Source organism: Nicotiana tabacum, chromosome 4, assembly GCF_000715075.1.
Source record: "Nicotiana tabacum cultivar K326 chromosome 4, ASM71507v2, whole genome shotgun sequence".
Lineage (NCBI taxonomy): Eukaryota > Viridiplantae > Streptophyta > Magnoliopsida > Solanales > Solanaceae > Nicotiana > Nicotiana tabacum.
The window spans coordinates 122,983,732-123,055,820 of NC_134083.1; positions in this window are offsets into that span (position 1 = coordinate 122,983,732).

The following is a 72,089-nucleotide window of genomic DNA, read 5'->3' on the forward strand; positions in this document are numbered from 1 at the left end:
ACCTCACTCTGCAACCAAATCAATGCTCAACCGTGGCTTTTCCTCTAGAATTAGCCTCCAAAACAATCAAATCTATCCAAATATAATTCAAAATAGGCTCTAGAAACTACTCACGAGTGAAAAAGATGCAATTTTAATGATTTTGGAAAAAGTCAACAAAAGTCAACCCCGGGCCCGCTTGGTCAAAATTCAAGATTAAGACCAAAAACTCAATTACCCATTCACTCCCGAGCCCGGTTATGTAAGTGGTTTTGAAATTTGACCTCAATTTGAGGTCTAAATTTTGATTTCTCAAAATCCCCAATTTCTTATTAAATCCCTAATTTCTAACATTAAGAATCATAGATTAAAGATTAAAATCAATCGGTGTTTATGGAAATATAATGAAACCAATTAAAATATACTAACCAAGGAAGTGGGGATGAAAAACCTCTTCAAAATCACCTCTAGGCCGAGCTAAAACTTGAAAATGGTTAAAAGTGAAGAAAATCCCGACTTTGGAATGTTTTAATAATTAGGCGCCAGATAATCTTCCTGTTCGTGAAGAGTAACGACAGACCATTCCCAGATCCCACAAGCTTCTCGTTCACGGATAGCAGGTCGTGATCGCTAAGGGTAAACCCCCCTCCACTCCATGTTCATAACCAGCTTCTCGCGTTCGCGTAGAAGAAATTCCCCCCTAGCCCAACTTTCCCTTCATGATCACTGGAGTAGCTTCGCGATCGCGAAGCACAAAGTATCAGACACCAGCAACAGATCAACAATTTTCTAAGTCCAAAATGGTCTGTAGCCTACCCAAAACTCACCCCAGCCCCTCAGCCTCCAAACCAAGCATGCACACCAGTGTAATATCAACATACGAACTCGTTCGGGTGATCAAAATACAAAAATAACACGTAGAACTATGAATCGGACATCAAAATGCATGCAATTTTTAGAGAAACTAAAGAACTTCAAAAATCAAAACCAAGCATCCGAATCCTATCAAAGTAACTCTAATTTGCGCCAAATTTTGCAGACAAGTTTCAAATAGCAAAATGGACCAATACCAAGTCCCGGAACTAAAATTCGAATCCGATATCCACAAAGTGAACCTATGGTCAAACTTAGGAATTTTTCAAACCTTCAAATTACTAGCTTTCGACAAAACAAGTCAAATCAAGTTAGGGACTTCCGAATTCAATTTAGGGCATCGCCCAAGTCCAAATAATAAAAACGGACACACTGTGATTATCAAAATACTGATCCGTAGTTTTTTACACAAAATGTTGATTAGTCAACTAAAGTTGTTTTTACAGCCAAAAATTATATGAATACTTTAATATTGTCCTTGCCATTTAGGCAATGGTTTAGTGAATAAATTCAAACATCAGGGCATTCCACCCCTTTTCTTCAAAATTTAACACAAAATCTCTTCAGAAAATACATGAACTGTCGCAAATCGAGAAACATTAAATGAAGCTAATATTGGTGTAATGACCCGGCCAGTTGTTATGAGTGTTGTAGCCCTGTTCCCCCATTTACTGCTTATTTTATGCTCAATTGTAGTTATGTGACTTGTCGGGATAGTTGGTTCGGTTCCGGGGATGTTTCAGAATGAGTTGAGACACTTAGTCTCAAGGTTGGAAGCAACCTTGACCGGTTGTTGAATTATGTGTACATGGCTCCAGAATAGAGTTTAGATGGTTTCGATAGCTTCGTTTGGGTGATTTTAGACTTAGGAGTGTGTCCGAATAGTGATTTGGAGGTTCGTAGTTGATTTTGGCTTGAAATGACTTAAGTTTTAAAATTAGAAGTTTTGGAAATTGAGAAGCTTGATCGAGAGTTAACTTTGTGGTTACCGGGCTCGAATTTCGGTTTCGAAAGTTGGAATTGGTCCGAAAGTTGGATTTTAGTGCACATTTTAAGGTGAATCGGACTTGATTTGATAGGTTTCGGCATCGAATGTGGAAGTTAGAAGTTCATAAGTTCATTAGGCTTGAATTGAGGTGCAATTCGTGTTTTCGATTTTGTTTTATGTAATTTGAGGCCTCAACTAAGTTCGTATCGTGTTTTAGGACTTGTTGGTATATATGGTTGAGGTCCCGGGGGCCTCGGGTTAGCTTCGTATGGTTAGTAAATCAAATTTCGCTTAAGTGTTTTGCTGAGGATCTACAGATCTGGTGCCATCTCACCTGCGATGGGATTGACCATAGGTGCGGTGCCTCAGAAGTGGCTAAGCTTGCCCAGCTGAGAAATGGAGGAAGGTCACTTGGGGTCGCATGCATGGAAATGTTTCCGTAGATAGGGATGCATATTTGTGCGAGGTGGACCGCAGAAGAGGATTTGGGCAGGCAGTATGGGAGTCGCAGAAGCGAGGAATGGTTCGCAGATAGGGTCCCGCATATGCGAAGCTAGGACCGCAGGTGCGCATGGTTGTATGTTAAGTGGGTTTTGCAGGTGCGAAGTTTTCTCCCCAAAAATGGTAACGCAGGTGCGAGCCCAGGCTCCACGGGTGCGAAAATGCCTGGGCAGTGTTTATAATTCAAGGGTTTCGTGATTTTTATCATTTTGGACTTTGCAAACTCGGACTACGGCGATTTTTGAGAGGGATTTCGAGGGGTTTCTTGAGGTAAGTCACTCTTGATCGTTTTTATGCAATAATATTGTTTACCCATTGAATTTCCCACCGAGTTTGTGTGTTTTTTAGGTTGAAATTTAGGAGTTTTGGGCTAGGGATTTGAGAGCTAAATATGGGGATTTGCGGTGTCGGAATTTGGTAAATTTTGTATGGATAGACTCATGGTTGAATAGGCTTTTGGATTTTGTAATTTTTATTGGATTCCGAGACGTGGACCCGGGGTTAATTTTTGAGTTGACTTTTGACTTTTGATTTAGCACTTAGCATTTTCATATGGATTTGATTCCTATAGCTTGACTTGATTGTATCAAATTTTTGTGGCTAGATTCGAGGCATTTGGAGGCCGATTCGCGAGGCATGGTCTTGTTGGAGTAGAGATTTGCCCGATTTGAGGTAAGTAACAGTTCTAAACTTGGTTCTGAGGGTATGAATCCCTGAAATTACGTGCTATGTGATTGTTGTTTAGGTGATGCACATGCTAGGTGACGCGCTTTTGGGCGTGCACCATAGTAATTGTGATTCAGTCAATTTCTAGGAACTGTGTAGCTATCTTATTTGAATATTTATACTGTACCCTATATGTTAGAGCGATTGAGCTGTGATTTATGTTAGAAATCATGGTTAGTGTATGTGCTCATGCTATTGGGACCAACAATGGTTGTTCTTTGCTTAATTGCGTTATGTACTTAGTCGAATTCATCATTGCATATCTTATCTCAGTCTCTGCTATCATATATTGTCACATCACGTATTATTGATTTGGCCTACTTAGCATGAGTATTGTGAGCTCGAGATACTAGAGAGATTGATGACTGAGTGAGGCTGAGGTCCTGTTTGTGAGTGATATTTATGGGATCGGGATGCATGTCGTACAAGGCTTTATTGATTCATGCCATGATTGGCTTGTAGTAGCACCTGGGCTGGATCTGCCCCTCCGGAGTCTACACACCCACAGTAAGCACAGTTGCTATTGATTCACGATGGGATCGGGTTGTGCGTCGCAACAAGATTTATTAGTGTGCGGGCTGGATCTGCCCTGTATATTGCTGAGTGATTGAGTGTGATGAGTGAGAATTGAGACAGTCATGTTGAGTACTCTTAGAGTGTGAGTACATTAGGCTTACATTATATTGCATCACATACGATGTGCATATTGGCCTGTAGATATAGAGATGTCATATTCCTCATATCAATCAGACTTGACATATTTTATATGTTTGAGTTTAATTGTTAAACTTGGAAACATGTCTATATTCTTGTACTGGTACCTGCATATTATGAGTTTCTCTGAGATATTATAGTCATATGTTCTGTAAATTTCCGTGTTGTTTAATTCTGTACTTGGACCGTATTGTTCGGACTCGTCATTACTTTCAGTCCAAAGGTTAGACTTGTTACTTATTGAGTTGGTTGTACTCACGCTACACCCAACACTTCATGTGGAGATCCAGGTTTTTTAGGCATAGTGGTTGGTGATATTAGAGTTTCAGTCATTAAGAGATTATCAAGGTTGCTGCCTTGGCGTCTGTAGATCTTAACTCTCCTCCCCTATCTCTCGGCTTTTATGTACTCTATTCTACTATCTTAGACAATGTATCAGACTATGTCTTTGTATAGATGCTCGTGTACTCAGTGACACCTGGTTTTTGGGAAATTCTGTATTGAGCTGTGGTGTTTTCATTCAGTTTTATGAGACTTTTACTTACTTAAACTTATTTCCATAGATTGTAAATTTCAAGATGTTGATATGTGTGAGTTTTCAACTTGCCTAGTATTATGATAGGCACCATCACGGTACTTGGGATTTTAGGTCGTGACAAGTTGGTATCAGAGCCAAGGTTACATAGGTCTCATGAGTCATGAGTAGGTTTAGTAAAGTCTTGCAGATCGGAATAAAAACATCTGTACTTATCTCTGAGAGGTTGCCGAACCATTAGGAAAAACGCCACATTCTTGTATTCTTGTCGTGTGAATTTGTTGATTTCGGGAACTAAACTTTTGTTATTCTACTTCTCTCACAGATGGTCAGGACATGTGCTATCAGAACAGGCGGACGGCCACCAGTACTATCAGCTAGGGCCACTAGAGGGCGAGGTCGTGGTAGAGGCTGAGATCCAGCTCGTACAATAACTAGAGCAGCACCTGCAGACCCACCAGTTGCTCCAGCTCAGGAGCAGGTTCTAGATGTGGTTGAGCCGGTGGGACCAGCTCAGGCACCAGCTGTGGCTATTGGGATTCCAGGCCTTCAGGAGTCTTTGGCCTAGATATTGACTGTTTGCACTAGCCTTGCTCAGGCGGTTTCTATTTAGGTAGCTCCAGCCACTTCTCAGGTTAGGCGCTGTACTGAGACTCCCGCCGCCCGTACTCCAGGGCAGGTAGTGTAGGGACTTCAGACACCGGGGGTATTACCAACGCAGTCGGTTGCAGTCGCTCAGGCCCGGGTGGGTCCCCGTTATGAGTGTTGAGGAGTAGAAGATACTAGAGTGATTTGGGAGGCTCTAGCCTCCATCCTTCAGTGGGGCTGAGCCGAAGGATGCTCAGGACTTCTTGAATAGGTTCAAGCGATTCTTCACACGACGGGTATTCTGGAGACTAGTGGAGTCTCCTTTACTACTTTTCAATAATAAGGGGTTGCCTTCAGATGGTGGGAGGCCTATGAGAGGAGCATACCTGTCGGTGCTGCACCACTTTCATGGCATGAGTTCTCCGTTCTCTTCTTGGAGAAGTTTGTGCCACAGACTCACAGGGAGGAGTTGCGTAGGCAGTTCGAGCAGCTACGCCAGGAGGGTATGTCTGTGACCCAGTATGAGATAAGGTTTTCAAAGTTGGCTCGTCAGGTAGTTTGGTTGGTTCCCACCTAGAGGGACAAGATTGAGAGGTTCATTGATGACCTCAACTATTAGTTGCATTTTGTTATGACTCGGGAGAGTGTATCAAGTGCTAGGTTTCATGAGGTGGTTGATATTGTTCAGCGGCTAGAGTAGGCCCGTAGTCAGGAGCGTGAGGAGAGAGAGGCCAAGAGGCCTAATGGTTTGGCTGGTTTCAGTGGTGTTCCTTCTGGGGGTCAGTTCCACCACAGCAGGGGTCGTCATTATAGGCCTGCTAAGATGGCTTATCCAGTTCATCGTGGCACACCAGCTAGCCATGGTTCATACAGTGCTCAACCAGGTCAGTCATCTCTCTGTGCACTCCCAACTTAGAGTTTATCTCGTGCACCTTCAGTTTAGGTTTCATCTGCACCAGGTTCCTCTAGTAGTTATTCTGGTTCTCGGGGTCCTCTTCAGTACTTCCCACCATTTTTCAAGAGAGGTTGTTTTTAGTGTGGAGAGTTGGTTCATGTGAAGAGGCATTGTCCCCGCCTTTCGGGAGGTCCAGTTTAGCAGAGAAGTCAGGCTGTGACTTTCACACCAGTTACTTCACCACCCGCTCAACCAGCTCAGGGTGGGACTCAGGAAGCGAGAGGTCGCCCTATAGAGGGAGGCCGACCAGGTGGCTGTCAGGCTCTATTCTATGTTATTCCTGCCAGGCCAGAGGGTGTTGCGTCAGACGTAGTGATCACAGGTATTATCTCAGTATATCACAGGGAAGCTTCTATATTATTTGACACTAGTTACACGTATTCGTATGTATCATCATATTTTGCTCGTTATCTGGATATACCCTGTGAGTCCTTAGTTTTATCTGTTTCTGTATCTACGCTAGTGGGAAATACTATTGCTGTGGACCGTGTATATCGGTTGTGTGTAGTGACTATTGGGGGATTGGAGACTAGAGTTGACCTGTTATTTCTTAGTATGGTTGATTTCGATGTGATTTTGTGTATGGATTAGTTGTCTCCGTGTCATACTATTCTAGATTGTCAAGCTAAGACCATGACGTTGGCGACGCCAGAGTTTCCAAGGATCGAGTGGAGAGGTTCTCTAGAGTATGTTCCCAATAGGGTGATTTCATATTTGAAGGCCCAACGGATGGTTGGGAAATGGTGTCTGACATATTTGGCCTTTGCGAGGGATGTTGGTGCTGATACCACTACTATTGATTCTGTTTCGGTAGTGCGAGACTTTCTAGATGTGTTTCCTGTAGACTTGTCTGGCATGCCACCCGACAGGGGCATTGATTTTTGTATTGACTTGGTGCCGGGCTCTCAGCCCATTTCTATTCCTACGTATCATATGGCACCAGCTGAGTTGAAGGAATTGAAATTGTAGTTTCAGGAACTTCTTGATAAGGGATTTATTAGGCCTAGTGTGTCGCTTTGGGGTGCACCGGTTCTGTTTGTGAAGAAGAATGATGGTACTATCCGGATGTGCATTGAATATAGGTAGTTGAACAAAGTTACAATCAAGAACAATTATCCTTTACCGCGTATTGATGATCTATTTGACCAGCTTCAGGGAGCGAGGGTGTTCCCTAACATTGATTTGAGGTCTAGTTATCACCAATTGAAGAGATAAGACTCGGATATTCTGAAGACGACATTCAGGACCCGTTATGGTCACTATGAGTCCCTTATGATGTCTTTTGGGCTGATCAACATCCCAGCAACATTCATGCAACTGATGAACAGTGTATTTCGGCCATATCTTGATTCATTTGTCATAGTATTCATTGATGATATCCTGGTGTACTCACGTAGCCAGGAAGAGCATGCCCAACATTTGAGGATTGTACTATAGCGGCTGAGAGAGGAGAAGCTTTATGCCAAGTTCTCCAAGGGCGAGTTTTGGCTCAGTTCGGTGGCATACTTGCGGCACGTGGTGTCCAGCGAGGGGATTAAGGTGGATCCAAAGAAGATAGAGACAGTTTAGAGTTGGCCCAGACCGTCTTCAGCTACTGAGATTCAGAGTTTTCTAAGCTTGGCCGGTTATTATCATCGGTTCATGGAGGGTTTCTCGTCTATTGCAGTGCCTTTGACCAAATTGACCCAGAACTGTGCTCCATTCAGGTGGTTGGATGAGTATGAGAAGGGTTTTCAAAAGCTCAAGACTACCTTGACCATAGTTCCAGTTCTAGTTTTGTGTTCAGCTTCTGGCTCTTATACAGTGTATTGTGGTGCTTCTCGGATTGTTATTGGGTGTGTCCTGATGAAGGAAGGTAGAGTGATTGCTTATGCTTCACGCCAGTTGAAGCCCTATGAGAAGAACTACAATGTTCATGATTTAGAGATGCCAGCCATCGTTCATGCGTTGAAGATTTGGAGGCATTATCTCTATGGTGTGTCTTGTGAGGTATGTATGGATCATCGAAGTCTCCAACACTTGTTCAAATAGAAGGATTTAAATTTGAGGCAGCGGGGATGATTGGAGCTACTAAAGGACTATGATATCACCATTTCTTTTCATCTGGGGAAAGCCAATGTGGTGGCTGATGCCTTGAATAGAAAGGCGGTGAGTATGGGTAGCCTTGCATTTATTGATGTTGGTAAGAGATCTCTTGCAGCTGATGTTCATGCCTTGGCCAACCAGTTCATGAGATTAGATGTTTCGGAGCCCAGTCGGGTTCTACCTTGTATGGTTTCTCGGTCTTCCTTATATGATCGCATCAGAGAGCGCCAGTATGATGATCCCTATTTGCTTGCCCTTAAGGACATGGTTCAGCACAATGATGCTAAGGAGGTTACAATTGGGGATGATGGGGTGTTAAGGATGCAGGGTCGATTTTGTGTGCCCAATGTGGATGGGCTATGTGAGTTGATTCTTGAGGAGGCCCACTGTTTACGGTATTCCTTTCATCCGGGTGCCACGAAGATGTATCAGGACTTGAGGCACCATTATCGCTTGAGGAGGACGAAGAAGGTTATAGTAGGGTTTGTAGCTCGGTGCCTAAGCTGTCAGTAGGTGAAGTACGAGCATCAGAGACCGGGTAGATTGCTTTAGAGGCTTGGGATTCCAGAGTGAAAATGGAAGCGTATCACCATGGATTTTGTTGTTGGACTCTCATGCACTTCGAGGAAGTTTGATGCTATTTGGGTGATTGTGGAACGGTTGACCAACTTCGCGCATTTTATTCCAGTTAGGACTACATATTCTTCGGAGCGGTTGGCTGAGATCTGCATCCGTGAGATTATTCTCTTTCACGGTGTGCCGGTGTCAATCATTTCAGATCGGGGCATGCAGTTTACATCACAGTTTTGGAGAGCAGTGCAGCAAGAGTTAGGCACACAGGTTGAGTTGAGTATAACATTTCACCCTCATACGGACGCCCGGTCTAAGCGCACTATTCAGATATTGGAGGATATGCTACGCATTTGTGTCTTAAATTTTAGGGGTTCTTAGGATCGATTTTTGCCGCTCGCAGAGTTTGCCTACAACATCAGCTACAAATCGAGCATTCAGATGGCTCCGTATGAGACATTGTATGCGAGACGGTGTCGATCTCCAGTGGGATGGTATGAGTCGGGTGATGCTAGGTTGTTGGGACTGAATTAGTTTAGGATGATTTGGACAAGGTTAAGTTGATTCAGGTTTGGCTTCACACAGCGCAGTTTAGACAGAAGAGTTACGCCGATTGGAAGACTTTTGATGTTTCTTACATGGTTGGGGAGAAGGTACTAGTCAAAGTTTCACCCATTAAAGATGTTATGAGGTTCGAAAAGAAGGGCAAGTTGAGCCCTCCGTATATTGGGCCTTTTGAGGTGCTTCAGAGGATTGGAGAGGTGGCTTATAAGCTTGCCTTACCGCCTAGTCTGTCGAGTGTTCATCCAGTGTTTCATGTTTCTATGCTCTGAAAGTATGTCGGCGATCTATCTTATGTTTTGGACTTCGGCACACTTCTGTTGGATGGTGATTTGACTTATGATGTGGAGCGCTTGGCCATTTTGGATCAGCAGGTTCAAATGTTGAGGTCAAAGAACATAGCTTCAGTGAAAGTGCAGTGCAGGGGTCAGCTAGTTTAGGAGGCCACTTTGGAGACGGAGCGGGAGATGCGTAGCATATATCCATGCATATTGAGACTCCAGATATGTTTCTAGACCCGTTCAAGGATAAACTTTTTTTAAGAAGGAGAGGATGTAACGACTTGGCCGGTCGTTATAAGTGTTGTAGCCTCGTTCGCCCATTTACTACTTATATTATGCTCAATTGTCGTGATGTGACTTGCCGGGGTAGTTGGTTCGGTTCCGGGGATGTTTTAGAATGAGTTGAGACATTTAGTCTCAAGGTTGGAAGCTTAAATTGAAAAGGTTGAGCGGATGTTGACTTATGTGTAAATGGCTCCAAAGTGGAGTTTTGATGGTTCAGATAGCTCCGTTGAGTGATTTTGGACTTAGGAGTGTGTCCGGATAGTGATTTGGAGGTTCGTAGTTGATTTTGGCTTGAAATGGTGAAAGCTGGAAAATTAGAAGTTTTGGAAATTGAGAAATTTGACCAAGAAATGACTTTGTGGTTACCGGGCTCGGATTTTCTTTTCGGAAGTTGGAATAGGTCCGCTGTGTCATTTATGACTTGTGTGCAAAATTTGAGGTCAATCGAACTTGATTTGATAGGTTTCGGCATGGAATGTAGAAGTTAGAAGTTCATAAGTAATTATAAGTTTTGGAAATTGAGAAGTTTAACCGAGAGTTGACTTTATAGTTTTCGGGCTTGGATTTTTGTTTCGAAAGTTGGAATAGGTCCGTTGTGTTATTTATGGCTTTTGTGAAAAATTTGAGGTCAATCGGACTTGATTTGATAGGTTTCGTCATCAAATGTAGAAGTTAGAAGTTCATAAGTTCATTAGGCTTGAATTGGGGTGCGATTCATATTTTTGATGTTATATGATGTGATTTGAGGCCTCGACTAAGTTCGTATCGTGTTTTAGGACTTGTTGGTATATTTGGTGCTACAGATTTGGTGTCATCGCACCTGCGGTGGGATTGGCCGCATGTGCGGAGCTGCAGAAGCGGCTAAGCTTGTGCAGCAGTAAAATAGAGGAAGGTCACTCGGGGTAGAAAGCGCGGAAGAGTTTCTGCAGATGCAGATGCACATCTGCACGAGGTCGACCGCAGAAGCAAATTTGGGCAGGCAACATGGGAGTCGCAGAAGAGAGGAATGGTTCGCAGATGTGGTCCCGCATGTGCGAAGTTGGGACCGTATGTGCGCATGGTTGGCTGTTAAGTGGGTTTCGCATGTGCGAAGTTTTCTCCGCAAAAGCAGGAGCGAAGGTGCGAGCCCAGGCTCCGCGGGTGCGAAAATGCCTGGGCAATGTTAAAAATTAGAGGATTTCGAGATTTTTATCATTTTGGACTTTGCAAACTCGGACTATGGCGATTTTTGAGAGGGATTTCGAGGGGTTGCTTGAGGTAAGTCACTCTTGATCATTTGTATGCAATAAAATTGTTTACCCATTGAATTTCCCACCTAGTGTGTTTTTTAGGTGGAATTTTGGGTGTTTTGGGCTAGGGATTTAAGAGTTAAGTTTGGGGATTTAAGTGACGATTTGGTGTTAGAATCTGGTAATTTTGGTATGGTTGGACTCGTGTTTGAATGGGCTTTCATATTTTGTAACTTTTATTGGATTCCGATACGTGGGCCCAGAGGTTGACTTTTGAGTTGACTTTTTGACTTTTGATTTAGAACTTAGCATTTTCATATGGAATTGATTCCTATCGCTTGAGTTGATTGTATCGAATTGTTTGTGGCTAGATTCGACGCATTTGGAGGTAAATTCACGAGGCAAGGGCTTGTTGGAGTAGAGATTTGCCCAGTTTGAGGTAAGTAGCACTTCTATACATAGTTATGAGGGTATGAATCCTTGAAATTACGTGCTATGTGATTGGTGTTGAGGTGTCACGCATGCTGGGTGACGGGCGTGCGGGCGTGCACCATAGTAATTGTGATTCAATCAATTCTGTGGAACTGTGTAGCTATCTTATCTAAATATATTTACTGTACCCTATGTGTTAGAGCACTTGAGCTGTGATTTATGTTAGAAATCATGTTTAGGCTATGTGTTGGTGCTATTGGGACCCACAATGGTCGTTCTTTGCTGTTGAGTTATTCGCTTAATTGTAGTCATGTACTCAGTGGCATTCATCATTGCATATCATATCTTAGTCTGTGTTATCATATATTGTCACATCATGTATCATTGATTTGGGGTGCTTAGCATGAGTGTTGGGATCCCAAGAGACTAGAGAGATTGATGACTGAGTGAGTCCAAGGGCTTGTTTGTGAGTGATATTTATGGCATCGGGCTGCATGCTGCAATAGGCTTTATTGATTCATGCCATGATTGGCTTATTATAGAGCTTGGGCTGGATTTGCCCCTCCAGAGTCTGCACACCCATAGTGAGCGTAGTTGTTATTGATTCACGATAGGATTGGGCTGCGCGCCGCAGCAAGATTTATTAGTGTTTGGGCTGGATCTTCCCTAAACAGTGCTGAGTAATTGAGTGTGATGATTGAGAATTGAGACAGTCAGGTTGAGTACTCCGAGAGTGTGACTACGCGAGGCTTCAATTGTATTGTATCACATACGATGTGCACATTGGAATGTAGATATAGAGATGTCATATTCCTCCTATCATTAAGACTTGACATATTTTATCTTTTTGAGTTTAACTGTTAAACATGGAAACATGTCTACATTCTTGTACCGGTACCTGCAGATTATGAGTTTCTCTGAGATATTATTGTCATATGTTCTGTAAATTTCCGTACGGTTTAATTCTGTACATGGACCGAGTTGTTCGGACTTGTCACTGCGTTCATTCCAAAGGTTAGACTTGTTACTTATTGAGTTGATTGTACTCACGCTACACCCTGTACTGCGTGTGTAGATCCATATGTTTCCGGGCACGGTGATTGCTGATCTCGGAGTTTCAGCCATTCGGAGACTATCGAGGTAGCTGCCTTGGCATCCGTAGACCTTGACTCTTCTCCCATATCTCTCAGTTTTACTTATTCTTTTCTACTTTCTTAGATAGTGTATCAGACTATGTTATTGTATACTTGCTCATGCACTCAGTGACACCCGGGTGTTAGGAAATGTTGTATTGAGTTGTGACATTTTCATTCAGTTTTATGAGAGTTTTACTTACATAAGCTTATTTTCCGTAATATCAAGATGTTAGTTAGTGTGAGTTGTTGGCTTTCGTATCATGATAGGCGCCATCACGACACTTGAGATTTTGGGTCATGACAATAGGTCTCGGAACACGAAAATAAGGGCTAGTACTCAAAATGACCTATCGGATCGTCACAATAATTTAGGAGTCATGTATATACGAGGTGACGAGCGTATATGTGTATCTAGGTCTTCACCATATCCGGTATTATTGACTTGAATTTTACTTTGTTGGAGTTTTGTGAAGTTATTATTCATGTTTTATTGATTCTATGATTACGTGGTAATATTCATGACTTAGGAGCATGCCTAGGATTATGACTTGTTGAGTTTTTTTTTTTGAAAGATTATATTTCTGTGTTGAGCTTTATTATAAGTGTGTAGTCATACAAGTGCATTTATTGCTCCATAGTTTGGTGATTCTATGGCCTAATTCACTCATGATAAATAACATGAATAAGCTAGAATATGCTAAATAGCTTATTGAGCTGTTGTGGTAAATTGAGTTACATAATTTGCCATAGCCACCTTTTAGCTATATGAGCTTTTATATTCGCATTCTTAACAATGATACAATGAGCCCTATATATATATATATATATATATATATATATATATATATATATATATATGCAATGAGTAAGAGTTAGACGTTGTGAAAATATTGAGAAATTTTGCACTAAGGAAAATATGAGTGAATATTGATAATCGATTATTGATGGTATTATGACTGAAATAGATTACACGCTGCAATGATTGATTTATGATATTATGATTGGAATGGGATACGTGGCGCATTATTTGATTGATGATCATTAACTATCAAAATATTGACGCTTGGATATGGATCCGTCCCTCCGAAGTCAGGTGATTACCCATGTTACCTTGGCCCTCTGAGCGTAGGCACCCATGATTCTTTTGGTTCTTGTTGAACATGTGGCCTGTATCAGGCACATGGATTTGCGTGTTATTGATACAATACACCGATAATAAGGACTCTACTAGACACGGCTCCGAGATATCCTAGGACACTTTAAAACCTTAGGATCTGATACCAAGTTTGTCACATCCCAAAACCGAGGAGCGCGACCGGCGCTCAACCGAGTGAACCCGACCGAGCAAGCCTGTTAGATTCCTTCTACCCAAACTCATTCATGAATAAAGAGAATATATGTTTTCCTTAATTAAACAATAAAGTGGTCATGTCTGCAATTACCAATTTCTTACCAATAGTTTCATCATTTTTAAAGTCTCAAATGGACAAGTAATACAACCACAACATAACATAGTTTGTCTTTCCCCAACACCAATACACAACCCACACTATGTCTACAGAGCCTCTATGGATAAATAAGAGTACAATGATAATGCCGGAAACAAGGCCCCAGCTATACCTCAACCATAATACATAAAGATCAAAAGATACATGACCCCGGAATGCAGTGGGGCTCACCAAGTCAGCTGGGAAGAAGGTGCACTGCTATCACTGATCAATATCTCCTGCTGTGGAACCACCTACATCCATTGAAAGATGCAGCGCCCCCGGCAAAAGGGACGTTAGTACTGTCGAATAGCACTAGTATGTATAACTAAACACCCTCTCAATAGAATGACAAATAATACAGACAAGATTATCATAATATCAATGGAAGCTTTAATCAACATCAAGCCTCAATTTAGGATCAAGACACTGTTCAAATTAATTTCCATATCTCACATTGGGAGATTTTCTTTTGTATCGATATACCATTGTTCACAATACCATTATTCACCATACCAATACCACCGTACTCTCAGCACGGAGTCCGATCACGGCCAGATCGGCTAGGCTATCTCATTAGAGGCATCAACCACAATTTCTCTTAATATCAATACCACCGTATTTAACACGGAGTCCGATCACGACCCGATCGGCTAGGCTATCCATTAGGGACATCAACCACAATTACCATTTCAATTACAATTTCCAGCACAATCACCACTATGTGTGCGACATGGTGTCCGATCAGCTTAGGCTGTCTTAATCGAGACATCAACCCTTTTATATCAATCATCACATTTCATACTCCTTTCCCATCCTTTCATTTCATTGGCACTAATGAACATAATGTAAAATCATTCTTGGCATGTTAGCCGTATTTAATATTTCATACTCACCTTTTTACTTTCAAACATCAGCATCATCATCAATAAACAACAACAATTCAAATCAAGGTGTGTAGTACACATGTGAGCAATTAAAAGTCTAAGGCACATAAAGATATTTCACAAAATTTAGCATAATAGCCTTCGTTCGAACTCGACTTCAAGTCGACACATTATTAATGCACATCCCATACTTGAACACATCCTCAATTGGAAACATAACATGAATAAAGCATTTAGGACACTTATTGAACATTTATCTTTCAACACAAACATACTCCGAATGTATATTTTTCAACACAAAACCCCCGGGTCTACATAAATTACATGAATATTTTGGGATTCAATTCTAAGAGAAGAGTTTAGCCAACATACCTCACTTGAGCTTCTTTACACTCTAAATGTTCCGAAATTCTTACCAATTTCATTCTATTTTAGAAATACAATAAATTAAATCAAAATTAGGAAGATACTCGTTGTTCTAGCTCATTTGAGCCTTTTATCAAACACTAAGTGTGGGTTAAGGTTCAAGGTTCTTTTTATGGAGGATTCCATCATCCCACAACCCAATCTTTAACATTTTAGCTAAACCATCTTCCTACACACTTTGATAACACATGCATGTAAAATAAACAACCCTCTTGCCCATAAATTATCTTGCTTATTATCCATTTCAACACAAAATTTGAAATTGAGGGTTAGGGTGTAGAATCTTACCTCTAGGATGAAGACCTTGTGAGTTTTCCTTCTTAATCTTCCAAAACTTGGGCAAGCATTGAAGAACAATTATTGAAGAAAACCTTCTTACTCTAGGGCACTCTCTCTCACTCAAAAATATCAGATTATAGCTCAAAAATGGCCCAAAGAGTGTATTTAACGAAATAGGGTCGGGTTTTAAAAACCCAAAAATGGAGCTCCGAAACGGTTCTGCGGTCGCATATGCGATCGCATAATGGATATGCATACCGCATAATTGTCGCATAATTACAGACCAAACGACCAAACAAATCTGTCTATGTATGCGGTCACTATATGGGTCAGCATAACTGTTATGCGATCGCATAAGGCACCGTATAACAGTTATGCAGTCGCACAATCGATCGCATAATTCCCCCAGACTAGCCCTTCTCCTGCTCACTTATGCGGCCATTATGCGTCCCACAGAGTGATTCGGTGGTAACATAATGGACCGCAGAATTTCAATTTTCTGCCAAATATTTTCCCTTTCATTCCTGTGCATTGTTCAACCCAAAATGCCTGAGCCGCAACGAGAAGGTGTCAATCAGCATCATCATCAATGAATAACAACAATTCAAATCAAGGTGTGTAGTACACATGTGAGCAATTAAAAGTCTAAGGCACATAAAGATATTTCACAAAATTTAGCATAATAGCCTTCGTTCGAACTTGATTTGAAGTCGACACATTATTAATGCACATCCCATACTTGAACACATCCTCAATTGGCAACATAACATGAATAAAGCATTTAGGACACTTATTGAACATTTATCTTTTAACACAAACTTACTCGGAACGTATATCTTTAAACACAAATCCCTCGGGTCTACATAAATTACATGAATATCGTGGGATTCAATTCTAAGAGAAGAGTTTAGCCAACATACCTCACTTGAGCTTCTTTACACTCTAAATGTTACGGAATTCTTAGCAACTTCAATATATTTTAGAAATACCACAAATTAAACCAACATAAGGAAGATGCTCATGGTTCTAGCTCATTTGAGCCTTTTATCAAACACTAAGTGTGGATTAAGGTTCAAGGTCCTTTTATGGAGGATTCCATCATCCCACAACCCAATCTTTACCATTTTTAGCTCAACCATCTTCCTACACCCTATGATAACACATGCATGTAAAATAAACAACCCCCTTACCCAGAAATTATCTTGCTTATTATCCATTTCTACACAAAATTCGAAATTGAGGGTTAGGGTGTAAAATCTTACCTCTAGGATGCAGACCTAGTGTGTTTCCCTTCTTAATCTTCCAAAACTTGGGCAAGCATTGAAGAACAATTATTGAAGAACACCTTCTCACTCTAGGGCACTGTCTCTCACTCTATAATACTCAACACGTAAAACCAATTTGGTGCCACGAAATATTATTTTCTTTTGCAAAATTTTACGGGGCCTTACATTCTCCCCTACTTAGTATCATTCGTCCTCGAATGAGGGTCCAAACCTTTATTAGCATCTTATGCAACTCAGTTTTCATACCACACACCAGCAACCCCAAATTTGACTAACTCCCGAAATTTCAAAAACTTTCGGCAGAGTTTCCATTGTAACTAGGCCTATCCACCTCTCAGAGGGCCCCAAAAACACATCCTAACAGCATATACATAATCCAACGACGTAACATAATACAAAATAAATGATACAAAATTCATAGAAAGAAACTCTTAGAATATTTTGCAAAGATCACAACTTTATAAATACATGGCTATTCAAACAAATAAGGATACATTTTCTTCATTTCTTCCTCAGCCTACCTAGTAGCCTCTTAACCCTGTTGGTTTCGCCATAGCACTTTTACGGATGTAATTTCTTTATTTCTCAATTTTTGGACTTGTCGATCATTAATAGAAACTGGAATATCTTCATAAGTCAATTCTTCATTAACCTTAATAGTCTCAACCGGAACAATGACTGTCGGGTCTCCAACTACTTTCTTTAACATAGACGCATGAAACACCGGGTGTACTAATGACATCTCAGGTGGTAGCTCAAGCTTGTACGCCACCTCACTGATGCTCTGAATGATTTTGTATGGTCCAACATACCTCAGACTCAATTTCCCTTTCTTACTAAATCGCATTACACCCTTCATGGGGGAAACTTTCAAGAATACCCAATCATATTATTTGAACTCTAAATCCCTACGACGAACATTAGAATAGGATTTCTGACGACTTTGAGCAGTCTTCAACCGCTCTTTTATGATTTTAACTTTTTCCATAGCCTGATGAACGGGGTCTGGCCCTATCAACTATGCTTCCCAATTTCGAACCACCCAATGGGAGATCTACATCTCCTACCATATAAAGCCTCGAATGGTGCCATTTGAATGCTAGCATGATAGCTATTGTTGTATGCAAATTCTATGAGTGGTAAATGATCATCCCAACTACCTTTGAAGTCTAGAACACAAGCGCGCAACATATCCTCAAGCGTCTGAATAGTCCGCTCTGCCTGCCCATCAGTCTACGGGTGAAAGGTTGTACTAAGATTCACCTGAGTACCCAAAACCTTGCTGAAATTTCATCCAATACTTAGCAGTGCATTGTGCTCCCCAATCAGAAATGATGGAAACTGGGGTGCCATGCAACCTGACTATTTCTTTGATATACAACTGAGCATACTGCTCCGCTGTGTAGGTAGACTTAATCGGCAAAAAGTGCACTGACTTCGTGAGTCGATCCACAATCACCCAAATTGAGTTAAACTTGCGCAGAGTGCACGGTAATCCTACCACAAAGTCCATATTACTCATTTCCCACTTCCACAATGGAATTTCTATGTTCTGTGCCAACCCACCGGGCCGTTGGTGTTCGGCCTTCACTTGTTGACAATTCAGACATCTTTTCACAAAATCCTACACATTCTTCTTCATATCATTCCACCAATAGACTTCCTTAAGATCATGATACAGTTTCATAGAACCTGGGTGCACGGAATACCTAGAAGTGTGAGCTTCAGTCATAATTCTTTCCCAAAGACGATCCACATTTGGAACACATAGTCGCCTTTGGTACCTTAGTGTACCATCACCCATGCCAATAGTAAAGGCCATGGTCTAATGTTTATGAATCCCGTCCTTCAATTGCACCAATAATGGATCGTTGTATTGTTTCTCTTTGACTTCCACAACAAGTGATGATTCAGCCCTATATTGCATAATTACCCCTCCTTCACTAGAGTCCGCAAGACGAACTCCCAAACTAGCCAATCGGTGAACTTCCTTGGCCAATGGCCTTTGATATGCCTCTAAGTGAGCCAAACTACCCATGGATTTCCGGCTAAGAGTATCTGCCACAACATTGGCCTTTCCCGGATGATATAGAATATCAATGTCGTAGTCCTTGAGTAACTCAAGCCATCTTCTCTGCCTCAGATTCAATTCTTTCTTCTTGAAAATATATGGAAGGCTTTTATGGTCCATGAATATGTCCACATGGACCCCATATAAATAATGACGCCAAATTTTCAATGCAAACACCACCGCCGCAAGTTCTAAATTGTGTGTTGGATAGTTCTTTACATGATTTTTGAATTGCCTAGAAGCATAAGCTATAACCTTGTCAGGTTGCATTAATACATATCCAAGACCGATTCTTGAAGCATCACAATAAACCACAAATCCATATATACCCTCTGGTAGAGTCAACACCGGTGTCGTAGTCAATGTTGCTTTTAATTCTTGGAAACTCTTCTGTGTCAATTTAGTCAATAGAGAGGCAGGAGTAGAAAACCCCTCCAAAAACGTTCTGTAATATCCATTTAAGCCAAAGAAACTTCGAATCTCTGTTGGAGTTGTAGGCCTCGGCTAATTCTTCATAGCTGAAATTTTTGAGGATCAACCTTAATTCCTTCATTAGAGACTACGTGACCCAAGAATGTGACAGATTCAAGCCAAAATATACACTTTGAAAACTTTGCATATAACTGGTACTGGTGTAGGGTTTACAGAACTATCCTGAGATGATTGGCATGGTCTTCTCGACTTCGTGAATATATAAGAATGTCGTCAATAAACACTATCACAAAAGAGTCAAGGAATGGCTTAAAAACTCGATTCATAAGATCCATGAAGGCTGCGAGGGAATTTGTTAGCCCAAAAGACATCACCATAAATTCATAGTGCACATATCGAGTTCTAAAAGCTGTCTTCGGAATATCCTACTCCCTGATCTTCAATTGACGATACCAGGATCTTAAATCAATTTTGTTGAAGTATCTGGCACCTTGCAATTGATCAAACAAGTCATCTATCCTTGTTAGTGGGTATTTATTTTTGATTGTGACCTTGTTGAGCTGCCGATAGTCAATACACATTCTCAGTTACCCATCTTTCTTCCTTACAAAAAGGACTGGTGAGCCCTAAGGCGACACACTTGGACGGATAAAACCCTTTTTCTAAAAAATCTCTCAATTGTTCTTTTAGCTCCTTCAACTCTACTGGTGCCATTCTATAGGGTGGAATAAATATAGGATGTGTGTCTGGCATCACATGAATCCCGAAATCAATCGCCCTGTCTTGTGGGGTCCTAGGTAGTTCATCCGGAAAGACTGCCGGAAATTCATTAATAACAGGTACGGACTCAAGTGCAGGTGCCTCGGTGTCAGTGTCCATAACCCGGACCAAATGATAAATACACCCCTTGTTGATCATCTTTGTGGCCTTAAGGTAGGAAATAAACCTACCCTTTGGCACCACATCATCACCCTTCCACTCAATAATTGGCTCGTTTGGAAATTCGAACCTAACAGTTCTGGTTCAGCAATCGAGCTTGGCAAAACATGAATAAAGCCAATCCATCCCCATTATCACATCAAAGTCGGCCATTCTCAATTCAATAAGACCGGCCACGATGTGCCAACTACGCAACGTGACAACACAATCCCTATAGATTCGCGCGGCCAAAATTGACTTACCAACCGGAGTAGATATAGAGAACGACTCATAAAGCTGTTCTGGTTCTATCCCAAATTCCATAGCAACATAAGGTGTGACATATGACAAAGTGGAACCGAGATCAATAAGAGCATATACATCATGAGATTGGATAGTCAATATACCTATGACGAAGTCTGGAGAAGCCTATGAATTCTGGCTACCCCTCATAGCATAGAAATGGCCAGATCCTCCCGAATTTTGTGCTCCACCTCTAGTTGCACCACGCCCTGTGGGTGTTGGAGTGCCTCGAGCTGGAGGAGGTGCTACGGACGTAGTAGCTGCAGAACTGGATGGCTGTGCCAAGTCCCTGCCCGTACCCTGGCGGGACGAATGACGATTCCTCTGAATGTGACCCCTCAATCCACATCTGTAGCATATGGGTAAGTCCATGTAGCATATTCCTAAGTGCATCTTTCCACAATGAGGGCACGAGGGCCTCATCTGCTGCTGCAACCTACCACCATGATGACCATGTTGATATGAGCCCTTGTTGCCCTAATTGGGCCTGAAATGGCTCCACTGCTACTGCTGACTAGTCCCTGATGGCGGTGCACTAGCCGAAAGCTGAGCAAAGGACTCAGATGGCTCTGACGACCCTCCCCTGAATGTTGAATTGCCACCACCAGAAGAACCACCAAAGTTGCCCATAGACCGGGCCTTATTACTACCCTCTCGCTCCATTATGTTCCTTAATTTACGGGTCTCTGTGGCTTGAGCGAATGCACCATCTTTCCATAGTTCATATCAGAATTCGGCAGGCAAGAAATGATCAATGAAAGAATCGGCAAACTCACCCCACCTCGCCGGAGGGCTTCCTTCTTCACTGGACTCCTCCCATAGTTAAAACCAAGAATATTCCACCTCTTTTAGGTGGTAGGAGGCCAATTCAACTGCCTCTATCTCAGTAGCACGCATAACTCGGATAGTCTTGTGCATCTCATCAATGAAATCCAGGGGATCCTCCTTTGGGTTAGTACTGGTAAACACTGGAGGATCTAACTGGAGAAACCTGTTCACCCTAGAACTAGTAAAATCCCCCGGCTGACTGGAAGAAGTGGGTGCAACATTTGACCTCTGGGCCTGGGAAGCCACTATCTGAGCCAACATCTGTATGGCTCCTCTAAGATTAACATCAGAAACACCAGAATCAGAAGCTGAAACTGGAGGCAGAATTGGTATATCAGTTAGATGGACCGTTGCACCCTTAGTAGGTGTAGGGACAGGTGCGGTCTGATCAATTATAGAGTCAACTGTTAATCTTAGGGTGACATTGGCTCTTTGGCTAGTTCTTGCCTTCTTCTTATGTGCTATGTAGTGAAAATTAGAGCAACGAACGAGTTAAAGGTGGAACAATCTTACAACAAGCTTTATCGCACGATCAAGAACATGAAAGAAAGGTAATATTCCTAAATGCCCATGTAGCATCCTAGTTATAGATGTGGTCGACAACACACCGATAATAAGGACTCTATTAGACACGGCTCTGAGACATCATATGACACTTTAAAACCTTAGGCTTTGATACCAAGTTTGTCATGCCCCAAAACCGAGGAGCATGACCGGCGCTCAACCGATCGAGCAAGCCTGTTAGATTTCTTCTACCCAAACTCATTCGTGAAATAAGAGAATATATGTTTGTAAGGCCCCGGAAAAATTTTCTAATGATTTAATATTTTAAAGTATGCCAACGGTATTTGGGAATAACATGTTAGAGTATTAAAGGAGACCCATGGGATAGAACCACATTATTTCGAAATGAAAAGTATATGTTTACGGTGTGTTGAAACATACTAAGGAGTTTTGTGAATGGAAAGAATTCGTGTGGAACAAGTAGGATACATTAAGTGGAAAGGATGTCTCAATTTGCACAAGATCCTACTTCAAACGCATGCTGCTACCAAACGATAATGATTTATGAGATGATCTACCTATAAAATTAAAGCCTTTTGAGTCTAGTTTCTAACGCTTCAAACCATTTGTCATTCGAACATTCCTACAAGATGTTATGATCCAATACCCAAAGGCTGGCCTGTAGCACGCTAGACCAGGCTATATCCCTCGCGAGGCCAGGCCTGTAGCGCGCTAAGACCAGGCTTTAACCTGGCAAGGCCAGGTCTGTAGCCCATTCTGGAATTTCGGAGTATCCATTCTTTTATCTTTATAACCCGACCCAACATGGATAAATAACCCTTGAAGCTCATTTTGGAGCAAAAGTCTGATATTCTAAGAGGTAAGGTTCCATACCCTAGTTTTTAATTTCGAATTTGGGTAAAAGATGGTTGATTTGGATTATGATTCTTAGGTGTGAGTATTATTTATACATTAATGTACTAATAAGTTTTATGAGAAGATTGTTGAGCTCAAATGAGTAAAGATTGGGTTGTGAAGTGAAAGAAACCTTGTGGAAGAATCTTGTAACCAATTTGCACATATATTGTTTGATAAAATGCTCAAATGAGATTGGGATTGCTAGAATTTTCGGAATGTTGTAGTAATTTAAGGAAAGCTCAAATCAAGGTGTGTTGGCTGAACTTTCTCTCTTGGAATTGAATTCCATAATGTTCCCGTAAATTTTAAAGTATGGGTTGCGTATTAAAATGTTGTGGCTTTGAATCGTATTTCAAATGAAAGCCGGTATGCCATATTGTGTGAGAAAATCTCAGTATTCTTAAGACTCTTAATTGCTCATATGTGTACCTAAAGTCTTGATTGGAAATGTCTTTTTGTTGATAACCTAAAAAGGTGGTTGGAAATAAAATAATTGAATTGGGGATATAGAGTGTGGCCAACGTGGCAAGAATTTAAGTTATGACTGTGGCTAGTAGTGCAAATGATTTGAGAGAATGCGATAAAGAATATGAAATGAGCCTCGACTCAACTGTGTTAAAAGTGATTTGGGAAATAGAATTTTTCTAAAAGCTTTTGTACTCAATTCATGCCCATAAGTGGCTGCTTTAGCTAATGCTTTGCTTTATAAATATATCCAGGGTGATTTGAGTTCTATATACTCATGTGTTAAAATTGTACATTGTTATTTCTAGGGAAGATTATTCCAAGAATAAACGGTGTATTAATTGTTTATGATTTTGATGTGTGTTTCAATTGCTGGTTGGTATGCCTCATTCTTTGGGAAGAAACAATTTGTGTTTGAAGTTTCCATTTCAAATAGATTTGAAGCATATGATTTCTGAAATATCCTATATGTTGATATTTGATGGTGATCTTTGAAATTGAAAGAGGTGAAAGTGTGGAATATGAAATACGGCCATCGTGCCAGGAATAAAGAATCTTGTGAATGGCCAAATAAGCCAAGGAAATATTGTCGTTGTGAATGACTGGAAATACTAATGAGAATTTATACAATTTGAAAATGTTGAGGTGAGTACAATTGAATTTATGATTCCTCTGTGTGCAAATCAAATCAAAAATATTTTTGGGAGAATCATTAGCAAAACCGATGAATAATGGGTCAAAAGGCCCACACCTGAAACTACACGTGCCGATGTAGGGGTGGATTTTGATTATTGCCCTTATTTGGAATGAAATTGTGATATTATTCCCCTTAATTGATATGAAACTGGAACCTTTGTGGATTGGAAAAGTCAAGCCACATGGCGTATGTGGGAAGGCAGCCTAGCTGATCGGGTGGAGATCGGACATGTTGCGCACATGGTGGTACTACTCTTGGTAACAACTTTCTTTCACATCTTCTGTCAAACCACATTGACCGTGGGGAGATGGCCTAGACGATCGGGCGTGATCGGACTCTGCGCTAACAAAGACGGTGGAATATCGATGCTAATGATCTCCCAACCAAAAATAATTGTATATGAATTTCATATTTTGAAATTTATTATGTTTTAACTTAACATTTAGATATTGTTGATTGTGACTTGCTATCTCTATGTGTTGCCTTTTCTTATATGGGCATTCTATTTTGAAAGAGGACTTTTAGCTATACATACTAGTGTTATTCGACAGCACTAACGTCCCTTTTGCCGGGGGCGCTGCATCTTTAATGGATGCAGGTGGTTCTATAGCAGACGACATTAATTACTGATAGCAGTACACTCTTTTCAGCTGATTTGGTGAGCCCCACTTCATTTCGGGGTCATGTATCTTTTGTTTCTCATGTACTGTGTTTTGAGGTATAGCCGGGGCCTTGTTACCAGCATTTCCATATTACTCTTCTATTATATTTAGAGGCTCCGTAAACAGGTTGTGGGTGGTGGTTGATTTTGGGAATTGAACTAGAAATGTTGGTATTTGGAAATCATGTTTTTCATTAATTCTATAAACTTGTAATATTTTGGAAATTATGAATGAAGCTGCTAATGGGAATGAAAAGGAAGTTGTTAATAAAATCTTTTCACTGATTGATTAAGGGAGTACATCTCCTCTCTATGCATGGACGAGTTTGGGTAGAAGGAAATCTAACAAGCTTTCTCGGCCGGGTTCTCTCGGTTGAGCGTCGGTCGCGCTCCCCGAGTTTGGGGACAAACTTGGTATCAGAGCCTAAGGTTTTAAAGTGTCCTAGGATGTCTCGGAGCCGTGTCTAGTAGAGTCCTTATTATCAGTGTATTTTCGACCACATCTATAATGAGGAGGCTACTTGGACATTTAGGAATTATCACACTTCTTTGATACTCCAGATCGTGCGATAGAGCTCAAGGTAGGAAGCTAAATTCCTCGTCATCTCTTATTTTCCATATAAATAACCCACGGGTTCGAGGCGGCGAGGAGGTATTGAAAGAACTAGTTGCTAGGGGAAGTGTCCCTATTTTTATTAATGTTACCCCGCCACCGGTTTATGTGGTGAGAGCACCTAAGAAATGAAAGAGGATTATTGGCATTAAAAAGTCGAAATATTTGATATGAAAGAAGAGCCACTCGGTTTATGTTGGAAGATTCTTGAAATATGTTATGGTTGTGGAAAGAGGAGGCACAAGAAGAACAAATGCCCTTAGGATGGATACATCTATTCCGGTCTGCCCGATATACTGCCGAAAATAATTTGCGTCATGTTGTGAGTATGCTCAGAAGCGTGTTAGGGGTGGTAGATTTGGGCAATTCCAAAAGTCCATACAATGAGTTATTGTAGAAATGGTTACTCCCGCCATGAAAGCTTGGAGGAAGACTAAGGGAAATGCTTAAGATGTATGCAAAAAAGGTAAGTATCAGGTAAGTGGGGCGATTTAGTTTACCGGACCCCATCCTCGTTGTGTGAAGTGTATGAGATGTCATTCGGGGGTATGTCACTATGGTACTAATGTATGGTTTGGATGTGAAGTAGAGGAGTATCAATTAAGGTACTGTCCTGTCAATCTAAAGTCATCAAGTGAGTCACTCCTTAGTACATCATTATGAACACCGCATTATTTTCCTTGTTTTATATGTACATCCATATTGAAGAGCCTACACAAATATGGTCTTAACCAAAACGTTGAATCACAAAATATTGCATGTACCTACTCTTTGAACGAGACGCGGTATTCGTGAAGCCTCTTGATCACAATTCTCTTAGTTACGACCACTTGAGGAATTGAGTTCTATAATTATGTCCTTAAATTGAGTTATAACTCTAGGATTAATACTTCACACTTGCTATCCTAAATTCTCAACAAGGGATTGTATCTGATGAATTTCTTACAGTACCTTTTGATTCAAATGGATAAAATCTGCTCACTTGTGCTTATGCATGCACAGTCATAAAGTTTACCATGTGGTATCAAATCCAATGTATTGCGGCCTAGTGTTGAGATCCTTCTTCAGCTACTCTTTCTCTTTCCGGTGAATGTGGTTCCTATGGTTTGAACAATCACTTCACTTCTTTGTGAATATTATCATGAATCCTTTTCACTGTCTAGTAACATGAGAGCATATCTCAACACCTTTCATATGTGTACCTGTAAATTGAAAGGGGTCACTTCTCTGCATAAAGTTTGTAGGAAATTTGAAATTTTCACAAATTCGTCACAAGAAGATATTTTATTCGCCCATCTCAGTATGACTTTCATGTCCACCTAGATCATGCCTCAGTGAGTAACTCGCTTTGTTCCTAGTATTGTAGTTGCTCGTAAAGTGGCCTAATATGGCAGCTTGAGAGTTGTTATGGTAGAAACATGTCTATCTAATAGCAAAGCGCTCACTCTATCTAGCTAATACATGATTTCACCCAAATATTACGATGTCCTAGCTATGTGGTTTCACTCGTGAAAGGTTGAAATTAGATGCTTTCAGATTTTGGCACATATCATGAGCATATTGATTTAAAATACAATTTTTTCGTATCTCTAGTCCTCTGGCATAGGATTAACTATTGGCAAAGGTTAAGTTGTGAGAATGGTAATAATCTCACAAATGTTCAACTTCTTTTTCATCCCCATGGCTTTGTGGCATAGATTCCTTGTGTCAAATACAGTTAAGAGGATAATGCAACTTCGTGTATCTTGAAACCCATATCACATTCAAGGTGCTAGAATATTTTCATTTCTAGTTAAACTGATTTTCCCTACATTCCAAGAGGCGACTGGTGTCATATAAGTGTTATCTCTCTTTGAGGCCTACCATTGCCAAATAAGGCACGAATGGAATGAAACAATTATTGTTGCCCTTTTTATGACTCATTTTCGCTTTAAATCTCAGAATAATGAACATGGTTCCTACATTATCAATGCCTACTAGGCAACTCTAAGCCTCATTTGTCGAATCAATGATATCATCACAATGATTAACCATGTAAGCGCTATTGGTAGTAACAGTCATATCTCTTAGTATATAACCTCGTGAAATACCATGCTCAACACATTGATGGATTCTTGAATAATTCCAGCCTAATGTCGAACCTCGTTGTTCCTATTTATTGTAACATGTGGGGGTTGAAGGTCCAAACATGCCAAAGAAGCATCATCATCCCGTGATCATATATATTGGATAGCAAGTTTTATGGTCATATTCAAGCTAGCACATCTTAGAGGAATTGTTGGAGGTTTCCAAAGGTTTAGTTTGGGTGTTCGGCGTAGAGATTTAGAGTTGAAGAAAGTGAACGGGTTATTCTCAATATTTTCTCCATGAGGATACTATGTGAATTATTAATAAAGGTAAAGTATGTGTAATCACATTAGGCCTTATGAAATCTTGAAGGAAATAGGCCAAACTATGAGTATAATGTTTCCCTATTATTGTCCTCCGTGTATCCTGGGTGTCATGTGTCTATGTCTATTAAGGTAGTTTTAAATCCTTTGTCTATCCTTCCGATGAAAGCTAGTGAAGATGAAGTTAATGGATAATTGGATTATGAGGGGTATCTATTTGCCTCCGTTAATGTGTTATGACGAAGTCTATAAGTCGAGGAGGCCACCTTGAGGTCCAAAAGTGTTAAGGAAATTAAATGTTTTCACTTGAGTGTATAGTCAAATGATTATGGATCGAAGGGCACTTTATATGTGTTATGATTTAAATAGGTGCAGCTCATGTCCAGATATCACTCTTGATAATATGATGCATGTAATGTTAAGATTAATGTTGTTGATATATATTGTGATGCTTTGTCGAGTTATGGAAGTGTTGTTAGGGTGGTTTTGGTGTTACTCTGGCAGGTGGTTAGGCCCAAATACAGGGGAGACTTTGCCAAAATTTATGAAAAACAATTTTGGAGTTAGTCAAATTTGGGGACATGAGGTATGTGAGAAAAGAGATAAATTATGTTAAGTGTTTGGGACGGACACTACTCCTCATTCGAGGACGAATGATCCTAAGCGGGGGAGAATGTAAGGCCCTGAAAAAGTTTGCTAATGATTTAATATTTTAAAGTACGCCAACGGTATTTGGGAATAACGTGTTAGACTATTAAAGAAGACCCATGGGATAGAACCACATTATTTCGAAATGAAAAGTATATGTTTAAGGTGTGTTGAAACATGCTAAGGAGTTTTGAGAATGGAAAGAATTCGTGTGGAACAAGTAGGATACATTAAGTGGATAGGATGTCTCAATTAGCACAAGATTCTACTTTAAATGCATGTTGCTACCATACGATAATGATTTATGAGATGATTTACATATCAAATTAAAGCCCTTTGAGTCTAATTTCTAACGCTTAAAACCGTTCGTCATTCGGACATTCCTATAAGACGTTATGATCAAATACCCAAAGGCTAGCCTGTAGGCACACTAGACTAGGCTATATCCCTCGCGAGGCCAGTCCTGTACCGCGCTAAGACCAGGCTTTAGCCTGGCGAGGCCAGTCATGTAGCGCACTAAGACCAGGTTTTAGCCTGGCGAGGCCAGGCCTATAGCAAACTAAGACCAGCCTTTAGCCTAGCAAGGCCAGGTCAGTAGCCCGATCTGGAATTTCGGAGTATCCATTCTTTTATCTTTATAACCCGACCCAACATGGATAAATAACCCTTGAAGCTCATTTTGGAGCAAACATCTGATATTTTTAGAGAGAAGTGAGAGTGTTCTAGAGAGAGGAAGAAGCTCAAGTGCTTTGCTCATCAAGATCTTGTCCAAGCCTTGAAATCCAACAAGAAATCCCTCAAGTTCTTCATCTGAGAGGTAAAGTTCCATACCCTAGTTTTCAATTTCGAATTTGGGGTAAAAGATGGTTGATTTGGAGTATGATTCTTGGGTGTGAGAGTATTATTTATACATTCATGTACCAATAAGTTTTATGGGAAGATTGTTGAGCTCAAATGAGTAATGATTGGGTTGTGAAGTGAAAGAAACCTTGTGGAAGAATCTTGTAACCAATTTGCACATATATTGTTTGATAAAATGCTCAACTGAGCTGAGACCATGAATATCTTCCCAATAATGGTTTAATTTTGTTATGTCTCAAAATAGATTGGGATTGCTAGAATTTCCAGAACGTTGTAGTAATTTAAGGAAAGCTCAGAGCAAGGTATGTTGGCTAAACTTTCTCTCTTGGAATTGAATTCCATAATGTTCCCGTAAGTTTCAAAGTATGGGTTGCATATTAAAATGTTGTGGCTTTGAATCGTATTTCAAATGAAAGCTAGTATGCCAAATTGTGTGAGAAAATCTCAGTATTCTTAAGACTCTTAATTGCTCATATGTGTACCTAAAGTCTTGATTGAAAATGTCTTATTGTTGATAACCTATAAAGGTGGTTGGAAATGAAATAATTGAATTGGGGATATAGAGTGTGGGCAATGTGCTAAGAATTTAAGTTATGACTGTGGCTAGTAGTGCAAAAGATTTGAGAGAATGCGATAAAGAATATGAAATGAGCCTCGACTCAACTGTGTTAAAAGTGATTTGGGAAATAGAATTTGCCTAAAAGCTTTTGTACTCAATTCATGCCCATAAGTGGCTGCTTTAGCTAATGCATTGCTTTATAAATATATCCAGGGTGATTTGAGTTCTATATACTCATGTGTTGAAATTGTACATTGTCATTTCTGGGGAAGAGTATCGCAAGAATAAATGGTGTATTGATTCTTTACGATTTTGATGTATGTTTCAATTGCTGGTCGGTATGCCTCATTCTTTGGGAAGAAACCATTTGTGTTTGAAGTTTCCATTTCAAATGGATTTGAAGTATATGATTTCTGAAATATCCTATATGTTGATATTTGATTGTGATCTTTGAAATTTAAAGAGGTGAAAGTGTGGAATATGAAATACGGCCATCGTGCCAGGAATAAAGAATCTTGTGAATGGCCAAATGAGCCAAGGAAATATTGTTGTTGTGAATGACTGGAAATACTAATGAGAATTTATACAATGTGAAAATGTTAAGGTTAGTACAATTGTATTTATGATACCTCTGTGTGCAAATCAAATCAAAAATTGTTTTGGGAGCATCATTAGCAAAACTGAGGAATGGTGGGTCATAAGGCCCACACCTGAAACTACACGTGCCGGTGTAGGGGTGGATTGTGATTATTTCCCTTATTTGGGATGAAATTTTGATATTATTCCCCTTAATTTGGATGAAACTAGAACCTTTGTGGATTGGAAAAGTCAACCCACACGGCATATATGGGAAGGCGGCCTAGCTGATCGAGTGGAGATCAGACTCCATGTTGCGCACATGGTTGTACTACTCTTGGTAACAACTTTCTTTTGCATCACCTGTCAAACCACATTGTCCGTGGGGAGATGGCCTAGCCGATCGAGCGTGATCGGACTCCGCGCTAACAAAGATGGTGGAATATCGGTGCTAATGATCTCCCAACCAAAAAAAATTGTATATGAAGTTCATATTTTGAAAATTATTATGTTTTAACTGGACATTTAGATATTGTTGATTGTGATTTGCTATCTCTATGTGTTGCCTTTTATTATATGGGCATTCTATTTTGAAAGAGGACCTTTAGCTATACATACTAGTGCTATTCCACAGTACTAACGTCCCTTTTGCCGGGGGCGCTGCATCTTTAATGGATGCAGGTGGTTCTATAACAGACGGCCTTGATCAGTGATAGAAGTACACTCTTTTCAGCTGATTTGGTGAGCCCTACTTCATTTCAGGGTCATGTATCTTTTGTTTCTCATGTACTGTGTTTTGAGGTATAGCCGGAGCCTTGTTGTTGGCATTTTCATATTACTCTTCTAGTATTTTTAGAGGCTCCGTGACAGGTTGTGGGTGGTGGTTGATGTTGGGAATTGAACTAGAAATGTTGGTATTTGGAAATCATGTTTTTCATTAATTCTATAAACTTGTAATATTTTGGAAATTATGAATAAAGCTGCTAATGAGAATGAAAAGGAAGTTGTTAATATAATCTTTTCACTGATTGATTAAGGGAGTACATCTCCTCTTTATGCATGGATGAGTTTGGGTAGAACAAAATCTAATAGGCTTGGTCGGCCGGGTTCTCTCGGTTGAGCGCCGGTCGTGCTCCCCGAGTTTGGGGCGTGACAATATTTTCCTTAATTCTATGACCTTTATTACAGTTTGGCCCGAGAGGCCGAGATAGATACTAGAATTGACCGGGTGGCCGATATTGCTAGGTGCTTATAATTTGTTCGAAGGCTTGAAGCACGAGAGGTGAGAGGGATAGAGACCCCGTAACTTTGGTGGTTTTAGTGGTTCCTCATCTGGAGATCAGTGACATCATAGTAGAGGTCGTCTTTACAAGCCCGCTCAGATGGCACATTTGGTTCATCATGGTGCATCAACTAGTCATGGTTTATACAGTGCCCATCCGGGTCAGTCATCTTTTAGTGACATCCCATCTCAGAGTTCATCCCGTGGTCCATCAGTTCAGGTTTCATTAGTACTGGGTTCTTTTAGTGGTTAGTTCACGAGGTCCGATGAGGGCCCCACTACCATTTTCAGTTGAGGATGTTATGATTGTGGAGAGTTGGGGCATGTGGGGAAGTATTGTCCCCATCACTACAGAGGTTTAGTGTAGTGGGGAGGCCATTCTATGACCCCTTTACTAGTTGCTACGCCACCCGCTCAGATAGCTCAAGGTGGAGGTCGAGGTTGCCCTAGAGGGGGAGGTCAGACGGGCTGGTGGTCAGGCTCGATGCTATGCTTTTCCCGCCAGGCCATAGGTAGTTGCTTCAGATGCAGTGATGACAAGTATTGTTTCCTTAGTTACACCTGTTCATATATCTACGTTGGTGTGCGATTCTATTATTGTGAATCATGTATATCGATCGTGTGTGGTGACTATTGAGTGATTGGAGATGGGAGTTGCTCTTTTACTACATAGTATGGTTGATTTTCACGTAATTCTAGGCTTTGATTGGTTGTCACCATGTCATGCAATTATGGATTATCACGCTAGGACCGTGACGTTGGCGATGCTTGGATTGCCTAGGATTGAGTGGAGAGGTTCTCTGGACTATGCTCCAGTAGAGTGATTTCATATTTAAAGCCCCAACAGATGATTGGGAAGGGATGTTTGGCATATTTGGCCTTTGTGAGGGATATTGGTGCTGATAATCCTACCATTGAGTCTGTTCTAGTAGTGCGAGACTTTTCGGATGAGTTTCCTGCTAACCTGTCGGGTATGCAACCCAACAGAGACATTGATTTTGATATTGATTTGGTGTCGGGCACTCAGCCCATCTCTAGTCCTCCGTATCGTATGGCACCATCATAGTTGAAGAAATTGAAAGAACAACTTCAGGAGCTACTTGATGAGGAATTCATTAGGCCTAGTTTGGGGTGCACCGGTTTTGTTTATTAAGAAGAAGGATGGTACTATGCGGATGTGCATTGACTACAGGCAGTTGAACAAAGTTACAATTAAGAACAAACTCCTATCGCCGCGCATTGATGACTTATTTGACCAGCTTCAGGGTGCTAGAGTGTTCTCTAAAATTGCTTTGTGGTTTGGGTATCACTAGTGGAAGATTCAGGATTCTGATATTCTGAAGACGGCATTCAAGACCCGCTATGGTCACTACAAATTCCTTGTGATGTCTTTTGGGCTAACCAATGCCCCAGCAGTATTTATACATCCGATGAATAGTGTATTCCAGCCATATCTTGATTCTTTTGTTATAGTATTCATTTATCCATTCTGGCTTGGTTCTGTGGTGTTCTTGGGGCACGTGGTGTCCACTGAAAGGATCAAGGTAGATCTGAAGAAGATTGAGGTAGTTCAAAGTTAGCCGAGACCGTCTTCTGCTACTGAAATTCGGAGTTTTCTTGGCATGGCCGGATATTATCGTTGTTTCGTGGAGGGATTCTCGTCCATTACTACACCTTTGACTATATTGACCCAAAAAGGTGCCCCATAGAGGTGGTGTGATTAGTGTGAGGAGAGCTTTCACAAGCTCAAGACTGCCCTGACCACAACTCGAGTTCTAGTTTTCCATTTTGTGTCAGGTCCATATATAGTGTATTGTGCTGCTTGTTGGATTGGTATTAGGTGTTTCTTGATGCATGAGGTTAGGGTTTTTGCTTATGCATCACGCCAGTTAAAGCCCTATGAGAAGAAAGGCGGTGAGTATGGGTAGCCTTGCATATATTCCACTTCGTGAGGTTAGATGTTTTGGAGGCTAGTCGAGTTCTAGCTTTCGTGGTTTCTCGGTCTTCCTTATATGAGCGCATCAGAGAGAGTTAGTATGATGACCCCCATTTGATTGTCCTTAAGGGCATGGTATAACATGGTGATGCCAATGAGGTTTCTATTGGAGATGATAGGGTGTTGCGAATGCAGGGTCGGATTTGTGTTCCCATTGTTGATGGATTACGTGAGTTGAATCTTGAGGAGGCCCACAGTACGTGGTATTCCATTCATCCGGATGCCGCGATGATGTATCAGGACTTGAGGTAGCACTATTGGTGGAGAAAAATAAAGAAGGATATAGTTGAGTGTGTGGCTCGGTGCTTGACCTATCAGTAGGTGATGTACGAGCATCAGAGGCCGAGAGATTTACCTCAAAGACTTGAGATTCCTGAGTGGAAGTGGGAGCGTTTTACCAGGGACTTCGTCGTTAGGCTCCCACAGACTTTGAAGAAATTTGATGGTATTTGGGTGATTGTGTTCCGGTTGACTAAGTTCGCACATTTCATTCCGGTTGTGACTACCTATTGTTTGGAGCGGTTGGTTGAGATCTACATTCGCAAGAATGTTCGCCTTCACAGTGTGCCGGTGTCCATTAATTTAGATTGGGGCACACAGTTCACATCGTAGTTTTGGAAAGCAGTACAATGAGAGTTGAGCAGATGGGTTGAGGTGTCTACAAAATTCCACCCCTATACGGACTGACAGTCCGAGGGCACCATTCAGATATTGGAGGATATGCTACACGCTTATGTTTTGGATTTCGGGGGTTCTTGGGATCCGTTTCTACTCCTCGCAAAGTTTGCCCACAACAACAACTACCAATTATGTTTTTAGATGGCTCCTTATGAGGCCTTTTATGGGAGGCGGTGTCGTTCTCCATCTGGGTGGTTTTAGTCGAGAGAGACTAGGTTGTTGGGTACTGATTGGTTTAGGATGCCTTAGAGGAAGTCAAGTTGATTCAGGATCGGCTTCGCACAACACAGTCTAGATAGAAGAGTAACAACGATCAGAAGGTTCGTGATGCTGCATATATGGTGGGGAGAAGGTATTGCTCAGATTTTTGCCCATGAAGGGTGTTATGCGGTTCGGGAAGAAGGTCAAGTTGAGCCCTCAGTATATTGGCCATTTTGAGGTGCTTGAGAGGATTGGGGAGATAGCCTATAAGCTTGCATTGCCACCTAGTCTATCGAGTGTTAACCCAATGTTTCATGTTTTCATACTCCAGAATTATTATGGTGATCTGTCTCATGTTTTGGATTTCAGCACGGTTAAGATAGATGGGGATTCGACTTATGATGTGGAGCCAGCGGCCATTTTGGATCGGAAGGTTTGAAAGTTGAGGTCTAAAAATATAGCTTCAGTGAAAGTTTAGTGGAAAAGCCAACCTGTCTAGGAGGCCACTTGGTAGACCGGGCGGGAGATGTGGAGCAGATATCCACGCCTAATTGAAACTCCAAGTATGATTCTAGACCCGTTTGAGGACGAACGTTTGTTTAAAAGGGGGAGAATATAACATCCCAGCCAATCATTTTGAGTATTGTAGTCCTTTTCCCTCATTTATCGCTTCTATGTGACTTTCGGCGACAGTTGGATTGGTCCCGGGGGAGTTTCACAGTGATTTGGGACACTTAGTCCCAAGGTTGACGGCTTAAGTTGTAATTATTGGCCGGAGATTGTCTTTTCTGTAGACGACTCCGGAACAGAGTTTTGATGGTTCTGATAGCTTTGTTTGGTAATTTTGGACTTAGGTGCATCTTTGAATGTTAATTTGGAGGTCCGTATGTTGTTTTACCTTCAATTTGCGAAAGTTGGAAAGTTGAAGGTTTGGAAAGTTGAGAAGTTTGACCGAGAGTTGACTTTGTTGATATCAGGCTCGGATTTTGGTTTCGGGAGTTGGAATACGTCCGTTGTGTCATTTATAACTTACGTGAAAAATTTGAGGTCAATCGGAAATTGATTTGATAGGTTTCAACATCGATTTTGGAAGTTGAAAATCCATTAGTTTCAATAGGCTTGAATTGTGATGTGATTCATATTTTTGATGTTGTTTGATGCGATTTGAAGCTACGACTAAGTTCGATTATGTTCTAGGACGTGTTGGTATATTTCGATGGGGTCCCCGAGGCCTCAGGTTTGATTCAGTAGCTTTTGCCTCCTAAGGGAGGTCACAAGCTCGACGCTTGATAGCTTCCGTTTTTGCTTTAACATTTTTGAGCCATTAACTTGTTAAGCGTTAATATAACACTAAAATAATGGATCAAAAGTCACATTTTCTGACAAGTGGTGCTTGTTCAGTTGGTAAAGCACCTCCACTTACGACCGTTAGGTCTTGGGTTGAATCACGCTGGAGGGGAAGTGTGGAAACACTATAGATCCTCCTAATTTGGGAGGAAATTTTGGGAAAAAATCACATTAGTTTATTTTAAGCAACGATAAATTATTTGACTTTTGTTGTAAGTTTCTCAATATTTTTTCTTTCATTCTCTTCTCAATATTGAAATTAATTAAAAAGGATTTGCGAAATCGAAAAATGATGAGTTTTTTGTAATTGTCTAGTATTTATATTAAAAAAAGGATTTAGTATTATTTCTAATGAGGTTGTTTTGAATGCATTTAAAAAAAACTCATATATAGTAATATTCTTGAGTTATGTTCTATTAATATGATTCTAACTATAATTTTTAATATAATGTTGTCATAGTGAATTATTATTAATGCACTGTTTAAACTAGTGACATTGCATACAAAATATCTTGTGTACGACACTGCTATTAAGCAAGAGATTATTAGAATAAAAAATGTGCGAACACATCTATGCAAAATGATAAAAGTAGTACTACTTAAAAAATATAGATTGCATAACTATATGGGCCGGTTGTAACTTGTCCAAAGTACGAAAAAGAAAAATCAAACATAGTGAGTAAAATCTAACTTTTTCGAGGTAATAATGCATTTACTTTATTCTAATAAAAGGATAATTCATTAGTGAAATTGATTACTGAATAAATAAATAAATTGACCTGATTTGACCGATACATATTGGGGGGTTTGTATCTATACCCAGTTTTTGGGTCACAATTTAACTTATACTCGCTTTGCAAAAAATAATGCAAGCGTACCCACTTTTCGGGTAACTTCAAATATATGGGGTCTGAAGTAGCAACAATTTAGGTCTGAAGTTTGAACTTCAGAATTTTTTTCCTGAAGTGTGACCTTATAAAAGTAAAACTTCAGATATTTTCGTCTCAAGTTTGGCCTAACTTGCAAAAGCAATCAAAAAAACTTCAGTTCGTAGTATGAACTTCAGACAAATTAGTCTGAAGTTCTTCAGTTTGTAGTGCAAACTTCAGACAAAATCAACTTGTTATATTTGAACTTCAGATAATTTTCCCTGGCATGATAGTTGCAAACTTCAGACAAATTTAACTTGGTAAGGTCTGAAGTTTGGCCCTGCAGTCCCATTCTTCAGTTGATGCTTCTTCGAGTTTTGACAATAAACTCTTGTTTTATTATTTACGTACGTTGTGTTGGGGTGTAAACTTCAGACAAATTAATTTGAAGTTCTTCAGTTTGTAGTGCAAACATCACACAAATTAGTTTGAAGTCCTTCAGTTTGTAGTGCAAACTTCAGACAAAATCAGCTTGTTATATTTGAACTTCAGATAAATTTTCCTGGCATGATAGTTGCAAACTTCAGACAAAATTTAACCTGGTAATGTCTGAAGTTTGTCCCTGCATTCCCAAACTTCAGTTGATGCTTCTTCGAGTTTCAACAATAAACTCTTATTTTATAATTTACGTACTTTGTGTTGGGATGTATTAGTGTTTGAGAGGCAGTGGCGAGTCTTTCTTTCTTCTTGATTTGTCACTTTGTCAGTGGCGAGTCTTTCTTTCTTCTTGATTTGTCACTTTGTCCAATTTCAAGAAACGATAACATGTGTAATTTACAGGATAACATGTTTGAAAGAGAAAAGAAGAAGAAGAGGAAAAGAAGAGGAGGACGAAAGGAAAGCATAGGTCACAGGATCTGAAGTTGTCAAAATTAGGGTATAGGTTAAATAATTTTAAAAATATGGGTATAGGTTAAATGGGGGCGACCAAATAGGGCGCCCCATGAAATATTTACTATAGATTGGCTCCCTATAGCAAGAGCTTTTCTTTTTTTCTTCATCTGAAGAACTTCAACATTGGTCAGGGGTATTGGTCATCCCAAAAGACATCACTAGAAACTCATAGTGGCTATAGCAGGTCCTGAATGCCATCTTGAGAATGTCTGAATCCCGGATCTTAAACTGATGATACTCTGACCTCAAATCAATCTACGAGAACACCCCAACACCCTGAAGCTGATCAAATATGTCATCACATGTGGTAGTGGGTAGTTATTCTTCAATACACATCCTCATAGTACGATCCTTCTTCTTCACAAATAGAACCAGTGCACACCAAGGCGATACACTAGGCACGATGAAGCCCTTATCAAGCAACACTTGAAGGTGCTCCTTCAACTCCTTCAGCTCTATTGGTGCCACGCGATACAGGGGAATAGAGATGGGTTGAGTTCCCGGCACCAAGTCAATACCAAAATCAATATGCCTATCGGGTGGCGTACTCGGCAGAACTACAATAAACATATCTGGAAAATCCCTCACTATTGAAACTGACTCAACGGTAGGAGTATTAGCACCAATCTCTCTCATAAAGGCAAAATATGCTAAGCATCCTTTCTCAACCATTTGTTGAGTCTTCAAATATGAAACTACCCTACTAGGAATATAATCTAGGGAACCTCTCAACTCAAACCTAGGAAATTACGACATGGACAACGTCACGATCTTAGCGTGAAAATGAAGAATAACGTGACATGGTGACTACCAATCCATGCCTAGAATCACGTCAAAATCAACCATACTGAGCAATAATAGATCAACCTCAATCTCACAACCCCCGATGGTAACTACACACGACTGATATGCCCGATCCACCACAATAGAATCCCCCACCGGCGTAGATACATAAAATAGGATGACACATATGAATAAGTGGAACCGGGGTCAAATAACACTGAAGCATCCCTGTGTCACATGAAACAATACATGTGATAAGGATGTCGGAAGCAACTACCTCTGGCTTTGCAAGAAATGCATAAAAATGGGCCTGACCACCGCTTGAATGACCCCCTCCTCTAGGGCGACCTCGCACTGACTAAGCCCTACACTGAGATGGTTGTGCGGGTGGTGTAGTTGCTGGTGCTGAAATCATAGGCTAAGAGATCTGATGTGGGACCCTACTCAATAGTTTGGGGTAATGTCATGCCCCGAAATCGAGGAGCGCGACCGACACTCAACCGAGTGAACCCGGCCGAGCAAGCCTGTCAGATATTCCTTCTACCCAAACTAATTCATGAAATAAGAGGAGATATACTTTATTAATCAAACACTCAAAAGATTTTATTAATAACATCATTTTCATTCCCATTAGTAGCTTCATTCATAATTTCCAAAATATTATGAGTTTATATAATTAATAAAAAACATGATTTCCAAATACCAACATTTTTAGTTCAATTCCCAACATCAACCGCAACTCACAACCTGTCTCCGTAGCCTCTAAGTACAATAGAAGAGTAATATGGAAATGCGGCAACAAGGCCCCGACTATATCTCAAAACACAGTACATAAGAAACAAAAGATATATGACCCCGAAATGAAGTAGGGCTCACCAAGTCAGCAGGGAAAAGAGTGTACCGCTATCACTGATCAATGTCGTCTGATGTAGAAGCAGTTGCATCCATTAAAGATGCAGCGTCCCCGGCAAAAAAGACGTTAATACCGTCGAATAGCACTAGTATGTATAGCTAAAAGTCCTCTTTCAAAATAGAATGCCCATATATGAAAAAATTCACATAGAAACAGCAAGTCACAATAAATAATATATAAATGTCTAGTTAAAACATAATAATTTTCAAAATACGAAATTCATATACAAATTTTTTGTTGGGAGATCATTAGCACCGATATACCACCATCTTTGTTAGCACAGAGTCCGATCACGCCCGATCGGCTATGTTATCTCCCCACGAACAATGTGGTTTGACATGTGATGCGAAAGAAAGTTGTTACCAAGAGTAGTACCACCATGTGCGTGACATGGCGTCCGATCTCCACCCGATCAACTAGGTCGCCTTCCCACATATGCCGTGTGGGTTGACTTTTCCAATTCACAACTATTACCAGTTTCATCCCAATTAAGGGGAATAATCACAATTTTTACCAATATTTCAATTTCATCCCAAATAAGGGAAATAATCAAAATCCACCCTACACCGACATGTGTAGTTTTAGGTGAGGGCTTTATGACCCACCCTTCCTCGCTTTTGCTAATGATGCTCCCCAAAACATTTTTGATTTGATTTTCACATAGAGGTAATATAAATACAATTGTACTCACCTCAACATCTTTCACATTGTATAAATTCTCATTATGTATTTTCAGTCATTCAAAACAACAATATTTCCTTGGCTCATTTGGCCATACACAAGATTCTTTATTCCTTGCACGATGGTCATATTTCATATCCCACACTTTCACCTCTTTCAAATTCAAATATCACCATCAAATATCAATATATAGAATATTCCAAAAATCACAACTTTAAGTTCATTAGAAATGAACAATTTAAGCATAATTGATTTCTTTCCGAGAAATAAAGTAATATAATTGGCAGTTGATGCGCAAGTTAAAATCATCAACAAGTAACAACACACCATTTATTCTTGAAATACTTTTTTCCATAAAGGGCAATACACAATTTCCACTCACGAATATGTAAGAACGCAAAACACATTGAAAATACTCACAAAGCATAGTATTTGTTAAAACAGCCACATATGGCATGACTTGAGTACAAAAGCTTTTAGACAATTATATTTTCGAAGTCATTTTAAAACAATAGAGTCAAGGCTATTTTCATAATCTTTATCACATATTCTCATTTCATTGGCACCATTAGCCACAACTATAACTTAAATTCTTCGCACGTTGACTATACTTTATATCCCCAATTCACTTACTTTACTTCCAACCATCTTTATAGATTATCTATAATAAGACATTTCCAATCAAGACTTTAGGTACACATCTGAGCAATTAAGATTCTTGAGAATTATGAGATTTTCTCACATAATTTGGCATCATAACCTTCATTTGGAACACAACTCAAAGATATAGCATTTTAATACACATATCATTATTGAACACATTCCCAAATGATAACATAATGTGATAAGAACATTCAGAAAAAGTTTTGATTACACAATTCTCGACACTTTGCTTATTTGGGAGAATCGAATTTATTGGGAACAACTCGGAACATAGAATAAGGAACTTGAGACAACCATACATGGAACTTATGAGAACACCATCGAATTCAATTCTAAGAGAGAAAGTGTAGCCAACATACATCGCTTTGAGCTTTCCTTAAATTACTACAAGGTTCTGAAAATTCTAGCAATCCCAATCTATTTTGAGACATATCAAAATTGAACACAAATTAGGAAGGTATTCATGGTTTAAGCTCATTTGAGCGTTTCATCAAACACTTGGTGTTCAAATTTGACTACAAGATTCTTCTACAAGATTTCCTTCACTCCACAACCCAATCCTTACTTATTTGAGCTCAACAATCTTCCCACAAACCTTATTGGTACAAGCATGTATAAATAATACTCTTACTCCCAAGAATCATACTCCCAATTACCCATCTTTTACCCCAAACTCGAAATTGAAGACTTGGGGTTTGAATCTTACCTCTTAGATGAAAATCTTGTGAGTAGCTTCCTTAATTCTTGAAGATTGGTGCAAGATTGGATGATTAAAATGTTAGGTTTGCTACTTCTCTCTCTAAAATGCTCTTACCTTTCTCTAAATCCCTTAGAAAAACACCCCAAAATAAGCTCCAAAGGCAATTTATCAAAATGGGGTTGGGTTATGAAAATAGAAAAATTAACCCTCCGAAATTAGGTATGCGATCGCATAATGGACCGCAAAATGAGTATGTGGGTCGCACAATTGACCGCGAAACTGGTGCCCAAAATTGGGTTGTACTGGTCCATTCTGCGACTAGTTTTGTGGTGGCATAACCACTTTTGCGATCGTAGAATCACCTTCTGCCAGCCTTTGGTAATTTGGTCATAACTTCTTGTAGGAGCGTCCAAATGACCAACGGTTTGAAGAGTTAGAAACTAGACTCGAAGATCTTTAATTTTATATTTCATCCATCGCATAACTCTTCATATATATGTAGATATGCTTGTCCAAAATTTAGTCTTGTGCGTACCCATTTGAAACCACACATCATTTATAATATGGCTCGTACACTTATTATCATATCCAATTGATATCCATTATATTAATAGTCTTTGTCTGCACACAAAATAATATATTGAGCGCACATCAACTTTCTTACTAGCACTCAAGTACTTCGAAATTATTCGGGGTGTTACAGGCAATCCCTCTTGAGATGACTCAAGTCTCCACACTCACAAGAACCCCTCGTGTAAGGCTGCTGACCCTGATAACCCGAAGAACTGCATGTGGAGACCTGAGTAGATGGAGCACGGTAAGAAATTTGTGCTGGGAGCGCACTGAATAATGAATGAACTGGGTGTGCACTGTAGGAACTATGGCTAACGGGTCTAAAAAGAGGACCTCTATTGTAATGTGACTGGCCTTCAGAAGAGGCACTACTGAAACCACCAGAACCACGAGGCCTCTTGGCCTCCCACCCTTCATGCTCAAGCCTGCAAACCTACTCCAATCATCAAGGAATCTCGACCACCTAGTGAAACCTAGCATCTGTTGCAATATCTCGAGCCATATTATAAGGTAAACCATATTTGAGGCCATCAATGAACCTCCCGATCTTCTCCTCTCAGTGGGAACCAACCATATAGCATGACATGCCAAATATGCAAATCTCATATTGTACTGGGTCACAGTCATACCCTCATGGTGTAGATTCTCAAACTCCCTATGTAAATCCTCTATATGAGTTTGTGGAACAAACTTCTCTAATAAGAGAACTGAGAACTCATGCCATATACGTGGCACTATGCCAGCTATCCTGCTTAACTCATAAGTCTACCACCATTTGTAGGTTGCCCGTGTTAGCTGAAAAGTAGTAAATGCAACCCCATTGGTATCCAAAATACCCTATGTATGAAGGATCCGCTGACACCGGTCCAGAAATTCCCAAGCATCCTCTAACTCTCCTCCACTGAACTCGGGCGGTTCAAGCCTCCTAAACTGCTCCAACCTCCTCTGCTCCTCATTGGTCCAAGGTGGACCAACCTCGGCCCGAGCAATAATATTTGGCTGCATTGGTAACACCCCAAGTGTCTGATGACCCTGAGCTAGCTGCTCTGGAGTACAGGCAGCATGAGTCTGGGCACCTCCCCCAATATGTGAGGTAGCTGGTGGAACTGGAATCTTAAATCGCCTGAGCCAGGTTCGTGCACACTATGAAAATCTGAGCCGAAGCCTCTTGAAGACCAGGAATAACAATAGGTACTACCGGTACCTGAGTTGGTCCCACTGGCTCAACGGTATCTGGAACCTGCTTCTCAGTTTGAGAGACTGGTATCTCCACAAGTACGGCTCTAGCTATAGTGCGGGCCCTACTCAGCATCTACCATGGCCCCAACCTCCCACGGCCCTAACTGTTGGTACTGGTCCCTTTCCGCCTGATTCGGCTACACGTGTCCTCATCATCTGTGAGAGAATAGAAGAGTCAAGGTTCAAACTTTGGAAATTAAAAATCTGCATGACAAGAATGCAAGAAAGTGAAGTTTATCAAACAGTTCGGTAGCCTCTCAAAGATAAGTACATATGTCTCCGTACTGATCCGCAAGACTCTACTAAACTTGCTCATGACCTGCAATACCTACGAACCTAGTGCTCTGATACTAACTTGTCACGATCCAAAATCCCAACCAGTCATGATGCCACCTAACATACTTGCTAAGAAAGCCGGACATAACAATAATGAACCATAATAGCATAAATAACATATTTAACATAAGTTTAAAACCTTAATATAGCATAGTAACGTCAATACCAGATAAATCTCTCAGAACAGGTAAATACAGAGTTATGAGCTCTAAAATGGAAATTACAAGTCTGAAATCTTAACAATAACACTGTATGAAATAAAGACAACAATACAATATCGAAAGAGATGCCAAGACTGCGGTCGAGAATGCAGCTCTACCTCGTCTCTCGGTGATCAACTCAGATATATGCCTTGGCTACTGATGACCGGGTCCGACACTGGGATCTGCACAATTAATTGCAAAGTGTAGCATGAGTACAACCGACCTAATGTACTCATCAATTATCATAACTTACCCCAGCGAGGTAAAAACAACATGGATTATAAATGATACTCGTTATAACCTGTACAGTTCATAAATTCAACAAGTACAGAACAATAACATGATCAAGTCATAAGGCACAAAAAGAACAATCCCGATGTATACAGTTTATCATGTACTTTGCTCAGTCAGTAATCCAACATATATAAAGATGATAAGGAAGCAAATCAGGTAAATAACCAAGAAAATTGCAAGTAAAGATGAAATGGAATAACCAAACAACACTGTCTAGATTTCCTCAGAATTTTAAAACCGTACCAAAGCACTGATCAGATTTCCTTAATCACGCACATCATCAAGAGTGAAGCATAAGAGGGTGACCCTAGGGGGATGGATCCATATCCATACGCTGCACAGCGTAGTCACGTGCAATTATCATACTCCGGCCGGCATGGTCACAAGCTATATATCATAATCCGCCAGGCGTGGTCACAATCTTAATATCAGGGATCCGCCCAGCATGGTCACGTACATAATATCACAATCCGCCCGGCGTGGTCATATGCATAAGAACACAATCTGCCCGGTGTGGTCACATGCATCCAGCCCAAATCATATCAGACAGAAGTAAATATACAATAATACATGTATATGATCAATGAATATTAGATTTCATGCTCCTAGACTGATATAAATGACATGCTAAGGTATATGCTTGTGCAAAGTGTGCTATCATAGCTCAAATCAACAATTTCATCAAGGAAATAATAATTTTCAAGTTCATTAAGGGGATTAGCCTATATGCAACCTCAAACATGGATCACATATTTCACAACAGGGCTACAAATATGATAAACATCGCAACAGAAATATTATCAATCAATTCAATTCATGTCATAGCCTAAGAACTACCCTGAGCATGGATAAATACCCTGGTGCTCACGCATGGGCTCAACCCCCACACATATGCGCACCCATAGCACGTATCTATCACAAATAACACAAGCAACTAGTGTCTCAACCAAGTTTAGGTAAGATACTTACCTCAAGCAAGACAAATCACTCCTATAACAAGCCCTTCCCGTGTGAATAAGTCTCTGGACGACCCGAATCTAGCCAAATTAACTTAATATAATAAAAAAAGCTATAGGATTTAATTCCAAATGATAAAGCTATGATCTTTAACCAAAATAAAAAGTCAACCCAAAAAGTCGACCACTGGCTCGCATCTGGAAACCCGACCAAACATAAATATTTTGAATACCCATTCGATTACGAGTCCAATCATACCAATTTCATCAAAATCCGACGTCAAATTGAATTTCAAACCCTCAATTTATACTTTAGAAAAGTTTTTACGAAAATCCCCAATTTCTTAACTTAGATTCATCATCAATTAAATGCTAAACAAAAGTTGGAATCATGATTAATGAACAAATCCGAGTAAAAATATTTACGCAAATCCGCATCGTGAAAATCCCCTCCAAAACCGCCCAAAATCGAGTTCAATGACACTAAATATGATATAATAAACCAAACCCTAGAAATTGAGTATTTAATACATTCTGCCCAAGCATACCCTTCACGATCGCGAAGAACAAACTCCCAAAGCTGCCAAAACCTTCTACGCGAAAGCGACATCCACGTCACAAATGCAATGACCAACACTGCCATGCCTATGCGAACATGTCTCCTCTTCCGCGAATGCGAAGGCTTACGGCCTGATGCACGAACGCGTAACCCCCTCACGCGATCGCAAAAGACACAACCTTCCAAAGAATCAAAAACGCGTGCTCCAACTCATGAATGCGAAGAATAAATCGCCTACCAACCAAGAAGCCCTACGCAAACGCGACCACTATGTCACGATAGCAAAGAAGAACACACCAGACATTAGAACTGCAATCCAACACATAGAGAAATGGTCTGAAACACACCCGAGGACCCATGGACCGTGTCCAATCACACCAACCAATCCCGAACACAATACGAACGTACTCGAGGCCTCAAATCACACAAAATAACATCAAACCATGAATCACACCCACATTCAAGCCTAATGAACTTTAAACTCGCAAAACTCGTGCCGAACCATATCAAACCAACTTCGAATCATCTCAAATTTTTCATGCAAGTCCCAAATGACATAACATACCTATTCCCACTCCTGGAACCAAAATCCGAACACGATATCAACAAAGTCAACTCTCGATCAAACCTCTCAACCATCCAAACCTTCACCTTTACAACATTCGCCAAAAAGCAACAAACCAACCTACAGACCTTCAAATCGAAATCCGGACATACGCCTAAGTCCAAAATCACCATACAAAGCTATTAGAACCATCAAAACTCAATTCCGGAGTCGTCTACACAAAAGTTAAACTCTGATCAACTCTTTCAACTTAAGCTTCCAACCTTGGCACTAAGTGTTCCAATTCACTTTGAAACATCTCCGGAACCAAACCAACCACCCCCAGCAAGTCACGTAACCATAAATACACATATGTAAAGCATCAAAAAGAGGAAACAAGGCTAAATAATCAAAACGTCCGACTGGGTCATTTAATTCATTATCTCTAATTCTGCTTTTAAATCTGCAATACTAAAATCTCATATTCTATGGAGTGACACTTTTCAACAACAACATAAATATAAATTCATTTTCCCAGCAACATCTAATAGATAAGTGTCAAGACCCTAATTTCTCTCCGTATGATGTCGTGAAGGCACCTAGTCTCTAAGACTAGGTATGCCTAACAATTTGCGGAATAACTGAATATTAAGCTGAAACTCAACCTCATCATCTGTAATGAATAAAAACTGCAATTCAAAATAGTCACAATTCCCAAAACCCGGTAGAAATAAGTGACAAGCTCTAAAGTGAAATGCTAAGTATCTATATACATCAGAGTCTAATGAAAATAAATAAAGAAACATAATAAAGATGGAGGGAGACTCCGAGGTCTGCGGACGCTGGCAGATATATCTTGAAGTCTCCACGCACGGGGTAGCCCACTGATACCTGGTCTGGTAGGAAGAACCTGGATCTACACAAAAGATGTGCATGAGAGTAGTGTGAGTACACCACAATGGTACCTAGTAAGTACCAAGCCTAACCTCGGTAGAGTAGTGACAAGGTCAGGTCAGGACCCTACTGGGAATAATAGGAAAAACAAGGCAGGAGATATAATAATGTAATTAGAATGACAAAGAGATGTAACAATAGAAATTCACAAAAGATAAAAACACGGAATTCAAAAAGATAACTACAACACATAAGGAAACAAGAATCTTACAAGTTAAGAAATAACAACAACAACAACAACAACGACAACAACAATAATACATCAAATATAGGTAAACAACTGGGACGCTCTCGAGGTACCGCCTCATAGTCCCAAAAGTAAATATGCAACCGAGGTACCACCTCATAGTCCCAAAAGTAAATATGCAACATAGGTGCTCCCGAGGTACCGCCTCGTAGTCCCAAAAGTTAATATGCAATAGGGGCACGACAGAAACCTCGTGCAAACAATGATAACCGCTCGACAGACTCCTCGTGCCACAATAACACTCCGCACGACAGAAACCTTATCCCACAACCAATCAGTTATCTCAATAAACTCACAAAAACAACACATAACCAATTGGACAATGAAATTATAGCAAGGAATAATATAGTTAAAGACTAAATACAAAATCAAGGAAGCAGGTAATTCAACTAAGCATGTTGCACAAATTGCAAGTAAGAGACAAGACACGTAGACATGTGATGTTAGGCTAAACCTGATAACTACGCGTGATAGAGTAACTCAATTAAGGGAATAAAAGGGAACTATTTAGCAAAAACCGGCTCAAATAGAGTATGTACTCATCGCCTCGCGTACACCACCCTCGCGTATTGCGAATTCCATAACAATACTAAATCCTAAGGGGAATTCCCCCCCCCCCACAAGGTTAGATAAGTCACTAACCTCAAACCTCGCGTAATCAACGAATAAGAAGACATTTGCCTTGATTTTCCAACTCCGATCAGCTCGAGTCTAGCCAAAAGAATTACATACTACAAATATAACTACAAGAAACTAATTTAAATAATGAATCTACGACTTTAGTAAAGAATTGAAAAATCGCCCCAAAAAAGTCGACTCGAACGCACCTCTCGGAACCCGACAAAAATTATAAAATCCAAACACCCATTCAATATTGATTTCACCCATACCAAAATTACTCAAATCCGACATGAAAATCTCGATCGAAACCTCAAAATTTGGCCTAAGGAGTTTTCCTCCTTTTCCCCCAATTTCTCAACCCAAATCCTTAATTAAATGAAGAAATTAAAGATAGATTAATGGAAATTAATCAAAAACGAGTCAAGAATTCTTAGCCAAATATTTTCTCTGAAAATCCCTCAAAATAGCGCTTTAATCTGAGCTCTCTAGGTCAAAAAATGGAGAATGAAATCAAACCCTCGAACTAAGGCCTTTTCTGCCCAGTGAATTCGCACCTGCGAACCCACAGCCGCATTTGCGGCTCCGTACCTACGGAGTTCCCATCGCAGGTGCGGTTCTCACTTAGCCCAGCAACTTTCACTTCTGCTGACCAAAATACGCATATGCACTTCTGCTCCTGCGACATAGGAGCGCTTCTGCTCACGCGCTCCTGCGGACTAAGTCCTCTTATGCGATCACCAGACCTTTCTGCTTCTGCGCTTCCCCGATCGCATGTGCGAGTCTGCTTCTGCGGAACTCTGACTGCATCTGCGGTCGCAACTGGGCAGGCCACAAACCGCTTCTGCGGCTCGATGGCCTCTTCTGTGCTCGATGGCCGCTTCTGCTGTGCCGCACCTGTGGCCCAAAGTGTGTAGGTGCGATTCCATCAGACACATCAATGCTTCAGCTTTCCCACAAGTCCAATATTATTCCGGATTCAATCTGAATCACACCCAGGGTACCAGGGACCCTGTCCGAATATACCAACAAGTCTTAAAACATCATAAGAACTTAGTCGAGCTTTCAAATTACATCAAACAATGCTAAAAACACGAATTGCACATCAATTCAAGACTAATGCACTTTAGAACTTCTCACTTCAACATTCGACGCTGAAGCCTATCAAATTAAGTACGATTGACTTCAAATTTTGCACACAAGCCAAAATTGACATTATGGACCTACTTCAACTTCCGAAATCGGAATCAGACATCGATATCAGAAATTCCACTCCCGGTCAAACTTTCCAATAATTATCCAATTTTCCAACTTTCACCAATTAACGTCGAAATGACCTACGGACCTCCAAATCAACATCCTGACACGCTCTTAAGACCAAAATCACTCTACGGAGCTACTAGAACCGCCGAACTCCTTTGCGGAGTTGTCTTAATACAATTGAAACTACGGTAAATCCTAAAACTTAAACTTCCAATATAGGGACTATGGGTCCCATTCCACTCTGAAACTCTCCCGAACCCGATACCAAGCACCCCGGCAAGTCACAAAATACCAAAATGAAATAGAGGGAGCAATAAATAGGGGTTCGGTGATAATACTCTCAAAACGACTGGCCCAAGCGAACCACTCTATAACCTTTGTTTTATAACTATCATTGGCCAACATGGCCACAACTCGTAATGTACAACTATAAGTGAGCAAAAATCGTATCAATGAGCCATATTTCTTAAAACATGAATACATATGGGCCTTCAAGGCCTCTGACATATTATACAAAATGAACCTATGTCTACAAAGCCTCCTAGATTATTCGACATCAATAGGACAGGGTACCGGCCTACCGATAATCTATAGCAAAACTCTGACATGATGACCCATAGACTCGGTTGCACTCCGAATGAGGTGGAGTCTTACCGATCCTTCGCTGAATGCTAACCTTGTCTAGTATGAGGGCTCGTCAAACTGATTATCTATACCTGAACCTTTACTTTTAGAATTTGCAATTCACGCTTTACAGAATCAACAACCAATGTTATCTATATTTTGTATGGAATTGTTTTTCTTTCAGAAGGACTCACGATCTTTACATAAAAGATTCAATTGGATTTGTAAGGCACACATGAATACACATTTGCAGAAACGAGTAGCAAACTTGATGGCATGTAACATCTTACTAATTTGTAGGAAAGCCTTTAGTGAGTGTGGCCCACTTAGTGGATGACTAAGCCACCCTAATTCCTCAAAATATGCCATCTATACAAGACTTAAGAGTCACTTAAATATTATGGGGGGTGCTGTCATGTTGGATTGGGGAGGGTTAATCTTTATCCCATAATTCCTTACTTAATTAGGTAATATTCCGTTACCCAATAATAAAATAATTACCTACATAATTAAGAATTATCTCAAATTACTTAAAATACTACTCACTTTCAACACACTTTATGTACCCTACTAATCGTGGTTATGGGGTACCTTGTAAAATCAATACATACACTATTATTTCATTAAAACATACATGTAAAAATACATATATTTTCTCAACTTCTAATTTTCCTAATCTCATATAAAGAGTATAAATTTCCGTACGCTTAATTTTTAAAATGGTAAAAAGATAACCTTCTTTTCTTGTGGAAAAATAATTTTTATCTTTACAATAAATTAAATCTCATAAACTTTCTCATATTATGTGTATAATTTAAAGCATATTCAGAAGTGGTAATATTAATAACTATAATCATATTTTTCAAACTTTTTACAAAAATGTTCCACTCAAAATCCATATCAAATGTATATAACGGTATCAAGGTTGTTAAACTTACGGGGTATTACAATAATATAGTCACAAATCCTCTATAATCTCATGAATGATCTTAATCCCTTCAAGCTCATATGGATTACTACGACTCATCCTAATATTAAAGTATGGGATGTAACATCTTTCCCCCCTTTAGAAACATTTGAGACGGATCGTCGTGATACTTCCAGAGCATAGAAACATGGAATACTGGATGAACTTCAGAGAGAGTAGGTGGTAGTGCAAGTCTGTAATGAACCCCTCAAACCCTCTCAAGAATCTCAAAAGGCCTGATGTATCTAGAGCTCAACTTGCCCTTTTTTCTGAACCTCATAACACCCTTCATAGGCGAAAACCGGAGCACGACCCGCTCTAAAACCATGAATGCCACATCGCGAACCTTCCGATCCGCATAACTCTTTTGCCTAGATTGGGCTGTACGAAGTCGATTCTGAATCAATTTAACCTTTTCCAAAGCATCTTGAACCAGGTCTATACCCAATAACCTAGCCTCGCCCAGCTCGAACCAACCCACTGGAGACCGGCACCGCCTACCATACAAAGCCTCATATGGGACCATCTGAATGCTCGACTGATAACTACTATTGTAGGAAAACTCTGTAAGTGACAAGAACTGTTCCCAAGAACCCCCAAAATCCATCACACATGCACGAAGCATATCCTCCAATATCTGAATAGTGCACTCGGACTGTCCGTCCGTCTGATGATGAAATGTTGTACTCAACTCCACCTGAGTACCTAACTCATGTTGTACAGCACTCTAGAGCCGCAATGTAAACTGTGTACCCCTATCAGAAATGATAGATACTGGCACGCCATGAAGCCTGAAAGTCTCGCGAATGTAAACATGAGCTAGTTGCTCCAAAGAGTAAGTAGTAACCACAGGAATGAAAAGAGCTGACTTGGTCAATCTATCCACAATCACCCAAACTGCATCGAACTTCCTCTGAGTCCGTGGGAGCCCAACAACGAAATCCATAGTGATTCGCTGCTATTTCCACTCCGGAATCTCTTGCTTCTGAAGAAATCCACCTAGTCGTTGATGCTCTTACATTACCTGCTAACAATTTAGGCACCGAGCTACATACTCCACTATGTATTTCCTCATTCTCCTCCACCAATAATTCTGCCTCAGGTGTTGATACATCTTTACGACACCTAGGTGAATGGAGTACCGCGATGTTACACCCCATGTTTTCGTATGTAAAAGCACGTCGTAAGTTAATTGATGTAAGCATGGAAATGAAATCCTTTCTGAAAGTATATAAAGTAATCTAATAATATTACATCCCGTATTTCCATTCATCATACAAACAACTAGGTTGAGGATGAATGCACTGAAACGTGAGAAAGGAGATTCTGGACAAATAAAAATGAGCTGCTTGCTTACCCGACGTGCCTGCTTCACCAACTTACTTATCGTCCTACTTCCTTGAGCTACTTGACACATGTCTAAATTATTTAACGAGGATGAGACACATGTTTCACAATAGAAAAACGAACCAACATGCATCACCTACTTGATTATGTAGGTGAAAAGTAGGTGCATCACCTACTTAGAGCTTGTGGACAAAAGTAAAAGGGAATGGAACAGGATAGAGATGGGCAAGTCTTGGGGCAAACCAAGACCCATCTTCCCAAGCCCATTAGTGGGGCTATATAAACAGAGATATATATCAATTTCACTTACAAAACAATTCATAATCTCTCTATCCCTCTCAATTGAAACGTGAAGAAGCTCCAAAATATTATCCCAAAACCTCTCTCAACGTTATCCTAGGGTTCAAGACAAAATCCACAAGTTAGTAAGGTGATTTCTCTCTTGGAAGATCAAGATCACCTAGTTATCTCTCTACTTTGTTGTTTGGGGTAAAGAGCTTATTTGAGCTTGATGTAAAGCTTAGTTGGACAAGTATTCTTGCTGCCAAAGTAAGGTTTAACTTCTCCTATATGTATTTAAAATCATCTATGTATTTCTAGTTGATTTGATAAAGGAAACTTGTGAATTAGGTTGAACATCATGTTAAAGTGTTATAGTTGTTAGACTATTTTAGAGTTGAATTCTTGATGTTTTATGTCTGGAAATCAATAGAAATAACTTAAGAATACTATTACTATTGTTGTTGATGTGTTTGGATGAAGAGAAGGCTTGGAAAGTACAAGTTAGAACTTGATTGTTGGGTGAGATGGTGTGGACTATTTTGGTGATGTATTGTAACGAATATGAGGTTAGATATTGATATATATATATATATATATATATATATATATATATATATATATATATATATATATATATATATATATATATATATATATGTTTTTTGACATTTTGGACATGTTGGTCTTGTTGTTTGATTTGAGGAAAATGAAAAGAATAAGAGGGGATGTGCTGTCCAAAATTTCGAAGACGAGCTAGTCGCTCATTTGTGTTGAGTTCTAGCTTCCGTAAACTTAACAATGGTCCCTTATTGTTTGTTGTAGATTGAAGTACTAACGGGCTGAACCGACGTCGTGTGGTTAAGTAAATGACAAAGGTATGTTAAGGCTATCCCTTATTTCCTTTGGCATGATTCAGATGAAATAAACGAAACGAGCAAATGTGCAACTTTAAAAAATGACTCTATTTATAGAAGTACTAGGGATGCCTATATTCTTGATTCCCCATGTGTCCTATTATTAAATAGTCTGTTCACGGGTATCTGAAAATACGTATGTTGATAAAGTTTATCCTATGGCATATTGATCTTATGATATTCCTAGAGATCTTATATGTCACGCCCCAAACTTGGGGAGGCGTGGCTGGCACTCGGTGCCGTACATGCCCGAGCGAACAACTCTATAACTTTTTTTTGGTAACTATCATGGACCAACATGGTCACAATCGTAATGTATAACTATAATTGAGCAAACACTATATTAATGAACCATCATTATTAAAATATGAATACATATGGGCCTCAAGGCCTCTAACATACTGTACAAAATGAACCTCTGTCTACAAAGCCTCTAAGATTATTCGACATCAAATGAGACAGGGTACCGACCTACCCATAAGTCTGTAGCAAAACTCTAACACGATGACTTTTAGACTCGGCTGCACTTCGAATGAGGTGGAGTCTTACCGATCCTTCGCTGAATATTGACCTCGTCTACTATGAGGGCTCATCAAACTGATTACCTATACCTACAGGTATGAATGCAGTGTCCATAACAAATGGACGTCAGTACGAATAATGTACCGAGTATATAAGGCAGAACTGAAACATAACAAGAAGTCAACATTAATTAAAGAGATATAAGAATCAACTAGAGTCTCTGTATATGCGTACTTACTATACTTATATGTATATAATGCTTCTCTTTGAGACTATTATTCATATCTTATGATGCATGATTGCCCAACTGATCATGGTAACTGCCTGACAGGCCGTAGCGCGGCGGTAAATGCATGACTGCCTAACCGACCGTAGCTCGGTGGTAAATGTCTAACTGCCCGACCAGCCATATCTCGATAGTAAATACATGACTGCCCGACCAGCCATAGCTCGGTTGTAAATGCATGATGCATATAATACCATTATGAACATTAACATCTTTATTGAATACCTTAATAGAGAGTTAGGAACATACTTAGGCATGCTTTGAATATCATGTTACAGGAATAAACAACGTAGACCTTCTTAGTTACTAAGAGTAGAACCATTTATGAACTAACATTACGTTTACGTATCGTTACTTGGATCATGCCAAAATGAAAGAAGGTATAGCCTTAACATACCTTAGTCGATTCTCTTGACAATCCCTCTAACATATTTCTCTATGAAGAACATGTAACAGTAGATCGAAATAGGGAAAACTCCGTATAATATTATTGAGAAAGATTGTACCCTGCTCTCTTAGAATTGCATCTCACGCTGTTATTACATAATATCATCTTCATATTAATTTGATAAATTTTACCTTCATTATCTTGTAGAGAAACAAATATCTCTCTTAAGAGATTTTGAAAGGTTACTAATTTTAGTGGGTATGGGCCCCACTTATATGATGACTAAGCCACCAAATCTCCCTAAATATGCCATCTTGCTCTATGACTTAAGAGTCATTTATTGGTCTTGCCTTGGCTGCCACGTTGGGAGACCTTTAGGCTTATCCAATTTTCTTAATTAGCTTAATTACTTGGTTAATCTCCCACTAAAAATCCATAATTACCCAACTATCCACATAATTAAAAATTATCTCAAATTACTTAAAGTACTACTCACTTTTAACATACTTTATATACCTTACTATTATGGTCATGTGGTACCTTGTATGACACTCGTCCATAAATACCGGGTATTATAGCTTGGACCGTATTTATCCCAAATTGTGAAACTTCGGCGATACTCAATTTCTTTGATTTGTTTACCCTCTGACCTTTACAACACTTACTTATCACTTGTTTGACATGTCATAAATACTTATAACCTCGAAATAGTCTTGTCCTCATCCTGAAGTACTACTATTAAAATATTAAAATATTAATAAATCATGGTACCATATAAAGTCAATGCATACAATATTATTTTATAAAAGCATCCATGTAAAAATACTTATATTTTCTCAACTTCTAATTTTTCTAATCTCATATAAAGAGTACAAATTTTCATACGCTTAATTCTTAAAATGGTAAAAAGATAACCTTCTTTTCTTGTGAAAAAAATAATTTCTATCTTTACAATTAAAAATATCTCATAAACTTTACCATATTATGTGTATAATTTAAAGCATGTTCGAAAGTTGTAATATTAATCACTGTATCAAATCATATTTTTCAAACTCTTTTGCAAAAATGTTCATCTCAAAATACCATATCAAATGTATCAAGGTTGTTAAACTTACGGGGTCTTACAATAACATTGTCACAAATCCTCTATAATCTCATAAATGGTCTTAATCCCTTCAAGTTAATATGGATTACTATGACTCGTACTAATATTAAAGTACGAGAAGTAATATCCTTCCCCCCTTTTAAATCATTCGTCCTCGAATGTTAACTCTTAGAGATTTACAATATTTTTACTAGGGTCACCTCTGTAAACTAAACTAAAACCCAAACTATATCTGAAGTCTCGACTATTTAAAACCTTTTGTACTTGAGTATCTCGTATCTTCTTCACCTTTATCTTACTTACTTTTCAATCTCACATCATATCTTCTGTTTCTTTCATAACCTCCCTTCCACATAGGTGGAAATTTCAACTTAAAGCTCTACTATGATACCTGTTCCTCTGGTGCATACACAATCTAGCGAAAGCTTCATACTGACTTCTTACGACTCAGCTCTATGGCACGATCTGGAAACAAAAGAAGGGTAACATTTCCTAAATGCCCTATAGCCTCTCAGTTATAAATGTGGTGCGCCACACACCCATACATGAGACCCTACTAGGCACGGCTTTAGAGACTCCCTAGGATACGACCTGCTCTGATACCACTTTGTCACGCCCCAAACCTAGGGAGGCATGTCTGGCACCCGGTTCCGTACTGGCCCAAGCGAACCACTCTGTAACTTTTGTTTTTGTAACTATCATGGGCCAACATGGCCACAACTCGTAATGTATAACTTTAATTAAGCAAACACTGTATCAATGAACCATTGTACTTTAAACATGAATACATATGGACTATCAAGGCCTCTGATATACTGTACAAAATGAACCTCTGTCTACAAAGCCTCTAAGACTTTTTGACATCAAATGGGACAGGACAACTGCCTAACAATAAGTCTGTAGCAAAACTCTGACACGATGACTTATAGACTCAGCTGCACTCCGAATTAAGAGGAGTCTTACCGATACTTCGTTGAATGCTAACATCGTCTACTACGAGGGCTCGTCAAACTGATTACATATACATGCAAGTATGAATGCAACATCCACAACAAAAGGATGTTAGTACGAATAATCTACCGAGTATGTAAGGCAGAATTGAAACATAACAATAAGTCAACATTAATTAAAGAGATATAAGAATCAACCTGTGTCTCTATATATGCGTACTTATTATACTTATATGTAAATAATGCTTCTCTTTGAGACTATTATCCATATATTATGATGCATGACTGCCCAACTGAACATGGTAACTGCCTGACAGGCCGTAGCGCGGTGGTAAATGCATGACTGCCCGACCAACCGTAGCGCGGTGGTAAATGCATGACTGCCCAACCAGCCACAGCTCGGTGGTAAATGTCTAACTGCCCGACCGGCCGTATCTCGGTGGTAAATACATGACTGCCCGACCAGCCATAGCTCGGTTGTAAATGCATGATGCATATAATACCATTATGAACATTAACATCTTTATTGAATACCTTAATATAGATTTAGGAACATATAGGAATAAAACAACGTAGACCTTCTTAGTTACTAAGAGTAGAACCATTTATGAAATAACATTACGTTTACGTATCGTTACTTGGATCATGCCAAAATGAAAGAAGGGATAGCCTTAACATACCTAAGTCGATAATCTTAACAATCCCTCTAACACATTTCTTTGCGAAAAATACGTAACGGTGGATCGAAGTAGGGAAAACTCCGTATAATATTCTTGAGAAACATTGTACCGTGCTCTCTTAGAATTGTATCTCACGCTGTTATTACATAATAACATTTTCGTATTAATTTGATAAAGTTGCCCTTCATTATCTTGTAGAGAAACAAATATCTCTCTTAAGAGATTTTGAAAGGTTACTAATCTTAGTGGGCGTGGGCCCCACTTATATGATGACTAAGCCACCAACTCTCCCTAAATATGCCATCTTGCTCTATGACCTAAGAGTCATTTAATGGGCTTGCCTTGGCTGCCACGTTGGGAGACCTTTAGGCTTATCCAATTTTCTTAATTAGCTTAATTAGTTGGTTAATCTCCCACTAAAAATCCATAATTACCCAACTATCCACATAATTAAAAATTATCTCAAATTACTTAAAATACTACTCACTTTTAACATACTTTATACACCTTACTATCATGGTCATGTGGTACCTTGTATGATACGAGTCCATAAATACCGGGTATTATAGCTTAGACCGTATTTTATCCCAAATTGTCAAACTTCGGCGATACTCAATTTCTTCTATTCGTTTACCCTCTAACCTTTATAACACTTACTTATCACTTGTTTGATATGTCATAAATACTTATAACCTCGAAATAGTCTTGTCCTCATCCTGAAGTATACTGTTAAAATATTAAAATATTAATAAATCATGGTACCATATAAAGTCAATGCATACACTATTATTTTATAAAAACATCCATGTAAAAATACTTATATTATCTCAACTTCTAATTTTTCTAATCTCATATAAAGAGTACAAATTTTCATACGCTTAATTCTTAAAATGGTAAAAAGATAACCTTCTTTTCTTGTCAAAAAAATAATTTATATCTTTACAAAAAAGAAAATCTCATAAACTTTCTCATATTATGTGTATAATTTAAAGCATGTTCGAAAGTAGTAATATTAATCACTATATAAAAATCATATTTTTCAAACTCTTTTGCAAAAATGTTCATCTCAAAATACCATATCAAATTTATCAAGGTTGTTAAACTTACGGGGTCTTAAAATAACATAGTTACAAATCCTCTATAATCTCATGAATGGTCTTAATCCTTTCAAGTTCATATGGATTACTGCGACTCATGCTAATATTAAAGTACGAGATGTAACATCCTTCCCCCCTTTTAAATCATTTGTCCTTGAATGTTAACTCTTAGAGATTTACAATATTTTCAGTAGGGTCGCCTCTGTAAACTAAACTAAAACCCAAACTATATCCGAAGTCTCGACTATTTAAAATATTTTGCACTTGAATATCTCGTATCTTCTTCACCTTTATCTTACTTACTTTTTAATCTCGCATCATATCTTTTGTTTCTTTCATAACCTCCCTTCCACATAGGTGGAAATTACGCCTTAAAGCTCTACTATGATAGATGTTCCTCTGGTGCATACACAATCTGGCGAAAGCTTCATACTGACTTCTTACGACTCAGCGCTATGGCACGATCTGGAAACAAAAGAAGGGTAACATTTCCTAAATGCCCTATAGCCTCTATTATAAATGTGGCGCGCCACACACCCATACGTGAGACCCTACTAGGCACGGCTTTAGAGACTTCCTAGGACATGACCTGCTCTGATACCACTTTGTCAAGCCCCAAACCTATGGTGGCATGTCTGGCACCCGGTTCCGTACTGGCCCAAGCGAACCACTATGTAACTTTTGTTTTTGTAACTATCATGGGCCAACATGGCCACAACTCGTAATGTATAACTTTAAGTGAGCAAACACTGTATCAATGAACCATTGTTCTTTAATCATGAATACATATGGGCCGTCAAGGCCTCTGACATAATGTACACTCTGACATACTGTACAAAATGAACCTCTATCTATAAAGCCTCTAAGACTTTTCGACATTAAATGGGACAGGGCCCCTACCAAACAATAAGTCTGTAGCAAAACTCTGACACGATGACTTATAGACTCGGCTGCACTCCGAATTAAGTGGAGTCTTACGATACTTTGTTGAATGCTAACATCGTCTACTATGAGGGCTCGTCAGACTGATTACATATACATGCAAGCATGAATGCAGCGTCCACAACAAAAGGACGACATCAGTAATAATATACCGAGTATGTAAGACAGAACTGAAATATAACAATAAGTCAACATTAATTAAAGAGATATAAGAATCAACCTGAGTCTCTGTATATGCGTACTTATTATACTTATATGTATATAATGCTTCTCTTTGAGACTATTATCCATATCTTATGATGCATGACTGCCCAACTGATCATGGTAACTGCCTGACAGGCCATAGCGCGGTGGTAAATGCATGACTACCCGACCAGCCGTAGCATGGTGGTAAATGCATGACTGCCCGACTCTAACACATGTCTTTGCGAAAAACACGTATCGGTGGATCGAAGTAGGAAACAATTCGTATGATATTCTTCAGAAAGATTGTATCGTGCTCTTTTAGAATTGCATCTCACGCTGCTATTACATAATATCATCTTCGTACGAATTTGATGAAGTTTCCCTTCATTATCTTGTGGAGATTCAAGTGTCTCTCTTAAGAGATTTTGAAAGGTTACTAATCTTAGTGGTGTGGGCCCCACTTATTTGATGACTAAGCCACCAAAACTCCCTAAATATGCCATCTTGATCTATAAATTAAGAGTCATTTATTGGGTTTGACTTGGCTGCCACGTTGGGAGCCCTGTAGGATAACCCAGTTTTCTGAATGAGATTAATTACTTAGTTAATCTCCCACTAAAAATCTATAATTACCCAACTATCCATATAATTAAGAATTATCTCAAATTACTTAAAATACTACTCACTTTTAACATACTTTATATACCTTACTATTATGGTCATTTGGTACCTTGTATGACACTCGTCCATAAATACCGGGTATTATAGCTTGGACCGTATTTATCTCAAATTGTGAAACTTCGGCGATACTCAATTTCTTTGATTTGTTTACCCTCTACCTTTATAACACTTACTTATCACTTGTTGGACATATCATAAATACTTATAACCTCGAAAATAGTCTTGTCCTCATCCTAAAGTACTACTATTAAATTATTAAACTATTAATAAATCATGGTACCATATAAAGTTAATGCATACACTATTATTTTATAAAAACATCCATGTAAAAATACTTATATTTTCTCAACATCTAATTTTCCTAATCTCATATAAAGAGTACAAATTTTCATACGCTTAATTCTTAAAATGGTAAAAAGATAACCTTCTTTTCTTGTGAAAAAAATAATTTCTATATTTACAATAAAGAAAATCTCATAAACTTTCTCATATTATGTGTATAATTTAAAGCATATTCGAAAGTAGTAATATTAATAACTATATAAAATCATATTTTTAAAACTTTTTTGCAGAAATGTTCCACTCAAAACACCATATCAAATGTATATAACGGTAGTAAGATTGTTAAACTTACGGGGCCTTACAATAACATAGTCACAAATCCTCTATAAGCTCATGAATGGTTTTAATCCCTTCAAGCTCATATGGATTACTACGGCTCATCCTAATATTAAAGTACGGGATGAGATATTATTGACTTACTTCCTTATGCATTGCATTCATTTATACATGTACATTGACCCATGATTAGATAGTGTTAAATACGCATATATTATATGTATGTGGGGTATGAGGAAAGGTTACGGCGTTATATACGCACCACCACCTGATTAGCTGATATACGTTGATGATTTCTCCCACTGAGGCCGAGATAATATTATGGGATGCCCTCAGAGGCTTGATGATGTCATGTAGGCATATACATGTACATGATATGGCATTTATACACATATGTATGACATTATAAAGGTTTCATGATTCACAGAGCTATTCAGACTTACAGGTTGAGTTCTTTACTCCACGTTTCTTCCATGTCTTTTATATTCTACTTGTCATACCTTGCATACTCAGTACGTTATTCATACTGACGGCCCTATTGCCTTGGGACGCTGCATTTCATGCCCACAGGTCCCGATAGACTGGTTGATAGTCCTTCTAGTAGGCTATCAGCTCAGCGGAAGGTGTTGTGCACTCTATTTGTTCTGGCGTTGCCTATTTGGTCAGTATGCTTTGGACATATATTGATTGGTATAGCTGGGCCCTGTCCCTGCCTTTATGATGCTTATCTCATAGAGGATTTTAGATAGATGTCATGTATATGGATGATTGTATGGCCTTGTCAGCCTATGTTGTGAGTGTCAAATGATCATGTCGGCCTTATAGGCCCATATATCACATGTATAAGTTTCTATCTCATGTTAGGTCGTCCTATATCTAGTATTCACTTATATTTTATTCTGGTTATCTCATGACGGCTCTTCTGGCCCATTTACCCATGATGGTGTAATAAGAAAGATACGTTATGTTGGTACTTGGTTGAGTAAGGCACCGGGTGCCCGTTGCTGCCCTCCGATTTAGATCGTGATAAAAGTGGTATCACATCAGTTCTGTCCTAGGGAGTCTACAGGGCATTCAGGACTGTCACTCTTTCTTCTTACTCTAGATCATGTGGTAGATCTCAGTTGTAAAAATTCAAACTCCTAAATTCTATCTTATTCGTAATACAACAATGCCCACATCTAGAAAGATAGCTGGTAGGGATTGAATGTGGCTGTGGAAGAGTTGAGTCAGAGGAACTCGATTTTGCATCATGCTTATTGGCACGACCCGGAATTCCCACCATCGGGAGCGTGATGGCGCCTAACATTTCACTTGCTAGGCACGCAAACGTTAGAGAATTATTAAACCAAATCCTTATTTCAATTCAGTAAATAGCAATAATTAGCCAAGATGAAATATAATAAGTGCGGACTAATGTAAAAACCGTATTAATTACTACCACCCGAATCTGGAGTCACAGTTCACGAGCATTCTAGAATTTACTACAAGTAATAGTCTGAATGACATACAACTGTCTGAATAAAAGAAACAGCACACAGCATCACCCTTCGTGCATTAACACTCACAATATGGCACGGCATCACCCTTCGTGCATTAACATTCACAATATGGCACGGCATCACCCTTCAAGCATTAACACTCTCCCTTACCAAAATGCAATGCATAAATAACAACAGGGAGATAGAATAACAAGTACAAACCTTACTTCAACATTTAGTTCCATAATATCAATCTCAACTTTGAAACAAATACTCAATTATCACCAGAAAATCAGTAAACATGATAAGAACGGTCAATTTAACAACACTAGTATAAATACGTAGCAATTAGGTATAGGAAAGAGACAATATTAAGAAAAATGGAAGAAACATGGAAAACAGGTAAATTGGCGGCGCATAAGTATTCGTCACCTCACATATACGCCGCTCACATGAATTTCACATAGCATATAGTCTAAGGTTCCTAATTCCCTCAAATCAGGGTGAGACACAATACTTACCTTGCTCCTAAGGCCACTTAATTCTCAATCACATCTTTTTCTCTAGAATTCACCTCCAAACCACTCGTCTCTATTCAAAAATGACTCAATATTATCAAATATTGCCAAAGGAATCAATTATATTGCATAAATTAAATGTCCCAAATTTTCCTCCAAAAAGCAGAAAATTGACCCCGGGCCCGCTTGGTCAAAACCCGAGGTTCTGACCAAACCCCATTTACCCATTCACCCTCGAGCACGAATATATAATTGGTTTTGGAATTCGACCTCAAATTGAGGTCTAAATCCCCAAATTTTCAAAATCCTTAGTTTCTACCCAAACCCCTAATTCTACCATGAAAACTCTAGATTTTTGGTTGAAAATTCATGAAATGTAATGGGTAATTGAAAGAAAATAATTTAGAATCACTTACGAACACTTTGGGGAAGAAAAAAACTCTTGAAAATCGCCTCTAGTCCATTTGGTTTTTGAGAAAAATGAAGAAATGACTAAATTCCCATTTTGGATTTTGTTAAGTGATGGGCGACAGTGTGCATCGCATTCGTGAGGCCACTGTCGCTTTTGTGAAGAGCATAGGCTGCCAAGCCTTTGCGTTCGCGATGGTTTCTCCCCCCCCCCCCCCGGGCCTTTGCATTCGCGAGACATTGCTCGCGTTTGTGTTGAAGGAACGACCGACCCTCCCCCAGATCCCAAATGCTTCGCGTTCGCGAAGGGTAAATCCCCCATCACTTCGTGTTTACGACCATGCTTTCGCGTTAGAGAGGAGTAAAAAATTAGCCATCCCAGTTTCTACTTCGCATCCGCGAGAGTGCCTTCGCGAACGCGAAAAAGGAAACCACAAGGTACCAGAATCTACAGAAAAACCAGATTTCCAAAGTCCAAACATCCCGCGGCCTATATGCAACTCACCCGAGCCCTCGGGGCTCCAAACCAAACATGCACACAAGTCTAAAAACATATAAGAACTTTCTCTCATGATTAAATTGCCAAAAGAACAGCTAGAACTACGAATTTAGCACCAAATCAAATGACATTCTCAAGAACACTTTAAAATTCCTATCTTCTCAACTGGACGTCCGAATCACGTCAAACCAACTCTGTTTCTCACCACATTTCACAGATAAATCTTAAATATTATAATGAACCTGTACCGGGCACCAGAACTAAAATACGGACCCGGTACTTACAATGCCAAACATCAATCAATTCTTAAAAACCATTAAGTTTCAGACTTTTAATTTTCATCAAAAGTTCATAACTCAAGCTAGGAACCTCCGAATTCGATTCCGGGCATATGCCCAGGTCCCATAATTAGTTACAGACCCACAGGGACCGTAAAAACACGGATACTGGCCCGTTTACTAAAAACGTTGACCGAAGTCAACTAAAATAAACTTTTAGGGCATAAATACTTATTTTCATCAATTTTCCACATAAAAGCTTTCCAAAAACGTGCCCGGACAATGCACGCAAATCGAGGAGGGTATAAATGTTATTTTAAGGCTTAAGAGCACAAAATCTAGTTCTAAAACATAAGATGACATTTTGGGTCATTACATTCTCTACCTCTAAAACAACCATTTGTCCTCGAACAGACTTAGAAAAGTACCTTGGCTGGTGAAAAGGTGGGGATATCTACTCCGCATATCAGACTCGGACACCCAAGTAGCTGCCTCAACAGGCTGACCTCTCCACTGCACTCGAACTAAAGGGAAACTCTTTTATCTCAACTAGCTAACTTGCTGGGCTAGAATAGCCACCGGCTCCTCCTCGTAAGTCAAATTCTTGTCCAACTGGACCGATCTGAAATCTAACACATGGGACGGATCGCCTTGATACTTTCAAAGCATGGATACATGTAATACCGAATGAACAACTGCTTAAACTAGGTGGCAACGCAAGCCTGTAAGCCATCTCTCCTACCCTCTCTAGAATCTTAAAAGGCCTGATATACCTAGGGCTAAACTTGCCCTTCTTTCCGAACCTCATTACACCCTTCATGGGTGATACCCGAAGAAACACTCTCTCTCTCCGATCATGAAAACAACATCACGAACTCTACGGTCGGCATAACTCTTCTACCTGGACTGAGCTATGCAAAGTCGATATTGAATAATCCTGACCTTATCCAAGGCATCATGTACTAAGTCTGTGCCCAACAATGGAGCCTCCCATGGCTCGAACCACCCAACTGGCGACCGGAAATGCCTACCATATAATGCCTCATAGGGAGCCATCTGATGCTTGACTGGTAACTGTTATTGTAGGCGAACTATGTAAGGGGAATGAACTGATCCCACGACCCTCCGAAGTCTATAACACATGCGCGGAGCATATCCTCCAAGATCTGCATAGTGCGCTCGGAATGCCCGTACGTCTGAGGATAAAATGTTGTGCTCATCTCAACCCGTGTACCCAACTCACGTTGTACTATCCTCCAAAAGTGCGAGATGAACTGCGTACCTCGACCAGAAAAGATAGACATGGGCACACCGTGAAGACGGACAATCTCGCAGATGTAAATCTCTGCCAACCGCTATGAAGAATAGGTAACTGCCACAAGAATTAAGTGCGCTGACTTGGTCAGCTTATCCACAATGACCCAAACTGCATCGAAATTCCTCTGAGTGCGTGGGAGTCCAACAACAAAATCCATAGTGATACGCTCTCACTTCCACTCAGGAATCTCTAACCTATGAAGTAAACCACCAGATCTCTCATACTCACACTTTACCTGCTGGCAATTTAGACACCGAGCTATATGTACAACTATCTCTTTCTTCATTCACCTCCACCAATAATGCTGCCTCACGTCCTGATACATCTTGGCGATGCCCGGATGAATAGAAAATTGGGAACCGTGGGACTCCTCAAGAATCAACTCACAAAGTCCATCCACATTAGGCACACAAATGCGACCCTGCATCATCAAAACTCTGTCATCTCAAACAGTATCCCGTTTGGCACCACCATGTCGTACTGTGTCTCTAAGGACAAGTAAATGAGGATCGTCATCCTGCCAATCTCTAATTCGCTCAAACAAAAAAGACTGAACAATTGTACAAGCTACAACACGGCTGGGCTCAGAAACATCCAACCTCATGAACTGGTTGGCCAGGTCCTGAACATCTAATGCAAGCGGTCTCTCACCAACTGGAATATAAGCAAAGATACCCATACTAGCTGAATTTCTAATCAAAGCATCGACCACCACATTAGCCTTCCAGGGAAGATACAAGATGATGATATCGTAGTCTTTCAATAGCTCTAACCACCTCCTCTGCCTCAAATTGACTTCTTTCTGCTTGAATAAATTCTGCAAGTTCCGATGATCCGTGAATACCTCACATGGCACACCGTAAAGATAGTGCCTCCAAATCTTCAGTGCGTGAACAATGGCTACCAGCTCTAGATCATGAACATGGTAATTTTTCTCATGAAACTTCAGCTATCGCGAAGTATATGCAATAACCTTGCCACCATGCATCAATATCGCACCTAGACCAATACGAGATGAGTCACAATATACTATAGAAGATCCTAAACTTGTGGGTAACACCAATACCGGTGTCGTAGTCAAAGCTATTTTGAGATTCTAAAAGCTTGCCTCACACTCGTCTAACCATCTGAACGGGGCACCCTGCTAGGTCAACCTGGTCAATGGGGATGCTATGGATGAAAACCCCTCCACAAACCGATGGTAATAACCTACCAATCCCAAGAAACTACGGATCTTTATAGCTGATGTAGGTCTAGGCCAGTTCTGAACTGCCTCAATCTTCTTAGAATCCACCTGAATACCCTCTACTGACACAATGTGACCCAAGAAAGCAATTGAACTCAACCAAAACTCGCATTTTGAGAACTTAGCATATAACTGGTTATTCCTCAGAGTTTGAAGGACGATACAAAGGTACTGCAAATGCTCACCATATGAGTATGGGGGTGCACCCCTCCTGAGTATGGGGAAATCACTCACCATATGACGAGTGCAGCACACTCAAAACAAGCTCTGGGAGGACATGACTGCTGTGACTAGCTCGGGCCTAATCGACTGCACTGACCACTAAAAGCACCTCGTGCAGGAGGTACACTAGATAATGACGGTGCATAATAGTGAGCCTGGAGCCTAAGAGTGGTCGGAGTATCGTTGGCGACTGAAAGTGTTAAATGAACAGGGTAACCAACATAGCTCTTACCCAGATGAGCTACAGCTGGGGCGGGAGTACCACTATATGTGCCAGATTGTCGAGACATCTTGACCTCCCCTTCCTCTCTCTCGTGAGTCAACATACCCTGCAATCTCCTAGCGATCCCCACTACCTACTGGTATGTGATGTCCACTCAAACTATCGGTCCATGCTAAATATGATACTGAGGTTGAGCCCCTCAATAAATCGACGAACCCACTCCTAAAGAGTAGCAACCAAGGCTGGTGCATGCCTGGCCAAATTATTGAACTGCACAGCATACTCTGACACAGTCATAGAACCTGGGGCAACTGCTCAAACTCTACGCGCCACGCATCCCTTAGACTATGGGGAACATAGTCCCTCAATAACATATCTGAGAACTGAGTCTAAGTGAGTGAAGCTGTCATGGTCGGACTACCCAATTATCTGGAACGTAGTTAAAGAAACCCCATTATACTCCGCAACACCCATAATACAGAGGATATAGTGGCACTCCTCAAGCAAACCCTGGGCATCCTTTGACGCCAAGCCACTGAAAGTAGGAGGGTGGTACTTTTTGTACCTCTCGAGGCTGAGCTCCTCCTCCTCAAAAACTACTTCCCTAACCTCGTGTTGAACTAGGGTTACCGATTGCATTGGTATGACCTCTAGAACCTGGTCAACCTGGACCTGCTGCTCTGGGGCACGGGTGATGGGAGTTTGTGCTCCTCCCCTGGCTTAAGATATGGCAGGAGCAAGTGGTATCAATACTGCCTGAGCCAAGGTGCTGAACATGCTCAAAAATTGGGCAAAAGTCTCCCGGAGGGCTAGTGTAGTAACAGGCGTCTCAGGTGCCTACCCCTCAACTTGAGCTACTGGTGGCTCCTCTATAGCAGCTTGTGCGGGTGCTCTGGCTGCACCACGTCGGCGTCCTTTGCCTCTACCTCGGCCTCGGCCTCTCACGGTTCTAGCAAGGGGTGCGGGTGTCTGGGCATCTGATCTAGTTGTACGTTTCCTCACCATCTGCGAGAGAATAGAAAGATAGAAATTTAGAATCCGAAGTCTTGCACGATAAGGAATAAAAAAAAAGTGAAGCTTTTCCTAACAGTTCCATAGCCTCCCAAAGATAAGTACAGGCGTCTCTAAACCTGACTGTGACTCATAACACCTATGAACCTAGAGCTCTGATACTAACTTGTCACGACCCTAATTTCCCTCTGTAGGATGTCAATACGGCACCTAGTCTCTAAGACTAGGTAAGCCTAACAATTTGCGGAATAACTGAATATAAAGCTGAAACTCAACCTCATCATCTGTAATGAATAAAAACTGCGATTCAAAATAGTCACAACTCCCAAAACCCGGTATAAATAAGTCTCCATGCACGGGCTAGCTCACTGATACCTAGTTTGGTAGGAAGAACGTGGATCTGCACAAAACGATGTGCAGAAGAGTAGTATGAGTATACCACAACGGTACCTAGTAAGTGCCAAGCCTAACCTCGGTAGAGTAGTGACGAGGTCAAGTTTGGGCCCTACTGGGAATAATAGGAAAAATAAGGCAGGAGATATAATAATGTAATTAGAATGACAAAGAGATGTAACAATAGAAATTCATAGAATATAGCAACTCAGAATTCGAGAAGACGACTACAACACGTAAGGATAAAAGAATCTTATAAGTTAAGAAACAACAACAACAACAATACAACAAATAGAGGTAAACAACAGGGGCGCTCCCGAGGTACCGCCTCGTAGTCCCAAAAGTAAATATGCAATAGGGGCGCGACCAAGGTACCACCTCGTAGTCCCAAAAAGAAATATACAATAGGGGCACGGCAGAAACCTCGTGCAAACAATGATAACCGCACGACAGAAAAATCATGCAACAATAACACTCTGCACGGCAGAAACCTCGTGCCACAACAAATTAGTTATCGCAACAAACTCACGAAAACAACACATAACCAATAGGATAATGAAATTACAACAAGGAATCCTATAGTTAAAGACTGAATACAAAATCCAGGAAGTAGGTAATTCATCTAAGTATGATGCACTAATTGCAAGTAAATGACAAGACACGTAGACATGTGACGTTAGGCTAAACATGATGACTACACGTGCTAGAGTAATTCAATTAAGGAAATAAAAGGGAACTATTCAGCAAAAAATGGATTTCTCAACATTTAGCCCGAGTACGCACTCATCACCTTGCGTACACGGCCGTCACATAGTGCAAATTCCATCACAGTACAAAATCCTAACGGGAATTTCCCCCACACAAGGTTAGACAAGTCACTAACCTCAAACCTCGCTCAATCGATCAAGAAGAAGACCTTTGCCTCGATTTTCCAACTCTGATTGGCTCGAATCTAGCCAAAACAATCACATACTATAAATATAACTATAAGAAACTAATTTAAATAATGAATCTACGACTTTAGCAAAGAATTGAAAAATCGCCCCAAAAAGTCGACCCCAATCCCACGTCTCGGAACCCGGCCAAACATACAAAATCCAAACACCCATTCGATATCGAGTTCACCCATACAAAAATTACTCAAATTCGATACAAAAATCTCGATCGAAACCTCAAAATTCGGCCTAAGGATTTTTTCACCTTTTCCCCAATTTCTCAACCCAAATCTTTAATTAAATAAAGAAATTAATGATCGATTAGTGGAAATTAATCAAAAAAGAGTAAAGTTTTCTCTGAAAATCCCTCAACATATTTCCTAAATCCTAGCTCTCTAGGTCCAAAAAATGGAGAATGAAATCAAACCCCCAAACTTAGGCATTTTCTTCCCAGTGAATTCGCACCTACGAACCTACGACCGCATCAGCAGCTCTCCACATGCGGAATTCCCATCGCAGGTGCGGTTCTCACTTAGCCCAGTAACTTCTGCTTCTGCAAACCAAAATACGCTTATGCGCTTCCGCTCCTGCGACTTAGGAGCGCTTCTGCAGACGCTCTCCTGCAGAATAAGTCCGCTTCTGCGCTCACCACGCCATCCTGGCCTTTCCGCTTCTGTGCTTCCCCAATCGCGTATGTGAGTCCGCTTCTGCGGAACTCTGACCGCATCTGCGGTCCCAACTGGCCAAGCCACAAACCGCTTCTACGGTTCGATGGCTGCTTCTCTGGTGCCACACCTACGGGCTAAAGTGCACAGGTGCGATTGCACCAGAAATAGCAATGCTTCAGCTTTCCCACAAGTCCAAAATTATTCCGGATTCAATCCGAATCACACCCGGGGCACTCGGGACCACGTCCGAATATACCAACAAGTCTTAAAACATCATACAAACTTAGTTGAGCTTTCAAATCACATCAAACTACGCTAAAAACACGAATTGCATATCGATTCAAGCCTAATGAATTTTAAAACTTCTAACTTCAACATTCGAAGCCGAAACCTATCAAATCAAGTCTGATTGACCTCAAATTTTGCACACAAGTCCCAATTGACATTACGGACCTACTCCAACTTTTGGAATTGGAATCCGACCCTGATATCAAAAAGTCCACTCCGGTAAGTCACAAAACCACACAATGAATTAGAGGGAGAAATAAATAGGGGTTCGGGGCTAATACTCTCAAAACGATCGGCCGGTTCATTACAATAAGCATTGTTAATTGAGAGCTCTGCAATTAACTAAAAGTAGTACGTAGTGGAACAAGTAGAGAAATTCAAAGGCTCAATTATAACAAAATATATCATGAACTCATCCTACAAAAGGTTCCATAAAAACCCTAAATAATAAAAATTAGCTACTCATAATAATATGTAAAAATATAATGTTAAAATTCATAACCAACAGTAAAAAATGGGAAGAAAAAAGGAAAAACTCGTGGGTGAACTTTTCGCCTTTACTCCTAGCATATTGTTGCCTCCAAAAATATTGTGTGTCCTAAAACGGACCTTTTAGGATGTATTTACATGGCCTTAGGTTTGCATGGGGCTTCAACCAATCCAAGTTTGTAGGAAAGTTGAAGGTGCCAGGTCCCTCGTCTGTGAGGCATACTTCACTATTACGCTTTTGTGGCCAAGTTGCTCGTGTGTCATCCTCTACTTGACGGACATGCTCGTGGCATGCTACCAGATTTCGTTTCTTCATCTCTTTTCGTGTCAAATTATTTTCTTTTGATCAGCCCTCGTCCAAACTCGTTAATATACATAAGAAACACGTAATGAGCATAATTCACTATAAAACTCATGTGATCTCCCGTAACTCATATAAGGAATGAGATGAAAACATGCTCATAAACAAGAAATGTTTATCATTTTAAAATATATTAAATCATTACTGTAATTTATGAAAAAGATAGATTTTGGTATATGTACATCTTTCTAGAAGATCCTTATTATCTCATAATTAATGTTCCTTTGCACACATTTTATGTGATATACTAATATCATTTATAGTCTGTCTAAAAAGAATAATATTATTGTTTATCCGTAAAATAGTACAGTTGAATTTATATGTAGTTTCTAGACAAGTGAACTAATTGGATCCTGAAATAATATAATAATCAAAACAATAACAATACTTAGCCTTAGAATGTAGTTGAAATAGCAAAGATGGTGATTCCGTGAACACAGTTTCCAAACACAGCAATGATGAGATCAAAAAGCAAGAAAATGAAATTGAATAAAGTTTTGTACAGAATATAGTATATATTTTTGCCAGAAAATTCTTCTTCTTTACAATGGTAACTGAGCTCACTATTTATAGTTATGCCTAGGGAAAGAAGTCTTAGGATCGGGCCCTCTTTTAATGCTAATTATGAGGGACATTTATGAAGATGTAACTGTGAACATAAATAACAAATTATCTGTAGCGGGCCGTCGCTCTTAATGCTGCAGAATATTCATTAGTTAATGCTACCGGGCACAAAGCATTTAATACACATTTACGAACGTTATCCTTTCCGGTGACAAATGGAGTGGTTGTGTTCGGTCCTCAGCCATCCCATCTTGGATTCCACGTGTCCTCCTTTTACTAAACCACGTGTCATATCATATTTTACCCTATACAGATAGTCCTCCTGCTTTTTGGTGACATAACTTTGTGTTACCGGGAAGTTGGTAGAAATACCTTTTTGGTGGGAATTACTATAATTCCCTCTGAAGGTCTCTGACAGTTGATTAGACGCTCGTCTCTCCGCATTTAATGCCTCGAACACGCGTCATCCCATGATTCAGCACAGCTTTTGCCGATTAT